This window comes from Amphiura filiformis, chromosome 3, assembly GCF_039555335.1.
Source record: "Amphiura filiformis chromosome 3, Afil_fr2py, whole genome shotgun sequence".
Classification (NCBI taxonomy): Eukaryota; Metazoa; Echinodermata; class Ophiuroidea; order Amphilepidida; family Amphiuridae; genus Amphiura; species Amphiura filiformis.
In genome coordinates, this window is record NC_092630.1 from 7,802,761 (window position 1) to 7,874,849 (window position 72,089).

At 37.5% G+C, this 72,089-nt stretch overlaps 4 protein-coding genes across 4 annotated transcripts; 2 read left to right on the forward strand and 2 right to left on the reverse strand.

Annotated features, from left to right (window-relative positions):
* The first annotated feature begins 5,131 nt into the window (after positions 1-5,131).
* On the forward strand, positions 5,132-5,482 carry LOC140147045 (uncharacterized). Its single transcript, XM_072168818.1, has one exon. The coding sequence runs from the start codon at positions 5,132-5,134 to the stop codon at positions 5,480-5,482; it is 351 nt and encodes a 116-aa protein (XP_072024919.1).
* A 2,371-nt stretch (positions 5,483-7,853) lies between these two features.
* Positions 7,854-13,355, reverse strand: LOC140147952 (uncharacterized). Its single transcript, XM_072169745.1, has 6 exons — positions 13,106-13,355; positions 12,059-12,291; positions 11,043-11,334; positions 9,962-9,996; positions 9,205-9,294; positions 7,854-8,896 (listed from the first exon to the last, which is right to left on the reverse strand). Exons 2-6 carry the CDS (start codon positions 12,289-12,291, stop codon positions 8,671-8,673), a joined length of 876 nt encoding a protein of 291 aa, XP_072025846.1. The 5' UTR covers positions 13,106-13,355; the 3' UTR covers positions 7,854-8,670.
* A 15,829-nt stretch (positions 13,356-29,184) lies between these two features.
* LOC140147953 (oxaloacetate tautomerase FAHD1, mitochondrial-like) lies at positions 29,185-34,224 on the forward strand. The gene is made up of 4 exons (XM_072169746.1): positions 29,185-29,333; positions 30,071-30,167; positions 30,412-30,514; positions 33,743-34,224. The coding sequence occupies exons 1-4, from the start codon at positions 29,257-29,259 to the stop codon at positions 34,120-34,122; spliced, it is 657 nt and encodes a 218-aa protein (XP_072025847.1). The 5' UTR covers positions 29,185-29,256; the 3' UTR covers positions 34,123-34,224.
* A 5,671-nt stretch (positions 34,225-39,895) lies between these two features.
* On the reverse strand, positions 39,896-59,878 carry LOC140147954 (eukaryotic peptide chain release factor subunit 1-like). Its single transcript, XM_072169747.1, is given in 11 exon segments — positions 39,896-42,081; positions 44,038-44,110; positions 44,823-44,887; positions 45,399-45,554; positions 46,072-46,201; positions 47,393-47,445; positions 47,448-47,582; positions 48,951-49,089; positions 50,059-50,257; positions 50,887-51,003; positions 59,414-59,878. Coding segments are annotated over 11 exon segments (1,305 nt in total). The 5' UTR covers positions 59,500-59,878; the 3' UTR covers positions 39,896-41,929.
* Positions 59,879-72,089: the final 12,211 nt, after the last annotated feature.

The following is a 72,089-nucleotide window of genomic DNA, read 5'->3' on the forward strand; positions in this document are numbered from 1 at the left end:
ATTAATAACATTTTCAAGGCTTGAAATAATTTGTTGCAAAATACATGATTAAGTCATTGTCAATTTGAATGCCTTTCATCATTGTAACATATACAGGGTATCCCAAAAGTCCTTTTACCATTTTAAATGCTCATTACTCTAGTATTCAGCAACTGACTACTGCAAACATGAAGGTATATCTTCTTGTAACTGCAAACCCAAGCCCATCATTCAGTTGTTTTCCATTAAAAGTGTTTCTAAGTCCAGACATTCTAAATATTGGGTGTCAAATTTGATCTTCAGTTGGTGCCAGGCCCGTACACACCCCCAAATTGGGAAAAGTATACAAAAAGTCCCAAAATATCAGTTTTTTTACGTGTTTTTGACACCACCCCGGAAAAAAGTCCACTTTACCATAATCAGCACCCCCATATGAAATCCTGCATATGGGCCGGTCTGGTTGGTGCTTCACCATCGGACTGGAGCCAGGGGTGAAAGTCCTATTTGAATTAATTATACTACAGCAAACATGAAGGTGTATCTTCTTGTAACTGCAAATCCAAGCCCATCATTCAGTTGTTTTCCACTAAAAGTGTTCCAAAGGTTATGCGCCTACATCTAGCGACACCTGTAAAGAAAGTAAACATACTTATGAGACCATTTTTGGACCATAATGTACATAAGGACTAGTAATTACACTGACAAAAATAGTCTCATAAGTATGTTTACTTTCTTTACAGGTATGCGCTATAAATAGGCGACATAACCTTCATGATAAGATCCTCCACTTTCTTGAATTTCTTCACTGTGGCGCATCATCCGAAAGTGATGGGCGTCCACTTCTTGGCTCATCTGTGAGGGACATGTGGCCAGTTTGGAAATTCCTTTTACAAAAAGCAACAGTGCCATATGATGAGCAATCATCACCGTAGATAGCTTTCATTTCATCATAGATTTTCTGAGCATTGTAGGCCTAGCCCTTCAAATGCAGGAACTTAATCACGCTGCGTGCCTCAATTTTCACCATTTTACAGGTTATGCGCCTACTGCCCATCTAGCGCCACCTGTAAAAAAAAAAGTAAACATACTTATGAGACCATTTTGGACCACAATGTAGAGAAGGACCAGTAATTACACTGACAAAATTTCATTGATATAGCTCCTTCGCTTCTGGGTGATGTCAAAAACTTTTGGATACCCCCTCGTATATATTAAAATTTTACATATATAATTTTACAAGTTCCATAAACTTTCTTTCTATTTACACATAAAACAAATCAATATTTTTAAAATAATAGTTAGTTTTCAATTCAAATTGAAAGTTTTAAGCACACATGACTAGAGAATACAATTTGTGAATATAATAGAGATATAACAGACTTTGATCAACTGACCTAGTATGCATACATACAAATTATTTGAAACTTAAAATTCTTTAAGCCACATTGCATTGACAACAATTTCAACAAAGCTACCATATAATACTACTGAACAGTGTTCATCCGAGGTTGAATTTCACAAATTTGGCACATTGAAGCTTTGGCGCAAGAGAAAGAAATGACATTCTCAGGAAGTGGGCCTTTTTGAGGAAAAAAAATTGGTGCACCAGAATTCTACAAGGCATGTCATACAATGCCCAAGGCATGATCCTACCTTTAGGCAGCCCTCAATGAACAATATTCACAGCAGTGCCTCAAAAGGAGGTAAAGCATCTTGTCCAAGTGCACAACATGATGTCACCGCCAGGCTTGAACTCGCAGAGCCCGTACCACTGTGCCACAATAATAATTCTGTATTATACAATGTATAATAATCAAGTCTGGATATTAGGTTTTTTGTGATCTGTCCACAAAATTAAAACCAGAAAACCAGGACTCCCTATACCGCCATGTGCAATAAAGTGGTCAGTTATGGGCAAAACATTGGGGATATTTGGATCCTTGCTGATGGTACATGGAAACAAACGAAAACAATTGTGTGTGATTATCGCACTATAATTATATTGCAACGTTTCTTAGACAGTCATTATGCCACGCCGTTAGGCATGTCTAGGATTGCCTGCATGCACCGGTTAGTTTTGGATGCATTTCGAGCAAGACACAAATACCCCCAATTTTTGCCCCATACGAGTATCAAGATGTTTTTTATCTTTCAAGATGTTGGTCGAGTCCTGGAGGTCTAGATCTGGTTTTAATTATGTGGTTCTGTCACATGAAAGATAAACCAAGATTGATAAAATATATGAGCATATTCATTCATACAATGTCTCAGCTTGATGACTGTATAGGATGTAATACCGTAAAAACTCAATAGTTAGCATATGTGTTTACTATCGAGTGCTGTTGAAAACATGAAATTATACCAAAGTCTGGCTCTTTACCAAGTGAGCTAATGGGGTTGAGACACAAATTTGCAGGTTTACTTGTTTGTATATAACTATGTATATCGATGATTTGCTCAAAACCCTTTACACTTTTGTGGATGGGGCACTTCATGTTTGCATGTTTTAAAAACGCTCGACAATAAGCACATATGCTACATTTTTGTTGCAAATATCAAGTTTTAACGGTACATGAAAAAACAGTATAAACAGTGTGGCTCTGCAAAATCATCCACTGATCGATTATTAGCACCGTCAAATCACAGCAACTCTATACATGTAAAATTAACAGTGAAATGTGAACAAGTTTACCATTTAAAGAACTTTTCCCCTTTTACTTTTTGTTTTAAATTCACAAGAATACACTAGTACTTATCATTACCAATTTGAGACCGCTTTTATGCATGTAACTTAAAATATTTATATATACAAATTGTTACAAACATAAAATGTGTTTTTGACATAAATAAGATTATCAATTTGAACTTAACAAATTGTTAATCCAAGCAAATTGCATAATTCCCCATCAACAACTTTTCTTCAACTTCGGAGAAAGTTCCATGTTTTGACTCGGAATGACTCCTATCACTATCTTACTATAAATAGGGGAATGTTGTATGTATCTATCTATCTATGTATGTATCTATCTATCTATGTATGCTTATAAAGGCTCCGTCAGTTTCGATCCAAATGTCGCCAAATTCATACGGAGATCGATGAATATACGGAACGTGTTTAAACTTTATTTGGTTGAAAACGGTCAAGAATTGGCTGCAAAAACAGTGAAAATATGGGTAAAAACGGGTTTTTGTTATGAAAATCGGTTACCAGCCTACGCGTCACTGCAGCTGGCGGCAGCGCGCCGGTGTCGCGTGCGTAATCGCGATACGCCAATGCGCTGCGTAAACGGCGCCGAGCCACACGATTTGCGAGCCAGAGACCAGTGGACATGAGAATAGGGAAAGAAGGAAAAATAATAATGGACAAAAAGGTACATGGACGGGTCACGGGATGAAGCGGTACTATAAAGAAAAATTAAATTAAAAAGAGGACAAAAAGGTACGAGTAATTAGACCAACGGGTTAAAGTAACTAAATATAACATGGAAACGGAAAATCACAAGCTAAGCAAAAGAAACTAAAAAGAAAATGTAAGAGACAGGTTTCAAAAATAAAATGTACCTTTTCAATGATTCTACCTGTTCAGTAATTATTCCTGTTATGGTGAACGCTCCCATCTAGCGGGGACCCGCGTGAAGCGCGGGTATCCCGCTAGTCTACATAATTTGCAATACAAGCTATATATGCATATTTAAAAAAATACAATACTTTTTGGTTTTATGAACAAGTTCTTTTGGAATGTTAGTTACAACTCAGAAACTTTGTGCTTCATGAACAATTTCAAGTAAAACACAATTTGTAAAGCTCACATTTTTAGTGACATTTCATCCAAGCACATGTGACTGCTTCCTTTTACAGGCAACAGACACAAGGATGAAGGGCCTATTCACTCAATAACATCTTTGACCAACTCATCACACCCTTTACGACAGTTCCTGTTACCTATAAAAGGAAGCAGTCAGATGTGATGGGTTGCCAGTCTGATGAAACCAATAGAGTAGTGGTGAAATGTCACCAAAATGAGAGTTGAATACCTTCATTTTACTTGGAATTGTTCACAAAAAAAGAACTAAATTGCTCAGTTGGACCATCCTTGGGTCTCATAATGGCGATATATCAGACAACATAAAAAAAAAAAAAAAAAAAAAAAAAAAAAGAGTCACAACATCATATTTGTGTGTCTGATTAACTACATTATATTGGCGACGAGTGAACGGATTCCAGATAACAAATATCAACAATGGCAACCTTCAATATTCCAGCACCTGCACAGCTGGATATGACAGCAACTAACCTTGCCGTAAGTTGGTTAAAATTCAAACAACGCTATGAAAACTTTGCACTTGCCACTGGTTGTATCAGCCAGCCAGATGAAACACAAGTAGCTACACTTCTTTCAGTAATTGGACAGGAAGCAGTAGACACTTATAATACATTTGCATGGGCCAACGTCGGTGATGACAAGAAAATTGCCCCAGTATTAGCTAAATTTGAAGCGTTCTGCTCACCGAAGAAGAACGTAGTGTCTGGCGTTACATATTCAACTCAGCGAATGCGCAAGGAAGGTGAGTCCATTGACTCATTTGCCACAAATCTCAAACTGTTATCTGACACTTGTGAGTTTGGTGCACTGAAGGAATCCCTGATCATGGATAGAATCATCCTTGTTGGGTTACGCGATACGCGTATGAAGCAACGTCTAATGAACATTGACAAATTAACACTTGAAAAAGCCGTCAATCAGATTAGATCAGCAGAAACCGCTGCTGCACAGGTCAAACAGATAGATACGCCCAAACTGGAGCACGTCAAAGCAGTGCGACACAAAATCAAGCCCAAGCACAAGCCACAGTCAAACCCACAAACGCGCAACGCGACCCAAGTCAAAGCCACCCGCCAGTTGTTACTTGTGTGGAGGTCAGTACCCACACACTGGTGATTGCCCGCTAAAGGAAAAAATGCAACTTTTGCGGTAAGATGAATCATTACGCTAAAGTATGTAAACAAGCAAAGAAACAGCCAAACAATCGCGCTGCAGCAATTAGCACTAACAAGTCAGACTCTGAAGAAGACTACGGCGTTTAGAATTACGTCTAATGAAGATAAACAACCTAGAGTAAACATACAAACGCAAGGATCAACACTGAATGTAATGATAGACACTGGTACAGGTAAAAACATCATGAGCACAGAAACATTCAAGAACTTGAAAATCAGACCACAGCTAGAAAAAAGTCATGATGACAGACCACTTTATGGTTATGGTGGCAAGGCACCACTAGATGTTGTTGGCAGTTTTACATCACAGACAGCATACAATGATGTGGAGATTGCGACAACTTGGTATGTCGTAAAAGGTGACAGAGGAACAGACTCTCTGTTAAGCTTCAGCAGTTCAAAGGAACTTGGTCTTGTTGCAATAACCTACAGTATCGCTAGTAATCTTAGTGAAGATGTGTTGCATAAATATGATGTTGTGACTCAGACATGTTCTTATTCTTGAGTGCCGTTTCACACAGGGTTGACATACTATCTTAGATTAAGTTAGATACATAAGGTTGACATCCTGATACATGAATATCAGAGGGTGTAAGACACTACAGTATACTTTTGAACAACCCTGTCAAATCATTAAGGAGGAACAATCCATCTTTAAATACCAGATGGTATATGCTACATCACACTCATCAACAACAACAAACAGTTCAAAACAATGTTTAATAGTTTAGTACTGTTGTTTGATGTTCACAGTCATACAGTGTACATATTATACCTTTTACAATATATGAATATGAACTTCCCAATCACTTGAGAAATAATTTCAAACTCATGAACTCACAACCAAGTTCTGGCAGGTATCTAAAATCTATGGCACAATCTTTAATTTTATAAATACTTATTTTTGGTAATAAAACACAAAATACACAACAAGTATTTCATGCAACTTGTTTTGTCGTAAGAGAAATAAAACATTTGATGAATACTCCTTAAGTTTAAAAAACATTCTTAAAAAGTCAGAAAAATAGAGAAATTTTTGAAAGATCATCCATTACCTACGTATATACTCACAATACTTATGTGATTTGTGTGGCATTGACATCATTTTGGCTATATTCTTAATTGCACTATTTTAAGTATGGTAATTGAGCATAATTATACTGAATTCATTTTGAATATGGCCAAAAAGTCTTATTGACACAGAGTATATTTCCGAAGAAATCATCAAAAAACTGTCCAAGTAGTTTCAACTGTGGTATACCACATTTTCGACTAATTCAGCAGTTTTTTGATGATATCTTCTGAATTACACCAATTTGGAACTCCTAATTTCAGTTTTTAGGATCTTTCATTTGATATCAATTACATGATCATGATGATTATCATTAATAAAAACACTGTAGACTACCAGTTTTATGCTGTATTAAATGTCAGTAATCCTATAAAGATCAATTACATGATCATGATGATTATCATTAATAAAAACACTGCTATTAAATGTCAGTAATCCTATTAGTCGCATTTACAAGGAACATTTACATGATCTGTTTGCATGAATGCTTGAAAAGTACAACATTTTATGTTATACATAAGTTTTAAAGAATTTGATTTTCCAAATATATCAGGTCATCTTCCATAAAGCGCACTCATCTGGTAAAAGATGTTTTAATCAAATATTGCACTCTTTGCCCCACACAATGACAAGTTTGACCAATTTAAGGGGGTACTACACCCCTGGCCAATTTTGAGCCCATTTTTGCATTTTTTTCAAAAATTATAGCACATTGGTGACAAGTAAGATATGTATATTATAGGGGCAAGGACTACAACTACTGTACTGAAAATTCAGCAACTCAAAGCAAGTAGTTATTGATTTATTGATCAAATATTGGTTTTCCCTCATTTTTGAGTGTAACTCCACAACTGCTGTCTGTGCTGAAATAAAATTTCCAGTGCAGTAGTTGTAGTCCTTGCCCCTATAATATACATATCTTAATTGTCCCCAATGCGCTATAATTTTTGAGAAAAATGCAAAAATAGGCACAAAATTGGGCAGGGGTGTAGTACCCCCTTAAAGCAGGAATATACAGTGGCATAGCTAGCAGGGCCTCCAAGCAGTTAATGTCAAAATTTCTGCCCGCTTTTCAATATAAATAGTCATTTGAAAAACCGTTTTAAGACCAAAAATCAACTTCATTATAATCAAATTAGTGGTATTTGTGCAAATTTAATTGTGCAGATTGTTTCAGGAATTAAGTACCATACTGTATCCTTGCCACAATCATTAGCTATATGCCACCAGGGTTATATACCCGATGACGCCAGATATAGTCCCACCCGCTTTTGGGTGAACATTTTTCAAAATTGGGGGTGGGACTATACTCGAATTAAAAAAAATTTAAAAAATTAAAAAAATTTTAAGTTTTTTATTTTTTCGGTTTTGTAGTGTCCCTAGACCTAGACCTAAATGCTAGGATCATTCATGGTTGACCTAAAAAAAAAAAAAATTTCAAGATATTTTGTATTTTTTAATATGAAAATTGATGATTTGTATTCATGTCATAGTCTATTAATGATTTCAAAATGCATTGAATTTGAATGCATTTTGAAATCATTAATAGATTATGACATGAATACCAAGTATCAATTTTCATATTAAAAATACAAAATATCTTGAAATTTTTTTATTTTTAGGTCAACCATGAATGATCCTAGCATTTAGGTCTAGGTCCTGGGACACTCCAAAGCCGAAAAAATAAATAACTTACAAATTTTTTTTAATATGTAAATTGATACTTGGTATTCATGTCATAGTCAAAACAATTTTTTTTTTTTTTTTTTAAATTTCTGAAATTTTTCGAAAATTTGGGGTGGGACTTTACTCGAAGGTGGGACTATACTCGCGTCAGTACGGAAAATACATAAGATAAGCTTATGTAACTCTGAGAGTTAAAATTGCCACTGTCATAGGTATTAACCTCATGTAATTATACTCATGCAGTCCAGCCGCTGTTCTTAAGACACATATCATGGGAGCGGAAAACACCAAATTTGTGTTTAATGACCTTTGACGTGAGCGACAAGTCTTTCACTTCACGCGAGTGTCCTTGACAATGCAGTGGTCATGAAAAGTTTAAAAAGATAACCTCTGCCCCAATAATCCCAAGATTGTGTGAAACTTCTCCCCGGAGGATGCATGTATCATAAGAACTCAAATGATAGTCATGTAACAAACAATTGATAAATGACTAACTAACATTGAAGACTTGAGTTCTACAGTCTATTGTGGGAATTCCAATTGAATGGACACAGCTTTCAATAGCGTGACGATTTTTTGCGTACACTTAATGATGCAAGCTAGCGTGTGCGACTGTGCTTGAGTAACGTGGAAGTGACTCCAAACATGCCAACATACTCGTACTTGGTGAGCACTGTTTTTAAGGTTGTGCGTTCTCGTTGTAGTTTGAAATACACAACATACGATCTCGGTTGGATCGAGTACAGCTGTTGAAAGCTGCGTTCATTCAATTGGAATTCCTACTATACATGCAGTCACAGTTTGTCTTTTCTCAAGACGGGATAATACAAATTATGGAACAATAACCCCTCAATGACATCTTGACAATAGGCTAATTTCCTGCATGCTTACATGAAGAATGGACCCTGAAATGTACCCATAAACAATATAATAAATCACTTGGCCTCTGAAGGCTTTACACAAAACCTGTACGGTTCAGCATCTAGTCCTTTTTCACTGAACACATCAAGATAGAATGAAGCACCGTTCCATATCAGAACCAGTCCAATAATGCTGAGAAAGACACAATGAGCATAGAAATACTTGAACCACAGCACACCAATTAGCATTGTCATCAGTGTGTACAGCCAACTTAGGGTGACGAAAACTACTGGTTTATACCTGAAATAGATATAATCATAGAAAACATTAAAATACTGATGATAATTATGCTAATCCTGTGCACCTTGGCAGTGACAGCAGCACCAGGGGGGCATGGTCAGTGCCCCATCCAGTAAAAAACCCCAAATAAGTCAGGCAAAAATTGTGTCACTTGTGAGAAAGTTTGGGAACCGCTGCTTTATATAAAAATCTTTTTTATGAATATAACCCAGGTCTAGAGCCTTTGGATAGATATTTATGGGTACATACATAATTTGTACACAATCAAAAAAACTTTAAAAATATCTTTCCTGCATTTTTAAACTTACTTTGGTCCAAACACATTAAGAACTTTGGAAATGATTCCACCTGAACTGCCTGTCATGTACCGATATGTATCCCAGTACTGCTCGTCTGGTCTGTAGAATAGAAATAGATGATGTTACATCATTATATATATATATATGATTTCTTCATCCAATTTTCAGAATTCCTCCCAAAAGAACCAAATACCGGATATTTGAGCACTTTAACTCAAATTTAAAATGCAAATCACCCAGTTGGGCGGAAACGCACTTGACTAAAAACTTTTGGCACTTAATGGGAAGTTACTGACCAATCAATATAAAATGGTTATTTCAATTTGGAGCCTCAAACACTCAAAACCTTTATACATTTGGCTAAGTTGAAAGCAAAATATGTTAAATTACTACAGCGACCTGACACTAGCAAAAGTAGCCCAATTTTAGGCAGATAGCCGCATGGTTTTTTGAGTAGCAGCAAGTGATTACCAAGTAGCCCAATTGTGTGCCTAAAGTAGTGTGACATTGGCATCACTGAATAGAGTTTATAGAACAGTTTGTACTTATTGGTCAATAATCTTAAATTGACCTATCCCATAAGCCTTTGCGAGTACACCTGAGATGTCGTCATTTGACGTCAGTACACACACCAGGCCAACATCGTTACTGCGCATTGCAAGTCAGTGTGACGTCAAATGACAACATCTCAGGTGTACTCATAAAGACTCATGGGATTTACCGAAAAGGTCAATTGAAATTAAGAGACAAAATGAGCAGTACTCACTTAACACAGATGTACACAACTGTAAAATACATTATCTGAAAAGAAAGAAAACAAAATGAAACTCATATCAATGGAATAGTGCATTAGGCTTGAGCCTCAAACTTTTAAAAATGTTCTCAAGCTTCCATCAAGCTTGGCCACCAAAATCTTAAGCCAATAGATCAAAGTGTCATGTCAAGGCATAAAAGATTATTATATTCAGAGACCTTAAAAACCTACATCTAATCATTGCCAATTTTTATAATTAAATAAAGTCTAAACCCTTCTTTTTTCTTTTCAATTTTGCAAACTGAACTTATTTTGGAGCAATCTTTTGACAGAATTTATTTTCGAACATAGTGGCATCAATTTCTGATGAAGTCAGAGCCATACCTGACACAACTTTTTCAATCCCATGGCAGACATGTTGAAAACTTGTTGCTTGCTATATGGATTCCAGTTTAAGACATGAGCGCAAGAAGACCATAAGTCCACTTGGCCCCTCAACATGTATACAAGTTGCGTATGGTTTCGTATAGTTTGGTAACGTTTTATACATGTTCAGGGGCCAAAACAAATCTTTCACAACCGTTCATGATGTTTTCACCCTGGAACATGTATTAAACATTATAAAGCACTAAGAAACTAAACGTAACTTTAGTGTATACATGTTGAGGGGCCACATGGACTTACGGTCTTTTTGCACTCAGGTCTCTGTTGTGAAGCCTCTCTACTCATGACCAATTTTAGAGGTTATTGATTGATCAAGTTCTCAAAATGTCCAGAACAAAATTGCGCTTCTTGCTGCCATTTCATTTTTTTCCTATTGTGGTGAAGTCTCACAGAATTACCCAACTTGGTATTTTACTTGCCCTGCTTCAAATTCAACAGATCAACCACAAATGTTCAGAATAGGGTGATTTCACAAAAAGTAATTAGTTCAAATCTGCCTCCAGAAGACATGACGCATGGAACAAGTACAATGCAAATGAGTCAATCAAGATCACTTCAACTGGGGATTTCTTTCTTGCTTTTAATATGCACACATCATGTCTTCTGGAGGCAGATTTGAACTAATGACCTTTCATGAAATATCACTTACTGTGTGCAATACGTAGAATCCAAACGGCACAGCAACAATCCATTCCCACGGCAACCTGTCGTCCGCACCCAGATCAATACTAGCAAAACTTGTATACCATGGCATAGATGTGCTCGGATACCAGCGTATTGCAAATGTTGTCAATGCAGGTAGTATATGGATAAATACGGATGTCATTCGGTCCAGACTGTGGAATGCTAGGGTGTTACGATATGTAATGATAGCGAATAAGAGAGGGCCGTTAGCCACTGCAAAGACTACGCAAAATACTTCTTCGGTACCGGGACATGCCCTGCAAACAATGTAGGAATAAAAAATATGTTAACAATAAAAATTGTCTAACTTGTATGTTTATTAGTTTTCATTTAATTTATATGCATGGCCCAGCAGGCAGCTTACGCTTAGGAGTAACACAGCCATGTGCTGTGTACATGAAAAATATTATGTGCTGAAAAAAACACACTTTTAGATGTATGGAAGTAAAAACAGCTGATCCTTTTGGCTGAAGTTGATTGATTTTGACTGAAATGTTTTGAAAAAGTACAGAAAATGTTCAAAATAAGTTTGCTAAACTATTTCATGCTGTTTTAGGACCCCCCAAACAGTTTTTTTCCTCACCATTGATAAATTGTTTGTCACAAAATCTCAGCATCTGTAGAACAATATTATTATTACACACACACCCAAATTATATCTGACGTTGACCGAAGATAAACTGGCTGCATTTTTAATGTCCTGGTATAGAGTTTTGATTGTGATACCCAACTTGTTGTTTTTTCGCCTGTCCTACAAGTGCGCAGGAAACCAACTAAACGCTATTGGTCTATTCCATTTGAAATCCATACAGCCCCTGTAGAAGACATGACCTTAATCTCCCACACAGGGGGTGTAGATTCAAATGGATTTATCCATTCACTCAAGTAACCCCATTTGAAGTTCACACACCCTGTGTGGAAGATAAAGGTCATGTCTTCCACAGGGGGTGTATGGATTTCGAATAGCCTATTGGTACTCACCATAAATAAATATATAAGAGTAAATTAGCAAAGTAGCAGAAATCTACCAGGAACAACTGCCACTTCACGCCCCAGTACAACCAAATACGCAGACCGACGAGGAAGGGGGCGGCTCCTGTGTAGAAATAGGGTAGTATGCATGGAAAGCCAACAATGCCATAACCGACAACCATGAGACATGTGAGGGATGTAACAAACACTAGCTTCTCCATGCAATTCTGCTGCTCTCGCATCTGTACATGCAAATATAATGATCACAAAAAGAATAGTTAGTTACATTTGGGTGCATCAATTTGCCTCTTAGAGGTGTACATATTTATATCTAGATCATTCTAGTTTTTCTTTTAAAAAGTAATACAATAGTAGTATAGATAATAATGGTACATTGCAAACTGCATGCATGTACTTGCGTTTGTACGGAGAACCTCATTTTGATAGCAATTTAGGTGGCTGATCCATGAAGAGGGGTGAATCAGGGTGATCAACTGTTATATGGATCCTCAATGATTGAGGGGCTCAAATACCGTACTTCCAAAATAAAGCTTAAATACAATTATAACATTAGTAAAAATCCTGTGTTTTCTATTGTTTTTGGAAGGTTCAATGGACCATATTAATGTTTCAATCATAACATGTATCTCAAAACTAATCTCTGCCAACATCAGAGCCCATTTGTGATGGATTGGATGGTCATAAATGCAGTTCACATCTATATGTGACCATCCTCCACAACTGAGCCCGGATGTTGCCAGTGCCACTATTGAGATAATGCTCCATTGAACTTAACAATAAACAATAGGAAACAAAGGATTTATTGACTGTTTTATTGATTTTTCACTACTTAAATGTCAAGTACTATAGACATGATATACATCATTTTAAAGCTAATTTCAAGCAGAATATTTTGGTTGAATATCTCAAAAATGATGATTGACGACTTCAGGGCTCAGTTGTGCTGGATGGTCACATATTTGCCTGAGAAGTTCCCAAGAGGAAAATGATAATTACTTGAAACAAATTAGACATAAAATTAAAATATACCATTACCTTTTCTAGAATTTTTACAGTATAGTTCTTCAATTCTTCTATGCCATTATGAAAGTCCTTTGGTGGCAGTAACTCAGCACCAGTCTTGTTGCCATTGTCGCTGTCCTTATCAGCAGTTTTTTTTCACCATGTGTAGTGGTAGTGGTGTTTTTCGATGCAACTTTATTTGCCCACATGAGGTTAGAAACCCCAGAGGATGCTGGTGCTACCTCCAACTCGTTGGGGTTTGGTTCTTCAACTGGAATTCTAAAATCTGCAGGTAGAAAAAGTAAAAAGTAAGTTGACATTATTCAATGATAAAAATTTTAGGCTAATGAAATGAAATGATAAGATTCTTGTCACATTTTTTTCAGTGAAATACACAATGTACAATGTATGAGGTCATGATTTCATTATTCATTATTTTGGAAAAATTCATTATTGTCAAAACTTTCATTTACATGGCTATTATCTATATTGTTGATGAAAGACCATCTCAACACAGGTATTAATGCTTAGATCATCATTACAGACATTTTGCAACAGATTGAAAAAAGATTTGAATTTGTTTTGATTAAAATGAAAAGAAATTTGCAATTTTTGTAATCACTAGAAACATGATGAGGTAATTATTTTATTTTTGATAGACAAATCCAGAAAATAAAACTCATGTTTCTTAGCTTTCGATAGCAGGGTATGCCATCTTGATCACAGGTGCTTTCCAGGCTCACTGCATCTCCAGCGGGAACTGGTAGTCTCGTTCCTCACGATGTGATGTATGCTTAATCAGTGAGTCATATCGTGGTCAAGAGAATACATTCCAATGTCTCTGTTCATGGTTTTGTCGCCCCTCTGCGAATCCATATTGCTTCGCGGATCTTTCTGGTGTGTTGATTTGAGTCCTTGTCTATGATTTTCGCCCCCTCCCAGTTGATAACATGGTTTTCTTGAGAAATGTGGTCAGTAATGGCGGACTTGTTTTATTCTGTCAATGATTCTTTTCTTTTTGCTCTAGTGTAATTTCTGTTGCTTGTTATCTTCTCGGGGTCCTTTTGATGTTCTTTATATTTTAAGTCTTGTTGCAAACGCTCTACCTGTTTCGCCCACATACATTTTGTCACATCCTTTGCAATCAACTATATATGCAAACCAAAATTATGGCGGTGTTATGTTGACGATGTCCTCGAAATCATCCAAAAGGGCACAACCGAACAGCTAACCGAACACCTCAATTCCATAGACCCCACCAGAAACATAAAATTCACCCACGAAGAGGAGGACGATGGAAAGATACCATTTCTTGACACCCTAATCGTACGAAAACAAGATGGAACAGTCAAGTTATTGGTCTACCGTAAAAAGACCCACACAGACCAATACTTGAACTTTACCTCACAACATCCTCGTACACCAAAAACTCGGCGTAATAAGAACACTCTTAGACAGAATGCACAACATAGTGACTGAAGACGAAGACAAAAAGGAAGAGGAGGAAAGAATAAGAAGAGCCCTTGCAAACTGTGGCTACCCAAAATGGACAATTGAAAAGGTCAAACAACAAATGAAAAACAAAGCTAAGAAAGACACAAAAAACAAAAAATCAGACAACGATCCATCTAAAGGAATGGTCGTCATTCCATACATTGAAGGACTTTCAGAAAAGCTTCAACGCATTTTCTGGAAACACCGGATCGCTACTGCCATGAAACCCCAAAACACGTCAAAGAGCCTTCTAGTACATCCAAAAGATAAGCGGGATCCCAACGAGACTTGTGAAGTAGTTTACAGAGTTGATTGCAAAGGATGTGACAAAATGTATGTGGGCGAAACAGGTAGAGCGTTTGCAACAAAAAAGAACATCAAAAGGACGCCGAGAAGATAACAAGCAACAGAAATTACACTAGAGCAAAAAGAAAAGAATCATTGACAGAACAAAACAAGTCCGCCATTACTGACCACATCTCTCAAGAAAACATGTTATCAACTGGGAGGGGGCAAAAATCATAGACAAGGACTCAAATCAACACACCAGAAAGATCCGCGAAGCAATATGGATTCGCAGAGGGGGCGACACAACCATGAACAGAGACATTGGAATGTATTATCTTGACCACGTATATGACTCACTGATTAAGCATACATCACATCGTAGGGCACGAGACTACCAGTTCCTCAAGGAGATGCAGTGAGCCTGGAAAGCACCTGTGATCAAGATGGCATACCCTGCTACCGAAAGCTAAGAAACGTGAGTTTTATTCTCTGGATTCGTCTATCAAAAATAAAATAATTATTACGAACAATCCTACAGATGAAACTTTTCAATGATGAGGTAATCCTTAAATTTTCATTATTTACCACATCCTCTAGGCCTACTCCTAGAACTAAAAAAACTGCTGATTATGATCAGCAGGGGATGTCAGACATTTTGAGAGTTTCAATTTTGATTATGTCCATCTCAAGTTTCAGATAATTTAAAAAAAAAAAAAAATAATGAAAGTTTTGGTCAAATTGCAAAGTTGATGTGAGCGGGTGACTGGAAACTAATAATTTCATAATACATAGGCCTTATACGGGAAAAACATCTATATCCAAGATCAGTCAGGGGTAGTATTATACATTGGTGATACTGCATGGGCTCTTTGCTGACGAGAGAATTTAGATATAATTAATCTTATTTACCATCCCTGAAAGTTTGGTAACCATAGCACCTTTCCCTGTTAGCTAAAAAAATCCTAGAATTTAGGTAATTTAGTGTTTCTAGAAAAAAATCATAAAAAAATACCAACATTCCTTTTAAATACTTAATTAAGGTTGGTCTGAACCCTGGAATTATGAAAACTTTCGGGCCTCATAACTGCTAAATTATTAGTCTAAACAATATAAAAGTATACATTTTTAGAATGGAAATGACTTGCTGAATTCATCTGTGAGGTCAATTTGGGCCAAAATGCTCATTTTGGAGAAAATCCCAAAAAAGCGGGTTTTTAGCCCAAATTTTTAGTTACAGCGTAACAAAAAAAATTGTTTGGCCAAAAAAATTTTTTTATTAATTTTTAAAAACTAGATAAAAATATCTAGGGACCGTTTTTTCATTTTTTTGAATTTTGACCAACTTCACCAAAAATATTTGAAATTTGGGCGAAAATCAGGCTTTTTATGATTCTTTTGAAAATTTTGCATTTTTGACCATTTTTGGTGCAAATTTCTCAAAGTTGGTCAAAATTCAAAAAATAAAAAAACGGTCCTAGATATTTTTATCTAGTTTTTAAAAATTAATAAAAATTTTTTTGGCTAAACAATTTTTTGTTATGTTGCACTTAAAAATTTGGGCCAAAAACCCGCTTTTGGGGATTTTCTCCAAAATGAGCATTTTGGCCCAAATTGGACCTCACAGATGAATTCAGCAAGTCATTTCCAGTCTAAAATGTATACTTTTATATTCTTTAGACTAATAATTTAGCAGTTATGAAGCCCAAAGTTTCCATAATTCCAGGGTTAAGACTCACTTTTAAGTACTACACCCTGCCCAATTTTGTGCCTATTTTTGCATTTTTCTCAAAATTATAGTGCATTGGGGACAAGTAAGATATGTATATTATAGGGGCAAGGACTACAACTACTGCACTGGAAATTTTTATTTCAGCACAGACAACAGTTGTGGACTTACAGTAAAAAATGAGGGAAAACCAATATTTGATCAATAAATCAACTTACTTTGAGTTGCTGAATTTTCAGAACAGTAGTTATAGTCCTTGCCCCTATAATATACATATCTTACTTGTCACCAATGTGCTATAATTTTAAGAAAAGTGCAAAAATAGGCACAAAATTGGCCAGGGGTGTAGTACCCCCTTTTTAGAAAATAAACTTGGTTTGTATTATTCTGTGATATGGCTCTGTTCACAATCAATGGTAGAAATATGGTAACTGAGGGTCAAAATTTAAAACCTATTTTTTTGCAATATTTTTACTTATTACCTGTAGAAATATGACTAAATTTTAATATTTCAAACATTTCAGAGCTTAATCTTTGGATTAAATGAGTTAAATTTGGGCAAACTTGTGAGATATTCCATAATTTTGTAAAAAAACATTAATTTTGTCAAGAAATCTAAATTTAGAAAAAAAAATTGGATATTTTTAAAGAGGTAATCATTATTCAGTGGAGAAATATATAAAATCAAATTAAAATGAGTTTTTGTTTTATCATTTGGTTTATTCTACACAATTTTTGGCCATAAGTATAAAATTAAGAGACAAAATGCCAATTTGCTTAGGAAAGTTTTATTTTCTAAATATATTCTACAAGGACAATCTACATCAAATACCCTGCACAAATCCCTTCAGTAGGGGCTACTTTTCAATCCAACTCCCGGAAAAATACAACTTTTTAGCGAAGTTAAAATTTTCACATACTTGTGTTTCGGAGGTGACAGTTAACAAAGTTGAGTGTTTGGAGGTGACACAAATGTTAACATCATTTTTAATGACCCTGGATGTTCATACAGTCATTAGCTCACCTTTATAATATAATTCACATCTTTTTCAATCATTCTAAATTACAAAATGATGAACAAACTTGTTCTGCTACCACATTTTTGTATCAATGCAATCATACGGTAAAGAACAATTAAAACAAGTCTGTACCAAACAGATCGCAAGTTATAAAGTGTTCAGGTCTTCACCAAAGTTCAAGAATAAAAATTTATGACTTTTTTTGTAATGTATAAATTATTTTTCAGTTACAATTATTTACAAAATGATTACAATGCTTTCATACTTAGTAAATTGAGTGTTTCGGAGGTGACATTATAGATGTTAACACAATATAAATTACAGAAATCAGTGCTGATTTGGTATGAAATAGGATCATAATTCCCATTAACTGACTTTTTTGTAAATGTATTTAAGTAAATTAAGTGTTTCGGAGGTGACATAGATGTTAACACAATATATATATGCAGAAATGATATTTCCCATTAAAAGAGTTACATTACACATTAATTTTTGATCTAAATTAGTTAAATTGTGTAGTTAATTTGTAATGAATTGTGCAATGTGACATGTCTTCAGAATTAAACCAATTTCCAATTCCCCTTCCAGGCAGTAGAATAGGTTTTGACAACTGACTGATGAAATACAAATTGCAAAGTCTTCTGAGCAACATCGAAGTTGTGAAAATTACTGGTCCCGAGATGTTGTGAGTTGTACCTATTACAATGTATATGAAGTGCAATAAATAATATATCTTTTTAATTGTTTGTATATTTAGAGCTACATGTATTACCAAAGGAGTAAGCTTAGTTGGTTAAAAAACAATCTCTTGCGAATACTAAGCAGCTTTGATGCATTAGTATTTTATTGGACGTGATGGGGAGTCGTAAGTGCCAAACGCCTCATTTAGTTTGTAGGTTTTGAGGTTTTTGGGTTTTTGAAGGTCAAATGGTCTACTTTGTGACTAAAAGTTGACCAAAATAGGGTTATTTTTAGGGAATAAGGTCCAAAAAGATCCACTTTGTAGATAAAAAGATCCACTTTTTTGTTTCAGCAGTCAGCACCCCCCCCCCTAATTCAATCCTGGCTACGGACCTGGTTATTTGAGTTTTCATCATAAAACAACCTTATTTATAGATCAATGATACGATACAACTAACATTTAGGCCTATAAATTAAGCCAGCCATTTTAAAGTTTGTACCGTATAAACTGTGGGCTGTGACGCCCGGCCGGCACTTGGGGTCTGTGGTGGTGCCGTCGGCCATGTCGCGGACTTCGAGTGTTTGGGTTCCGGGGTGGGCTCTGGTGTTGGAGACCTGGGGGGAAGGGGGGCACTGGCCTGGGCGGCTTTCTGGAGGCTGGGGCGCCTTTGGGGGGGCCGTCCTTGCCGGTCGAGGCAGGAGTCAGGCTGTTTCGGACGACGTGTGTTGCTGTCTTTCTGTGCGGGTGCGAGTCGTGGGTGATTGCCGGGGACGTGGAGGGCGGGGTCGATGCATTTGCGGCATCTTGCTGCGGGATCGTGTTGAACATCGGGCGTGTGGATCGGGTTCCGGATGGGGCCATCTGCAGCCTGGCCGGCACCGCTCCGCTGGTTGCCGGAGTCAGGGTTCATCGGCTCAAATTTCTCGGTCATGTACTGCGTCTTGATGATGGCGAGCCTGTGAAAGAATATGCGCTTTATATTCCACCATATGGGAAGAGGAAACCGGGACGGCCGCGCACACTGTACTTACAGTACATGTATGTCCAGCACCTCAAAATTGTTTCGCTTGCCCAAGATCGCATTAGTTGGAGAAAGCTTGCCGACTGATGATGATGATGATACTTAGTATGCATTGTTGTATGCCAACGCAAGGTTCTAATGTATACAATTCTATTAAATTATGCAAAAAGACAATGAAAATTGATTTCTTGGAGCTAAACGACCATAGGTGTTAAATGTAACCTTAATTTTATATTGTGTTATTTTTTTTAATTAATTTACGTTCTCTGTGGATGTGTGGGTGTGTGGTTTCATGTACATTGAAAAAGAATATCTTGTTTTATAAATTATAATGTTTTCTCTCAGGTTTTTTCACTTTTCAGATTTCACATTTTCTTGGGCAGTTGCGTAACCTTAGGCCTTATAAGAATTGTTGATTTTTTTCAACTTTGTTTTCTTTCCAACCACTAGCACCCTAGAAACCAACCAAACTAGTTCAGCACAATGCTTAAGAGTTGCCCATTTCAATTATGCAATTAAAAAAAACCAAATGCATTAAAATGAAACAAAAATGTAAAAGGTAAAATCTTGAATAAATTAAAATGTAGAAATTTGGAAGTAAATCGAGTACTTTCACATGATAAAATCCAAATCAGGTATTTGACCTACATTTACCCAGGCTTGGGCATTCTAAGTGCTTGAAAATTATAAAGAACTTCGAAATAGGATGTAAGAAAATGACCAATTAACCAAAACAGCTTTAATTTGTTCATAATTTTTACAAATAATAAAAGATTTAAATTACAATTTCTATAAAAGCGATTAAAAGTGATTTAAATCACAATTTAAATCAGTGATTTAAATCAAACAGCCCTGGGCCTTTCAGTTAAGTTATAGCCTTTCTTTAATGTTTCTTTAAGGGGGTACTACACCACTGGCCAATTTTGTGCCTACTTTTGCATTTTTCTCAAAAATTATAGCGCATTGGTGACAAGTAAGATCCATATTATAGGGGCAAGGACTACAACTACTGCACTGAAAATTCAGCAACTCAAGGCAAGTAGTTATTGATTTATTGATAAAATATTGGTTTTCCCTCATTTTTGATTGTAACTCCACAACTGTTGTCTATGCTCAAATAAAATTTCCAGTGCAGTAGTTGTAGTCCTTGCCCTATAATATACATATCTTACTTGTCACCAATGCGCTATAATTTTTGAGAAAAATGCAAAAATAGGCACAAAACTGGGCAGGTGTGTAGTACCCCCTTAAAATAAAAATTGCTACAATTATCACTTTCTGTAATGAATTTGCAGTTGCAGTTGTAAAATGTATTAAAAAAGTAAATTATGTAAACACACATTTGAAACAAAATAACAGCGGAAGTGTCTCGGGCTTTTTGATCTCATTGTGAAGCTAATGTTAACATAGTATGTCACCTCCGAAACATAGGAAAGTTAACTCAGAAACATGTGTATTTTAAAATTTATTCCAAAGTTCATTTGCCCAGAGTTGTTCTGAGAGTATTAACTTTTTGCAAGCTCTTGTCTGGAGGAAATTAATGTATAAAGCCACAACAAATATGGTGTAAATGTATGTTAAAATTAAATGTTAAATCAGATCTGGTAACGGAGGTAGAAAACTGGTATATGTATCCAATATTTTAATTTATTAACATCAAACATGTACCAGTTTACATTCAAAGTGCAATATTCAGGTTACACTATTCATTTAATGATAAAACTACCATTAAACCTACAAATCCAGGGTTATTTACTCTGGAATTGCACAAAAAGTGTTGTAAACATCGGGATGTCACCTCCGAAACACTATTTTCTAGTTCCATGTAACTTTTATAGATATTATGTTTACAATGAAAACAGGTTTGGTTCCACTAGAATGTACAAAGGGTGAGTAAGTAGGCTACTACATTCACATTCAGTTGAAATGGGCTTCTCTAAAGCAAGGATAACCTGGATAATGTAACTGGGCCGTTTCGGACGTGACAACTTGTTTCGGAAGTGACAGGTGCTAACGGAAACTTTAGAATATGCCTCGGAAATTTAAGCGATATGGTATTTTTTCATACCTGTCATTTATATGTGATATAAGTACAAAAGTAAAATTTTAGTGTGTTAAAAATTACACACAGTGGCCTATGGAGCAGTGTAATACACATCATGCATAACTCGCAAACGCAAAATCGGAATCAACTGAAATTTTGGGAATAAGCTTTTTTCGTGAATATCTACTGAAAAATGTCATAAAAGAGGATGCTAGGATCACGAAATCCTCCTTTAATAACAGAATTAGAATGAGAATAAATATAACCTCCGGCAGGGTCTTAGCTAGAAATTGAGGGTTGCCCGTCATTTGAATGAAATTGCCTGTCTATTTGACCTCTAAAACATTTACCAGATAGCCCATTGGGGGTTCAAAGAGTTCAAATATGTGCTGATATGGCCAATTGTTCTACAAATTGGGTCTACTAAAAAGCTCAATTAGCTTCTCAAAACATACAATTTATAATATGGTCATTTTCACGGTAAAGGGTGTAACTTTTGGTTTTTTGGGTCAAAATTTCAAACCACTTAAATATGTTTCTGTTTACTGTAATCATGCATAGAAGCAACTTAAATTCCAGTAAAATAATGTTTCAAGGCTTATACCTTTTGATTTCTAATAAAAAATTTGACATTTCCATAAGATATTGGTTAAAATCTTAGAAAAAATGTATTTTACATAACCTCAGAAAATTATGACATGAAAGCTGGAATACATGTGAAATCCCATTCCAAAGTAAGTCAACAGATATAAGTTAAATTTTATACCATGTTTTGCTATGTTTGTAATTGCAGTTTTGAAAATTTTTAACATCAAGTGTCATTTACAATGGAAATTTCCAAACCTTAAACATATTTTTTAAGTTTTAATTGGGTTCCTAAAATAATTTGAATGCCTAACTTCATGTACAAATACTACTTGATGAAAGGAACCTCCCAGCTAAGTTTCACAGAAATTGGAGTTATTTTTTAGAATTGGCAATTCAAGCGATTTGTGTTTCGGAGGCTTCAGTTAACAACACAGGTGATCATAAAAGTAAAATATTTGGCTAACCACTACAAGTTGACATAAAAAATAGGTAAAAAATATCACAATTACCAATTTTCATGCTTTGCTTCTAAGTATTGAATTTCAGTTGTGACAAAAATTAAATTATCACAGCAAGTCATTTTTTTTTGTTTCGGAGGCTTCATGTTAACAATTGTTAAACATTGCAGTTGTAGTTTTTTTTTAACAACAGTGTTGGGATCATCTAAGCTGTTATTTTCTTGTGTATATTGAATCAATGATTCTATGCGGCAGATATTGTAGATTTATCACATGTTAATTTTTTCACCCATTTGTTAAGTATGGTGTTTTTTGCATGTGAAGCCTCCGAAACAGGCTTTTTTTGGTATCAGTATATTTTTCAAACATTAACCATAATGTCTAAATTTTTTTAAATTTATGACATTCTGCACATATCAAGTACTAATTACAATGCAGATATCAGTATGAAACACACCAATTTAGATATGCATAGATGATGATTAATCTTATTGTTGTTTCGGAGGCTTCATTTGTTTCGGAGGCTTCAATTGTTAACGGAAAGTTTGTATTGGGTCCCATTTTCAAACGGTGATAAATATCTCCACGATTTAAAAACATGTGACTTGAGGATCTACTTTGCTACATTTTGATAAATAGATTGGATGAGCTCTTTTATTCATATTTGCACAAGCTTGCTGAACAGTTTGTTTCGGAGGCTTCAAAAAAGTTAACGGAAAAACGGCTCTTTGAAGTCAAGATTTTATAAAAATTTTAAAAGCTTGCAAATCTACTAATTTTTGTTACCCATTTCAAGTTAAGATAACAACTGTTATGAATCAAGAAGAAGTGAAGAAATAACCAAGAATTATGAACCAAAGCTACACTCACAAAGTTTGTTAACAATTGTTAACGGAAAATGAAGCCTCCAAACGACAAATATCGAAGTCCGGTTCTCAAAAATACAGGGCTGTTCACAATTAAATCTAATGTGGCAGTGTTTACTGAACATATGACTGTACTTTCAGGATAAGAAAAATTATCCATGAACTAACTGAAGAAAACACAGGGTTTTACAAAAATGTTACTGTTTTTATAGTTTTTCAAAATGGCAATATTAAGTACATTTCAGCCTGCTAAAACTGAACGCAGTAACTCCCAAAGCTGATTATGCTACCCAAGGTAGCTGCTAACTAGATGACTTATGTGGCCAAAAATCATGGAATTCTGTGGCTTTATTAGAACACTACGGATTAAAATGTTAAAAATCCAAAGTTACACCCTTTACCGTGAAAATGACCATATAGCATCTGTAAAAGGCATTAATTTTGCCCGTCCCAGGAGCAAACTGGCCGTCTGAAATGACGGCCAGACGGGTGGCTAGCTAAGACCCTGACCTCCGCACCGAGCTGTCCGACCGAAAAACGATAGCAAAGCACCCTAGCATCGAACGCGAACCTATCATGTGCAAAAGCTAGAGTTCTCGAGTAAACTGGCAGTGGCAGATGCTATAAATTGATAACATTAATTAACATGTTAACAATAATAAGTAGGTATCCCAGGCAAACCTTAGTTAACACATTTGCTAGTCAGCGAAATTCGCCGAGACCGGGGCCCAAACACAATGCATAGAAATTTGAATTTTTTTCGAGAATAGGCTGGTGAAGGAAACCTACATAAATATGTTTTCTATACTTCACTTGACCCAAATATATGATTTTTATGGGGATAATCAAGTCGCACATGGAATTTTAGAGGATTTTGATAGCAGTTCCATTAAAAAAGCTGCTATCGCCATGAGACTAAGATCTAGAAACACCCCTAAATGCCGTTTCGGGGAATTTTGCTAGCAGAATCTTTTTGATGAAAGTCAATCTTTGAGGGTACATGCCACAAAATAGCTTTCCATAGACTTTACGTGCAAAATAGGGGTCACGTTTTAGGCTATAAGTCGAGTTACGTCTTACATGTACTTTGAAATATATATTTCATATCATCTTAAGGGGGTACTACACCCATTGATTTTTTTTTTGCATTTTTTGCATTTTGTGAAGAAATTACAAAAAAATTGGACGAAAATGGTATGCAAAATGAAGGGCAAATCTTCTCGTTTTATTGGTGGCATCGGTATCAACGTAGCTTACATGCTTTTAAAAGTAGAAGCCAAAAGGTGGTACATCACTGATGATTTAAATTCACTTCATTTTGGAAAGCTTAATATCAACGGATTTCGTTAAAATTTTGGATATGTGTTGCTAACACGTTAGGGAAATAAAGTTGATATGTAAAATGGGAATAAGTGGTTCCTGATTTCTTTTATGACTTCATGAACTTGGTGCTCCACAACTATCAAAAAAGGAACTGGTTAAAATGCTTCTATTTTCAATGTTGAGCTATATTTTGTATTTTTAACTTGCGACATTATTTCACTGAAACTTAATTAAGCCATAGGTAACAGGTTACCACAACCATACTACAGCAATGTTGAAAAAAATTGTATTTCTTGTCACCTATACCACCATATTGGGTAGTTTTCCGTAAGCTTAGCTTTTGTGATTTTGGTAACTATTTTATATTTATTTGTGAAATCCAGGCCGCGACAAATCGCCTGTCCGATAGCCCGGGGCAATCAATTTTTTGTCGGGCAACTAAAACTCTGACGAGCTGTGCCCGATCGGGCAAGACTAAATTAAAACCAATTAAAGTTTGAAGATGCAAAACGGAGTATTTCTGTCAAACCTGGCATGTTCACAGAAGTAAAAAACAGTCAAAACCAAGTAGAAAACTTCTTGAAACGACCCTCAAATTTTTCTGATGCTAAATGTAGCACTCATAATCCATACCAGACATATATGCTAATGAAATGACGTTAGTGACGTATTGGTAGTAAACTATAGTTTAGCCAATTATAGAAACTGTTTCGTGCATATATAATGAGTTTTTATGACGTCAATGACATCAGCTGGCCATGTATTTGCATGTACATCGAGATTGAGACATGTTAGTGGTTGGCAAAATACGTAAATCACCGTGACTTTACTGACAAAATTTAGCATAAAATGCACATTTTTCCACAGGAAACAAACAGTATTGAATGCATATGAAATGTTTATTTTTATAGTGGTTTCATGAATACTCATTTATGTATCAACTTAACCGAGAAGGTATCGGCTTTCCGCAAGAATGAAACTGCCGAATTCGACGTGCTTACAATTCTCTGAGTTACATGCACTGCATGATGCGACTTTGCTGACAATTGTTGCCAGGGAATATGGGTAATTTTCGGGCAATTTCGGGCAACCAATTTTTGACTATTGCCTGCCCGATCGGGCAAGCTAAAAAATAAAATTTGTCGCGGCCTGGTGAAATCCATCTCAACTAAGCATTCTAAATTGTACTCACCATTTACATCCCAAGGTATATTAGTATATCCACCTTGCACTTCTCGATATATATCCAGTTAAAGACAGAATATCAAAATTATTCCTCATTATGATACATTTTGTATCACAGACTCTCACATGTGTATTCAAAATTGATGCTTAAATTTGACCTGAACCAATTGACCTATAACCTGACATACTGTGACCTAATAGCCTTTTCTTCTCCTAACAACACATCAATAACAACATCAATATCAAATTGACTAATGACTATGCATCTATTGTGTAAGTGTTTATTTAATTTATTCAGTGTTATATATTTTGCAAGCACCACTAGATTTTCTATGGAGAGTATAACAAAGGATTTAATGTATTCTATTCATGTACCCTACTTGAACATGTTGAAAAGAATAAATTATGGTTTGTTATGAAACACGCATCTGAGTTACCAGGATACGGTAAACAAAAAATATATAGGGCTAAAATGACTTACTATACAATGGTTTAAAAACACCTTTTTATTTATTTTTTAAATTTTTTTATTTCACATGATCCGTGCATATATCGCCTCGCTATAAATGAAAAAATATGTTTTTAGACCAATCAAACCAATATATGGGTGTAGTACGCCTTAATCAGAACAAAATTCTGCATAACATATCTGAAAATGACACCATATTTTAGGTCTACTTTTTGAGAAAAATAGCGCTATATAAAAGACCCGATTTTCCCTTGTTTACGTCCGACTGCTAACCGCGTTTTGACCTTGTGTGTTCATGCGCTCATCATCGTAAACATCACTCAAATTTCGCGTTTTCTGTTCAAATTAGTAGAGATCACATTCACAAGTTCTAGCAAAACACGATTTGCAACACTAAAATTGTCAATATTGTACCGATTTTGCACATTTTTTATGCAAAGTTGGGACTATAGTCGTGATAAACTTTTACCGGAAACCGCTTCACACGCGGTTTTAGTGGTATGCACCCTTGAAGAGGCTAAAACATCGTGTTTAGGTCTTGAAAATGATTTTGTTATCTTTTTCACTACATTTTGAATTACCGTAATTGTAAGAAATTTTGGGTTATTTTCTTTCATACTTTAGACAGGATGTCGATTTCAAGCACAAGCATGATAGCCGACAATTGCCATTTTTCGTCATTTTGATGCACATGAATGCACAATGGTTGCTGATTTGCTATTTTCATGAAGATATTAATTGATGTTAAGAGTAAACGTTCTTTAAACATCTTTTACAAGTGCATAACTTCAAAATTAAAACATTCTCAGTACCTGCAGAATATTTAAAAAGACAAGAAATGTCAATCAAGTAGGCCTACCCCCCCCCCCCTTCAGCGTCCCTTTTAACCCGTTTTGTGCAAAAACCAAATGTAATGATTGGCTATTTGAAATTAAATATTAATATAAATTAAACTTTGAATGTTATAACAATTTAAAATACTGGACAGTGGTATAAATAAAGCAAACTAGAAACTTAAATAACTTAAATCTAATATTTTATGTAATTTTATTAAAATTGAAGGCCAAAACTTGAGTTTAAATGACAAAAAAATTGGTTAAAAATAACAATGAAATTGAAAAACTTCTTTGTAATTTAAACACCAATAAAAATGTTTTCAATATTTTGAAACTCTTCTTTATTCATATCAAAAGGTTTCAAACTTCTACCAAAATCGAACTTTTATTAAATTGGAAATAAAAGCAGGCCTATTCGCTGCAAACGCACATACAGCGAAAAACCTGGCGGCGTCCATGAACGCAGCTTGTTGATGTCCCTCCTCTTTTCTTCGCGTGCATTTTAAATAGATAAAGACACGCTTGAAAAACGCATGGAATTGCTCCTTAAAGGGTACATGCCACAAAATAGCTTTCCATAGACTTTACGTGCAAAATAGGGGTCACGCTTTTAGGCTATAAGTCGAATTACGTCTTACTTTGAAATATATATTTGATATCATCTTAATCAGAACAAAATTCTGCATAACATATCTGAAAATGACACCATATTTTAGGTCTACTTTTTGAGAAAAATAGCGCTATATAAAAGACCCGATTTTCCCTTGTTTACGTCCGACTGCTAACCGCGTTTTGACCTCGTGTGTTCATGCGCTCATCATCGTAAACATCACTCAAATTTTCGCGTTTTCTGTTCAAATTAGTAGAGATCACATTCACAAGTTCTAGCAAAACACGATTTGCAACACTAAAATTGTTAATATTGTACCGATTTTGCACATTTTTTATGCAAAGTTGGGACTATAGTTGTGATAAACTTTTACCGGAAACCGCTTCACACGCGGATTTAGTGGCATGCACCCTTGACAAGATGCAGGGTTGCCAAACCCGCGATTTGGTAGCCCAATTGGGCGACTTTTGAAGATTTTTCCCGCGACTTTTGACAATTTCCTGACCCATAGAAACCAATGCTTAAGAAAAAAATTGGGCGACTTTTCAACTTTGGCTCCCGCAACTTTCGATAGTTTCCTGCCCCATAGAAACCAATGGTAAAGAGAAAAATTGGGCGACTTTTCGATTATTTGACCCGCGATTCGGGCTGAAATCTTTTGGCAACCCTGACAAGATGTAACTTTCAGACTTTGTTACGGAAAGTGCAGTGCTATGACAAAAATGTTTTCAGTTTTGGCTTTCTTTACTCAAGGGCTAGTTTAATTTGATATGTAAAATGATGCAGTTTGATGGCAAATTTGAATTAACCTACATGTAGCATACCTATAATAAGCAAGCTTACCTGTTGTGTTTTGAAAAACAACATCATGAACATCATCAACGTGTACTTTGGTGTACGGATGCATTTTCAGGGCATACAAACCAATAAACCAGCAATCTCTATCTAGGCACGCACAGAGAGTGTCCCTGATAATGGTCAATGCATCATTTTAAAGGCTACATATATGGTTGTATCAAATGTGCATGTATGATGTAAGCTTACCTTATTTTCATCATGTGCATCATATGCATGTCTCATGTCATGACACGACCTGTAAAGTGTTGGAGGTTAAAATCGTGTCATTTCTGAATGAGTCAAATTACCCTATGAGGCAACAGCGGAATCTGAGTAAACTACTTTCTTTATTTGACTAATTATTTACGCTACTGGCTCTGATAAACCTGATATTTCAAAAAACTGCTTTCTCCTTCAAAATCTATCGGCCATTTTTTCAATCAATTATTGTTTTCATCACGTGACAAGGACTAAAGTACATCTCCAAGCTCTAAACTCATACTAAATCGCTGAGCGACGAGCGATTTGTGTTTGACCAATGACAAAGCGCGCTTTTCCCAACACAACAAAAATTGCGCTACCTCATTGGATTAAAACCAATCGCATGTCGATCAGCTAAAGTAAAAATTTAGCTTCAGACATTGTCTGTCACATGGCATGGCACCAAGGTCAGGTTGCTTCCGATCAGCTGTTTCAGTGAAGGTCACAACATCATTGCATGCACATGTGAACACCATCATGTCTTCAGTGGCAAAGTCTGTAGCCCGGTTTGTAGAGTATGGAAAGAAGATTGTATGTGTAGGAAGAAACTATGCGTGAGTCTGTTTTACAATCAATTTTGGCACAACTCTATTCATGTAAATCATTAAATAGCTTTAAATGATCAGTGAAAAACTTAAGTAAGCTTAAAAAAAAACTCACCTGTCCTTGATTTTGAATTATAGCTTGACCTGAATCCAGTGCAGTGGTGGTGGTGCCAGGAATATTTTTCGGGGTGGGCCGTTGGGGATTGATTTTCTTTTGAGGGTGGGGGCCAGGGGCGGATCCAGGAATTTTCAACTGTCTGGGGGACACTGAGCCACATCCACCACGTCCGCTTGGCACCCATACAAAATCAGGGGCTGCTCTGCAAAAATTAGGGGGTGCCCCCCCTAAATCCGCCTCTGTAGGCAGAATCATCCAATTTTGTGCAAAATTGCCGCAAAAATGGAAATTTGTGTAATGTTGAGTTTTTACTGGGGTGGGCAAACTGGGGGGCAAGACTCAGTCAGAGTTCTGATTTGTGGGCATTCCCCCTCCCCCAGCCCAGCACCGCCACTGTCTGAACCCTTGACAGGCTCCTGGACTTTGTCGGCCTGACCACCCACTTGCTACATGTACACCCCCGTTGTCTAGGTGTGGGCATATAGGCCTATAGCAAAGCAAGTTGTATTTAGCCCTCAATTGCACAGATCTTTGAAATGATCTGGCCCGAAACCCGCAAATATAATAACTGAGAACTCCTGTTTTAAACCTAAATATCCTATTACTTTGTTGCTTTTCTATTTTACAGTGAGCATGCAGCAGAACTTGGCAATGTAGTACCAAGTGAACCCATGCTATTCCTCAAACCTACATCATCCTATCTACTACAGGGAAACCCTATCAAGGTAAGGAGGAGATGTGCAATAATTATGAGCCCACGGAGGGGGGTGGAGGGGCGGGGGGAGGTAAAATTTTCCAATGGTGTGCCAAAAATTGCTTGCCCTCCCCTCTTGGCCTGCCAAAAATCTCCCCCACCTTTGCACATGTCAATTTTTTGGAATCAACTTACATTAGCCTAATAATTGCTACTATTCATACATTCTGTGACTTGCATTAGTCTTCAGTTATTCATTTTTTTTTACCTTGCAGTTTCCTCCTGGTTGTAAAGAACTCCATTATGAGGTTGAACTTGGTGTAGTCATAGGCAAAGGTGGATCCGATATCCCAGAGTCAGCTGTCATGGAACATATAGGTATGTCCATTGTCCCCGGTCCCCGCACTCCGTGCATCCGCGGGTATTCATGCTCGTCGAAAATTTCGCGAAATAAGGGGTGTTTTCAGATGAAGAAACGCGATTCGCGAAACACCCAAAAAAGGGGTGTTTTTTCAAACCACGTGTTCGCGAAATTGAAAAAAAAGGGTATTTTCACCGAGCAGACTACGCGTTTTTGCCATAAAAGGGCATATTAGAAATATCGTTCGTGTTTTAGCGAAAATAGGGGTATTTTCGAAGGGCAAATAATTCGTGAAATCGCTAAAAAAGGGGTGATTTTCCCCTAAAAACTTCGCGAAATGAGATGCAAAAGGGGGTGTTTTTAAAGTTCACCGACAAGCATGAATACCCGCGGATGCACGGAGTGCGGGGACCGGGCCATTGTCACCTGACTTCAAATTATAAACTTGCAGCACATGAAACTTCTTTTATTATGATGGTGGCACATTTAAGCCTCCAGCATACTTTCCTGCCGCTTGCCGCTGCGGCAAGCGGCAGGGCGTTTCAACCAATGACAAGCCTTGATTGTGTCCGTTTGTCTGCAATACGCGTGCGCCACGCCGCTCAGCGGCAAGCGGCAGGGTAGTATGAAACCAGCATTAGGGTATTATGACTGGTGGGGTTACACCCCGGCCCCCGCACTCCGTGCATCCGCGGGTATCTATGCTCGTCGAACATTTCGCGAAATAAGGGGTGTTTTTAGATGAAGAAACGCGATTCGCGAAACACACAAAAAAGAGGTGTTTTTTTTTTCAAACCACATGTTCGCGAAAGTGGAAAAAAGGGTATTTTCATCGAGCAGCCTACGCATTTCTGCTGCGTTTTAGCGAAAATAGGGGTATTGTCGAAGGGCAAATAATTCGCGAAATCGCTAAAAAAGGGTGTTTTCCCCTTAAAACTTCGCGAAATGAGATGCAAAAGGGGTGTTTTAAAGTTCACCGACGAGCATGAATACCCGCGGATGCACGGAATGCGGGGGCCGGGGGTTACACTCAACTTCAGACTTGCAGCCACGGGAGTGCAAAAAAAAAAAAAAAAAAAGTCCACTTTTCAGGGACATAATGTAACAACTAGGGTGGGGGTACTCAGTACAAATGAACATGCACATACAGGGATGCAGGCCCGTACGCAGGATTTCATTTGGGGGTGCTGATTTTGAAAAAGGGGGGGGGGGGAATTTGGTGTAAAGTGGACTTTCTTCCCAAAATTTGGACCTTTTTTGTCCAAAAAGCATAAAAAACCTGATTTTTTTCATCGCTACGCTCGCAAAATTCTGAAATTTTGGGACTTTTTGTATACTTTCCAAATTTGGGGCCTGTACACCATCCGCGATAATAAAAACGCGTAAAAAGGGTGGTTTTTCATGGATTGGCACGATACACACGTATCGTGTTTAAGGTGTGAAAAACATGAAAAATTGGAAAAAAGGTAGCAAAATTGCAATTGCTAATACGTGGAAATGAAATTTAGGGTATGAAATTTGATGCAAGGAATAAAATCCCTGTTTAGGGTGTACTTTACAGGCGCGTTTTAGCCCAGGGTTAAATCCTTGTTCAGGGTGCTTTTCAAAAGTTGATTATCGCGGATGGTGTACAGGCCACAATGGGAGTGACCCCCCGGTTGCACCCGTGCGTGACGGGCCTGCAGGGATGTGCTACAAACATGGGTAGCATTTTTGGCCTTTTGGTATATCAATGACCCCCCTTTTCTAGGACAATTTCGGTATATGGATGGGGCCTTTTTTCAAAAATTTCTCAATATTTTCAGAATATGGCCCAATTTTGTCCCACTGGAGCCAAATTTTTTGAAAAGTTGTAAAAATTAAGACAATTTGTGTTCAATATCAATGGGTCCAAATTTCTTGAAATTTGGTATATTGATGGGTGCACTGTTAAATTCTCCGTGGCACACCCCTACCAAAACCAAACTTGAGTACCCCCCTTGGATGTAACAAGAGCACCAAATGACCTTTTTTTTTAATTTCCGAAATCAAGTACACAATGATCCACCTTTTTCCTATGTGTTCTTCTCAAGAAATAATGGGATTTCTCAAATCCCTGCTGAAATCAATCATCCAGTTTCTTCCAATTGCTTGGTTAAAATTCCCAAGGTGGCCAAATTCATTGTCTTTTTGCAGTTTGATATTTATTTATGTATTTTCACATGACATGGCCCCCTTTGGGCAATCTTGTACCCAATGACCCCCATTTTACAGTTTTACCCCAATGGCCCAAGTTTCAGACCAAATGACCCCATATTTTTATGCCTCCACCGCGAGGCATACTGTTTTTGCAATGTCCGTCCTTCCGTGCTTCCGTCCGGATGCTATATCTCGGGCATGGATGGGCGGATTGACTTCAGATTTTCAGGATAGGTGGGTCATGGTCAAAAACTCTGGCTACTTTTTTTTGGGTGAGATTCGAGGTACAAGGTCATTTGAGGTCGGGGGCCCATTTTCCTTATTTACCTCTTTTCTCGGAGACTAGGGTTCGCACGTTCCTCAAACTTGGTGGATGGGTGCATCTTGACCCCAGGCAGAACAAGTTTGTATTGGTTAGTGGGTCAACGTCACCTGAGGTCATGCAGGGGTCATTTGAGGTCAAATTAGCAAAATCATATAGCTATGAAACTTGGTAGGTACAGTCAACATTTAGAGCCAAATTTTTGGAAGGTCATTTTGGGGTCATCTGGGGTCACCCAGGGGTCATCTGAGGTCAAATTAGTAAAACTGTCATATGGGCATGAAACTTGGTGGGTACAGTCAACATTTAGAGCCAAATTTTTTGAAGGTCATTTTGGGGTCATCCAGGGGTCATCTGAGGTCAAATTAGTAAAAACTGTTGGATAGGCATGAAACTTGGTGGGTACAGTCACTTGTGAGTGCCACATCGCTTCCTTTGGTGGAGGCATCACGGTCGACGCTGTGCGTCGAAAACCGCGACATCCGAGAACCGCGGTCCATCTAGTTTAATATTGTACATTATATTTTACCTGAAAGGCCCCTACTTTTTATAAAGTGGCCAAGGCACATCCGTGCCACTTCAGATAGGAAGTGCCCCCAGCATAAGGCTTCTTTGATATTGGGCAAAGTTTACTCTGATAACAACTGTTGTATCTTTAGGCAGCAAGTATCTTGATTCATTTTAGAAATGCAGAAAACATTGTTTTTCATAATCAAGTTTGCTTCGATTTCTTTTATCAATCCAGGAGGATATGCATTAGCCTTAGATATGACCGCTAGAGACCTTCAGGATGCAGCAAAAAAGAAAGGCCATCCGTGGAGCAAAGCCAAAGGATTCAACACAGCTTGTCCGATCAGCACTTTCGTCTCAAAAGACTCGGTTTCAGATCCCCAAAATATATCTCTGTGGTGTAAAGTTAACGGCGAAACCAAACAAGATGGGAACACAAAAGATATGATATTTAAAATCCCAACATTGATTAGTTATATCAGCAAGTATTTTACACTGGAAGAGGGTGACTTGGTTCTGACGGGCACGCCTAGTGGTGTTGGACCTGTAGTTTCTGGGGACGTTCTGACTGCAGGGTTAGGAGATCTTGTAGAGATGAGTTTTACTGTGAAATGATTTTTCCATGGATATAACAATTTACCTCATTGATTTAAAAAAAGATGGATTTGAATTGTCCATTTTTTAATCTGAAAATATATCAATGATTGATTACATTGTACAATTCGTCGGCTGTATTCCATAGTGGCGTATAGTGATTTTTGGTCATTTTTTTGAAAATTGGCACATATGTTTTTAATGATGTTCTCTTTCATTTTTTCTAAGTCTCATCAGTCATAATTAGCTAATTAATTAGTAATTAATTAATTAAATGTGGCGTATAGTTACAAAGTGACATTTTTTGTATTCCATAGTGGCGTATCGACCATACGCCACTTTTTATACACATTGTATAATTATGAAATATCGGCAAAAATGAAATACATCGTATGTCATAGTGGCGTACGCGATCGGACCTATACGCCACTATGGAATACTGAACGACGAAAAAGTAACGCCATAGGGATTATCTGGCGACGAGGTGGCGTCACGGTTAATGTTAGGTTAGGGTATTGCGTTTTGTTTGTTTTCCATAGTGACGCGTAGTTTTATTTTCAGTTTGCCAGCAATAGTATGTATTTATTTCTTTTGAAAAATATATAACAATAAAATCTATTTAGTTTACTACAGAAATTTCACATCATTTACAAAATATAATGAATGTCTGATTTACACAACTCGATTTTAAATTGGCATTTCTTCAAACCCGATTTTCTCGAAAAGTTGTTTATTCAGCGGCGCCCACTATACGCCACTATGGAATACGGACTGACTTAATTGTAATTATTTGAAATTCATACGGACAACTCAGACTCGGAGATTTATGTAATCATGTGTAAGCAAAACTTATAGTTGGATTTTGCTATGAAAAAGGATATAAAACAAAGCACAATTTTACTGGTAATTATCCCCTTGGCCAATTGCACTCCCAGCTTGCCAGACCGCTGTTATGTTATACCACAGTGGATAAACCTAACTGATTGAAAACGTTATGAATGTTATTATAGAACCTGTTCGCACACTTTTCACACCTCTATCAATATGGGATCAGCTGGAGATAATTGGAGGTATTAGGAATTTTGGTTTTCTTCCTTTTTCGTAGGGAAACTGGACTATACATTTATAGAATGTAAAGGAGCTGTTTTTGTTTTAAAATAGTTCCAACATAGTGCCTAACAGCCCCAAGGGACCTTTTAAAACTTGACTGATTTTTTAATGTTTTTATGACTATGTATATCACTTCAGATATTTTAAACATTTGCTAACACAAAACTGTCAATGCCTTGGATTGTCATCGGGGATTTATGTTCTCATGTCATTATAATGTACAAAGGTTCATGTCATATATATTCTTGGGACATTTTGCATTATAAAGATTTTGTGTTACATGTAGAAAAGTAAACAACAAGTACATTTTTAAACAAATTCACAAACAATAAGACTCCAAAATTAATGTTTCTGTTTTTGTACTTTATCATGACTGTGTCCTTTATTCTTATGGATCTTTACACATATAAATCCATACAGATGGTTTTCTTACAAAGCAAATAAATCAATTTAGTCTTATATCATGTATATCTGATAACATGTAGAAGGTCAAACTGGTTAAAAGTTGGCGATAAATGATAGAATGTTTGAACAAAAAATGAAATTATTAATAATAATAAATCATTTTGAGACTTTCCATTTCTGCATCAATTACAGAATATAAAATAAATACAGTTCAAGGTCAACTTCCTAAAGAAGAAATCAAGTTTCTTCACCCTGGGTTCATAATCATATTCAAAAGTGAAAAAAAAATGTCTGCAAGAATTCTCTCAGAATTATGCTGCAAGTTCAAAAGCTATTCCAGTTTAAATCCATACACCCCTTTTAGAAGATATGACCTTATATTTCACACAGGAAGAGTGAATTTCAAATGGGGTTTCCTGAATGAGTGACTCCATCTGAAATCTACACCACCTGTGTGGGAGATTAAGGTCATGTCTTTCATAGTGGATGTTTGGATTTCAACGGAATAACTAAATTTAACCATTTCTCCACAGATTTCTTGTATGTCCTTTTCCTACTGAACTGATTTGTTTCTTCTTCAACAAATGAGAAAAGTATGATTTTAAAATTGGTCATGAGCCATCATAATTGAAAGGTTGGCAAAAACCTGCCTAGAATATTCATGAACATTTTCCAAATTTGAGCACATTTTTGGTGTCTTGTGCCCAAATCATTGGATCCCAATTAATATGGCTACTTTGTGAAAAGTTACATGTACATTACTAATCTTAAAAATACAGACTTAATGAAGACACTTGTCGTATACATGTAGTATAGTGCAGACTATCACCGGTGTTACCGAATCTCTTCAATACATTTGACCTTTTTTTTTTTTTATTTACACAATAGAAGGGCGCTGTCCAGCTACCCAAACTGTTCATGCCCTCATATTGGGTCCACTATTCTTCAAATAGAGCTAATGACATGAATGGCCTGCCAAGCCACAGCAGAAGGTCCTCAATTGGCTTATCATGGCATAAGCTGTAAAACAACTTTGAATTATTCAAGAAAATTTTTGACTGTCTTGACTTTCAGAAGTAACCAATGAAATGCCTTAATTCGCTGAATTCAATACATTTCTGCAAGAATGTTGCACTTCAGCAATTCACACAAAAATGGGTCCCTCAAAAAGATGTTTATGGGTATGGTACATAGTTTGAGATGTCTTTCAGACAGCTCTTCTACAAAGCCACTAGGATCCACAACACAGTTCCTTAACCCCAAAACATTTGCACATTCATTGAATGACCTTTGAAAATTTGGGTACAAAAACTCATACTCTGTAACTTGAGGTCATATTTTGCACTATGATTGTTTAATTGAGGTTGTTGAACAATGCCATTGGGATGAGACCATAGTGAGACTTGCTGCTGTAAGTACCATTATAATACATGCACGCTACTCATCGTTACACCACTTTTGATGGGGTCACATGTACTTTCATACACCTTTGGTTGGGATCGTACAGAAGGGACATCATTTCTTATAAAAGTATCAAATAGTTCTCACTCAGGGAATGACCAGGTTTGAAAGATTGTTAGTTAAAGGTGTGTGACCCGATTCAGTCTCATCAACAGACCACTCACCTTTAAATAATAAAACGGCATCTATATACTCCACTATACTTTGTCATGTCCATATAATTATTACACAAGATAAAAGGCCTGCACCCAAATCTCTACCAACCGAGATCAAGGCCATGTACTTGACAAACAGCACCCTCATCAGACCAGAATTCAAAAGGTCAGAGGAACCAAAACATCTGGCAATCTTCAGTGAGCCAAAACATCAAGGTATTTACACAATTTTTGTGCAGAAAACTTGTTCAACCTGTTACCAATTTTAAAATACACAAAAGTAGTGAGTACCAACTTGTACTAAGAAATTACATACATAAGAGCCTAAATGACATTTACTTCTCTATTACTGAAGTTCCTGTGCAGAATTTGTTCCCAACATTACACAGTAATTGAAGTGGCATGTACCACGCCCAATTTCAGCTTACATCGTTTCCAGCAAGCAAATTCGCATGAATCAAAGTGGACTCCCAACACGTTCAGAAAGCACAGATTGGGTGAGAACTGATTATCAAAGATTCTCACAAACCACCCCTGCATACAGGTGCAATAGGATTATATATCTCCCATATCAAATACCACCGGCAACATCTTGCTTGGCAGGAATGATAGCAAAGTATTCATCAAAAGTGCTCATTTTTGCACTATTTAATTTCATCGCACCTTTAAAATCGCTCGTTTTTAAATTCCCCATTTCCAAATTTAGTTTCCTACATAGAACCTCTATGCTAAATATACATTTGTCCACAAGCTTAGACGAGTGCCAAATTTGGCTATTCCAGTTGAAATCCATACATCCCCTGTGGAAGACATGACTTTAATCAAGAAAGTGTGAATTTCAAATTGGGTTGCCAGAATGGGCAATTCCATTTGGAATGTCCACCCCGTGTGGGAGATTAAGGCCATGTATTCCATAGAGGGTGTATGGATTTCAACAAAGAGTAGCCCACTGAGTGAAGCACAAATATAATGCACTTCTACAGTATTTGTCATGCCAGCATCACGAGAAGTTGGCACAGCAAATTTGAGCAATATCATTGATATGTTCACTAGCATTTTGGTCTCAAATTCTTTAATCTGCCTGTTTGTCCAAATGTAGCATAGACATGAAACAGGGGGGGGGGGGGTCCATAACCACCACCCACAATCTTTCAAAAAGGGATGGGGGAAGTGTCTTGAAAAGACTGTTGAAAGTTAATGGGAATTGGAAGTTTGTGCCTTGCATTATACAAAGCAGCAAATTAATTAAAAAGAGAGAAAGAGTACCATATTCCCAGGCTTCTATATTTGAATGAACACAGCAGAACACGTTTGTATATATGGGCAGAGCATATTAGAAATACCGGCCAATCGGAGCGAGTTGGTTACACTTCCGCGGGAGTATATACGTTTGCCCTGATAATGCAGGCTTTCATCTCGCTATGTTCTTTCAAATAAATGTTTTGATACAGAGGGATTAAGGATAGATTTTACAGATGGTCACCAGAATTAAGGTTAGAATTACAATATTTTGGTGTGGAGATTAGTATAAGGTAGCAGTTCAAATTAAGATAGCCCCCTCCCATCTGACAATTGCTCCTTTATTTCATACATTTCACAAACAGGCAATACCATTTTTCAATTCACAGTTACCCCGGGCTAGTGTGACTGTATAAATAATCATGTATTGTAGACTGGCCATAATTTCAAAATAAATTAACAGTACCGTCAAAAAGTGTCTGAACCTTTTGACACATTTGAGCAGGTTGTGAAATCAGCCTTTGATTTCACATTTTCATTTGGACTCAATTGAGTTGACATAAAAAGTACTAATCTGTCATGTCCATCAAAAGTGTTGCCACAACTTGGCTATTCCTTGCTATTTCACAACCTCCCTCTGAACACTGGATTGAAAGATTGCTATTGTAGGGGATGGGAAAGTTAACAGAATTTGAAAACAGTAGCCCAGCTAATCCGTTCATGAAAAAAATTCCAACCTGTTAAAAATAAAAATACTGCTACCCCCCCCCCCCACCCTGTAATTTCCCTATACACTCAAATACAAAGTTTCACTCCAGGACTGGGGAGTAAGCTTGACAGATGGATTAAAAGTCTGGATGCAGAGATGCCACTTGGTGTTGTCAAAATGTCCTGAAAATGCACCTTCCTCTATTTGCACAGAAAGGGTAGAGGATTTCTCGAAATCGGTTCATTTTCTTAATTTTTTTCCCTAAAATCAGGAAATTTCCTGAAAAGTGGCATCTCCGATGTCCGTCGGAGTGACCGATGATTTAAACATTATTCAACCTGTCATTGTTAACCCACTGAGCACTAGCTGCCGATCAAACATTGTCTCTGATTGGTCAATTACATGATATCTTCATTTTAATCCCCAATCAGAATAGAGCTTTGCAAATAATTCACCTCAATTTTTTTGTGTGGTGAAATTATTGTAACAATGTTGCTGATTGGTCAAATGTATAATGAAAACTTCTTTGTGACCAATAGGCAGGTAGTTCTCATGGGGTTAACATCTCACAGCACTTCCGATTTTGAAGCGCAGACACAGCACAAGAAGTCAAACCCAGTTATTTATTTCCATCACAATACTCGTATTTGACCTCTTGAATATACAACACTTGTAAAATGGACTTTTGTGTTCATAAATGCTTCTTGGACAGATGTACCTTTGAAGTGTGTTTAATTCGCTTTGGCTACCATTATCATGAACAATAACAATACCAATATTATCACTAAAACATGATAAATGGTATCTATATTTTTTTCAATTGCAAAAACTGAAGGCAATCTGCAACAGGTTTAAAAATAGTTACACTTACGACCAATTGCCATCAAGCTTTACCTGCATTACATTCTGTACTTATGTGACCCAACACAAATCAATGAGGCAAAATGCTTCAAAAGCCTTTTGTATGAGCACACATTAATGAGGAACAAGGTCAATCACTTGGGTCAATCATATTCTAATATGTCAAAGACCTATAAGGCCAGGGATTAGTTTGCAGAATATAATAGTCTTCTCACCCCCATACACTGCTTAGCTTGTGCAGATATAGGTAGTGTGCGTGCAATGTCCCGTACTTCGGAAGTCGCATAAAGCCGTTGGCCCTGTGTACGTAACGTAAAGCTTGTGCAATAATACTCGAAAATCAAGGTACAGCATGTATACATACAGCAAGAAGAAAAAGGCATTTTTTTTCATGAAAATGTAAGGGGAAACCATGTTTAGAGGTGTCTATGTTTTTAAACACTATGTACTAATAACTTCAGAACAAATTAAATGGTGCCAACTTGCTATTAATTTGGTGTGAGAGAACACAGTGTTCAATTACAACTCTAAAAAGGAATATTGCATTTATAACATTGTGCAGTCCCTCAATGTGCGCACATCAATCATCGACTTGTGTTGGGCCACATATACTCTTATATTTATCCCCTTTTAACCTGTCACTTGAAGTAGAAAAAACAAAAATTCAAATTAAGCTGATAAAATGAGTATTCTGTCTTGAGAATGTAATCTTCGTATCAGTTTAACATCTAATCTTCTTTCGTTAGGCTGTGGAAAATTGTTTGGTTAGGGTCCCTGACCAACTAGCTTGGACCCGCCAGCCAAGCAAGGCTTATATTAAGCAGGCACCCAGGCTTTTTTTACCCCATGGTTGCCCAATTTTGGCTCCTGGTGTGTCCAATATTTTACAGTGTAAACTATAAGACCAGGAGCCGTCTTTGGGAACAGGAGCTAACTCCTGGTCCAGGCATACTTAATATAAGGCCTGCAGCCAAAAATATTTTAAGGCCTCTGGGAAAAAAAGTTGGTACATATTTTATTCATTAGAGTAGAAATCCCAAAAATCTACACATTTTCAAGTCCACATGCATGTAAAACTGCAATTTCTTGGCGAAAAATTGACCTCTGCATCGATCATGTAATGATTACTGGTTGCGGCCTCTTTTCAGAAGTAACTTTGAGCATTCAAGTACGCTATTTCGTCAATAGATGGTGCACTAACAGTACCCCAGACAGTGATGGATGGCAAAATAAATAAAATATATTCGAGCGACAGGGAACCTCAATCAAACAAGCAATTTTCCACAGCCTTAGGGGATGTTACTGAAATGCCCGACACCGCTTTTTATGCAGGACAGAGCCACAGGGAAGCATGTGCGTAAAAAATACATGATGTGGTGTTGATGTTGATAGCCAATAATCCACTTTTAGACCATAATGATAACCTATAACCGACACTCTCATTTGCATATATATAGTGGTCTTTACTGGCTCTACGTCATCACACAATGGGCTATTTCATTTAAAATCCACACTACCCCTGTAGAAGAGAGGGAGTATGAGTTTCAAATAGAATAGGCAGTTGGATAACTTCCATTTAAAAAACGCACTCCAATTGTGGAAGATATAGGTAAAGACATTATACAGGGGGAGTATGGGTTTCAAAATGATCAACCCTGACTAATTAGATTTGAAAAACATACTCCCCCTGTGGCAGATATTTCCAAATTCTTCCACAGGGGTAGTGTGGATTTTAGATGGAATAGCCCAATCCAAGCAAGCATGTTTCTCCAAACGCGTGTCCAGTGTTTATAACAAGCCGAACAAAAATTCTCGACAGTTAAGATTCCATGAAGCTTCCCGAGAATTGGCATTTCAGTAAGCCCCCAGTACTCTGTAGTTTTGCTTCTTAGTAGTCATCCAAGTCCACAAGGTCATCTTCGTCAAATTCTAATTGCTGGAAGTCAACACGGTAACGGAGGATGCCGCCGATGCCACCAAAACCTTTGCAGAATTGTGACCCTTCTTGAGACCTGTCTGTGATAATTTCCAATGTGGCCCCTGTAATTCACACACACAAAAAAAGCATCAAAGCCATGTTACAGATTGCGAGAAATTTTCTTGTGGTTTATTTTCGCCATGAATTTCAGAACCCCGCAAATTATAAGCCTGCGGAAATACTTAACACCAGTAGGCGTTAAAATGTAACTGTTTGCAATCGCGAATGCACGAAACCACTCACTCTGAACAGTTAAAATCACAAGACCTTGATACTGCTAAAAATACCTCACTGTACAGGATCGTAATATAGACATTTACTCTCATTTACTTGTATGAACTCTTTGTGGCAATATGTGACACACTCTAACAAAATCGGGAACAAGCAGCATTTTTGACGTTTCATGATTTTAATATATAAATGTAACCACTAGACAAAAGTAAAGCTTTAAAATGATACCAAAGTTAAACAGCATAAATACTTTTAAGATATGGATAGTTTTGTAAACGATACCCTTATAATTTGCCTAATTGGTATTCTCAGAAATGGGCCAATTATTAGCTTTCTGTTTTACACAAGATTGAATAGGGATTATGCTAGTTCAACTGTTTAATTAATAATTAAATAAATCTCTTTTTAATAAGCACTTCCAATGATTTGAAAGTCCACTTAATCCCACAGTCAAATACCATAAATTAATCATTTCAAAATTTGATATTTTTTATAAGAATGTCATCTTTAGACCCTACTCAAATACACGTCTGATGACTTGTTCAGATTTTTGTTGGAGTGGGTCACATGTGTTCACCTATGATCTTCTACTAATCGCCAGTTATTAGTTACAAAAGGAAGTCCATCCAACTGTCTTCCACAAACAGTGCGAGGACAAGTAAACAATTTTTGGTGGCCTTTATAGCTCAAGCCAAGGGAATAAAAAATAGGTGGTTCTCAAACCACGCGATCCCCCTGGCTGGGCGATCAGTAAACTTGTACCTCAGATGACTCCTGGTGACCCCGAAATGACCTTCCAAAAATTTGGCTTTAAATGTTGACTGTACCCACCAAGTTCCATGCCCATATGTCAGTTTTACTAATTTGACCTCAGATGACCCCTGGTGACCCCAAAATGACCTTCCAAAAATTTGGCTTTAAAAGTTGACTGTATCCACCAAGTTTCATGCCTATCCAACAGGTTTTACTAATTTGACCTCAGATGACCCCTGATGACCTCAAAATGAGCTTCAAAAATTTTGGCTTTAAATGTCGACTGTACATACCAAGTTTCATGCCCATCCGACAGTTTTTACTGATTTTTTTGGACCTCAGATGACCCCCAGTGACCTCGAAATGACCTGAATATTCCCACCAAGTTTCATGTCCATACGACAGTTTTTCCTAATTTGACCTCAGATGACCCCTGGTGACCTCGAAATGACCTTCCAAAAATTTGGCTTTAAATGTCGACTGTACATACCAAGTTTCATGCCCATCCGACAGTTTTTACTGATTTTTTTGGACCTCAGATGACCCCCGGTGACATCGAAATGACCTGAATATTCCCACCAAGTTTCATGTCCATACGACAGTTTTTCCTAATTTGACCTCAGATGACCCCTGGTGACCTCGAAATGACCCTTCAAAAAATTTGGCTTTAAATATTGACTGTACCAACGAAGTTTCATGCCCATACGACAGTTTTTAGTAATTTGACCTCAGATGACCCCTGGATGACCTGAGTGACCTTGACCCACTAACCAATACAAACCGGTTCTGTCTCGGGTCAAGATGCACCCACCTAGTTCGAAAAACGTGCGACCCCTAGTCTCCGAGAAAATAGGCGGAAGGCAAAACCTAACCAAAATGGAACACACATACATACACACACCCCCACATACAAAAGGAATACACTATCGCAATATCCCCCTCATGGCTAAAGCCAGGGGGATAAAAAATGGTCCATTGAATCCATGGTATCACATTCCAACTGCAATTTTTGGTGGCCTTTTGTTTTGACTTACCAAATGTTTTATAGTTGTTTGCCAGCCATTCAAGTAATGGTTGTGATTCCACTAGTTCCAATTCAACACCAGTCTGTAGGACAAACAAGAAAAGAATGCAAATGGTTTTCTCCTAATTGGTAATTTCTGGAAAAAAATGCACTGGCCAAACAAAACATCTTTTCTCCTTATTGGATGCTGGCCACAATGATTTTTAGGCATTTTTTGCCCATTTTCGCCAACTCTTAACCTTGTCGCCTTGCCCCCCCTCGAATTAACCCATGGCATTTTGCTGTGGGTGCCCATCCCCACTGCCATAATGCCCTCAAAATATGTCCTTTACCCAAGGCAGTCACTTGCCGTGCCCTCTAATGAAGTTGCCGTCGGTGCCCCAGCCCTGTCCCTTCATTATAAAATCATCTATGTTTGTGTGTTTTCTTCACTTTTGAGAAATTGCCTTGGTGCCCTTCTCAAATTTTCAACAGTTGCCATGATGCCCTCTTGAAATATTACAAACAGCTGTGCTGTGCCTTGCTTTTTCAGTGAAAATCCATGCCAATTATTAACTTGCCCTAAAAAGGTTGCCCTGCCCCTTCAGATCCTTAATTCGAGGGCTGCCCCCTCCCTGGAAAACCTGGCTATGCTACTGCTCCTTTTAGGCCCTCTCCCTTCTTGCCTGAGCTCATTAGCCCACCTAGTCCAACCCCTTCAGGTCAGCATTGAAACAAGTCTAGACCATGTGCTAGTACAGCCTTTAGGCCTAAATAATAATATATATATCATATTCTGTATCAAATGATACTTACATCTTTTTCAATGAAATGAGTCTTGTCTTTCTCCTGTTCTGGGTTGAGATGCAGTACTTTATCCTCTGCAAAAACAATGAGATATTAGTGAAGAAACAAGTATGAAACTTCCATTTTATACTACCAAAGAGCAAAAATTCAAGGATGAGAAACATATTTATTTTACTTGGCCTTATACAAGTTGAAAGAAATCTGAAATTTCAGAGCCCATGCAATAACCTTTTACATTATGCAAAATGTTTATAAAAAATAGCATATTTCATCATTTTGGACCCCTGTCAATGTCATTCAACCACAGTGAAAACAGCATGTGGTGAAATCAGACCATACCATATTAGACTTTGTATTTATTAACCCCATGAGAACTACCTGCCGATTGCCCAAAAAGAAGTTTTCATCATCAATTGGACCAATCAGCAACATTGTTAGAATAATTTCACCATAAAAAAATTGGGGTGAATTACTTGCAAAGCTCTATTCTGATTGGTGATTAAAATGAAGATATCATGTAATTGACCAATCAGAGGCAATGTAAGATCGGCAGGTAGTACTCAGGGGGATAAAATATTCTCTTACCATCTGTGGAGTGGTTCTTCAGACAATATCGCATAATTTCTAAGTTTTCCCAAACTATTAGAATTTCTACAGCTCCCATCTCTAAGGCCTTTAGTGTGTCATCTACGCCAAAGCAATATTTGCCGGTGTCTTGTGAAATCTCATCGAAATATTTACCTGCAAAAGGAAGCAACAGAATCAACATTAATATTTCACCTGTACATGGGCTATTATGCCAACTTACTAAGGGGTGTACACCATACCTCATGGATTTTTTCTCTGTTTGCTTATTGATTGACATCAATGAGAAATGAAAAAACCTGAAAATTTAAGCCTCTAACTCTGTTTCGTTTTCACACCGCAGCAATTTGAAATGGGGGGTCTGAATGGAAATGTGTCGTTAAGCAAAAGTCAGATTTTAGGCGATCATATCTCCCAAACTGCACCCCTAGAACATTAATATTTACTACTCGGTGTGTTTTTTTGGGTGTATATTTCAAATTTGCACATATCAAAGCCATATCTTCCTTCTGAACAAAGTAATAGGACCCAAAATATGGGGAAAATCTCATTTGAACCATACTTCAGGGCTCTTCTCTGAAACTAACAATACTTTTAATGTCTAACTTTTTGGAGTTTGGAGATAATATCAAGTACCAACTTGTGTGTATAAAATAAATGAAAGAAAACTTACCAATGAGCTTCTTTTCTTGGATGAATTTAACGTTAGATAGGACTTCTGTAGACAACTCAATAGCTTGATTGAAACCATTCTCACCTCCATAGGAGACATCAACTAGTTTAAGCACTTTATTTTGCAGCCTCTGTGCAGGTAAAATGATGAAAATAAGATGAAATTTATTGCAAATTTCTCATTTACAGGTGGACCAAAGTCAATATGGTCCACCTTCTAAATTTACAAAACATCACTTTTAAAACACTACTAGCCTTATATTACAACATTGCTAAATCCCTGTAATTTTATAGGTTGCCTTCGTATAAATCGACGAGCCCAAAGTTGACCATTTATTGTGTAATTGTGTTATTTGCAAAGGTGCCAAATTCGGAAGGCTTGAATTATACAAGGTTTCAGACCTCTCTCTCTCTCTCTTTATAAGGAAGGTATAGACTCCCAAAGATTTATATATAAAAGGGCAGCTTTTGGTCCAAATTAAGACCTCCCTCCAACTTTAAATGGCTACAGACCTCAATCTTTCTGGTTTTGAATATTTCTACAGGTAGAACATTTGAGTAAAAATATAAAGCAAATTTTGAGGGAGTCAGGTGGGAGCCCTCCTTGATTTGGTATGGATTGACCCACAGCAGCTCAAGGGAGTATCCCATCATGCATTGTAGTGTATATGCATGCTCCATAGCAAATGTATACAAAATATAAACAAGAGCCGCTTAGATATTGAGAGCTATTGATAGATTTACAATACTCTATGGGTGATATTTTTTCAAACAAAAGTCTAAGCTTCCCTGATTTAAGCGAGTAATTGAAAGTTGAAGTGTGGGATTTTGTGTACATTTTCTATGGCACAATCAGTTCTATTATGGTACCGCAAAGCATAATGGGATACTCCCTTCAGCTGCTGTGGGATTGACCCAACAGCCATTTTTTGGCTCACGTGGATTGGTTTTGACTGAAATTAGTTCTGACATTTTTGTTTCAGATTTGTCAAGCTTTTGGTGATTGTGTAGGGTCCTAAGACTGTTGCCCAACTTGGCAAGTATGTCTGCCCGTAGAACAGGGTGGTTTTTTTCCATCGCTTGAGAGAATCTTTGCTAAAATAGAAAATATAACTCTTACTGAAAAGCATAATAGGACGCATTTTGTTTGGGCCAGGGCTGGAAAAACTAATGCAGAGTTTCCCGGCAAGGGAATTCCGATGAAGTTTGATTCCTGGCATATCGCCACATCAGCAGCGTGGGGAAATATCTAGCGAGAGGTCAACATTTCCTGGCAATGAGCTCCCCGATTTCCCATCTTTCCCCCGTCGTGACCTACTTACCGGATCAAACATATCTGATTGACTAAGTTCTGTCTTGAAATCAGCTGACCCGCTAAGATGAGACCAGCTATGTTAGGTTTGTCATTTGTGATGAATAATTGTACCGCTGTCTCAGCGACTTTCCTTACGTAGTTATGTCTCTTCTCCATCCTGAGACGGGCAAAACGTAAAGCAGACTGACCACCACGTCCTGTGCAATGATAAGAATAACAACAACGATTATAATAAGGATGACAATGATTATTATGGTGATTATAATGATACCATATCTTCACTTGCTGAAATAATGACATTTTTATCTGCTGCTAATTGCACTCTTTTCCACCTAGATTTTACCTGGATAGATCAACCAGTGCTACATGTAAGACACTCTTTTCCCATGAGTCCCTGGGCAGGGTGTACAAACAACCATGCGTTACCATGATGGGAACTGGCTGTGAGCTCTTTGTCATCCCTACATCTGCCCTCAAACCAAGGGTCGCGCTAGGCTGCGTTTTTGCGTCCCGGACCCACCAAAACCCGAATCTCACGCATGAATATTGCAAAAGCAGCGAGTTATTGCGGCCCGTCGTACGCAACAAAAATTCCCACATGCACTGACATGTTGTTTTCAGCCGGAAAAGTAGGCTCAAAAGTTTCCTCAACTTGCATTATGCACATTATTTTTGAAGCAACTGAACCCCTGAAACACCAAAATATGGCCTAATTTACTTCAATAATTAATATTATGCACAGTAATACTGCTTTTTGAGTGAAAATTTTGACAGCAAAACAGCCGTGATATCGAGAAAATACGGCGAGATCAATGTTGTTTACATGGTTGAATCTACCTGACAAAAGAGGGCAGTATTAAACAATGTTAAAATTATTATTGGCCAGGCAGCGGCGGCCGGGAAAATTAAGTAATTATACTAATTTGATTGAAAGAAAAAAAAAGAAAAAAAAAAAAAAAAAAAAAAAAAAAAAAAAAAAAAAAAAAAAAAAAAAAAAAAAAGAAAAAAAAAAAAAAAAAAAAAAAAGAAAAAAAGAAAGAAAAAAAAAAAAAAAAAGAAAAGAAAAAAAAAAGAAAAAAAGAATGAAAGAAAAAACAAAAATACAATAATATTTAATAAACCCCTGCCCCCCAAAAAAAAAATAGTATGGTATCACACAAATAGATTGAATTTGCTCAGCAATTATGAATAGTTGGGACCCCGATATTTCTTTAGGGACCCCCATTTTTGCATTTTCTGTTAGCTCGGGGGTCCCAAGGGACCCCCAAGCTTTTGGACCTAGCGCTACCCTTGCCTCAAACTACAGTTTGTCCACTCTGAAGCACAAAGTGACAACGCGCGCGTATACAGCGTAGTGCTGCGTCTCCGCTGCAGGTGTGCGTGCCTTCAAAGTCAGCACAATGTTTGCGTCCGCGTCGGTACTTTGTACTTCAGAGTAGACTGACTGTATGTAAAATACTTAAAATGCCTCCAATCAGGCCTTCATTTTTTAAAATTGAAGGAGCTCAATTTATGGTTGAATATGCCTGTTTATACCATGTAAAATAATTATTGTGCTTTCTTACCATGCTTCTTTGGCAAATCCACTGTGAATTTGTGCATGACTTCCCTTGTGTTCCCTGACAGAGTTCCAAATAGTGCACCATTACCGTCCATTACAATGAAACCAAATTTGTTGTCATCTGCTAGCAGTGCTGTTAGTGCCTACAAGTACGGAAAGAAAGTATGTCAATGAGGGCGTGTGACGATTGACTGCGACAGGTGGATTTTATAAAGCTGTCAACAATCCAATGATAATGATATTTTTATTTGTTGCTACTTTACACCCCATTTGAGTAATGACTCAAATTTACAAATTACATTGTAAATCCCGAGTGGCTTAAGGGGGTACCTCACCCCTTGATAAATTTGTGACTATTTTTGCATTATTCTCAAAAAATCATAACACACTGGTAACAAAAGTTATGTATATATTATAGTGGCAAGGAATCCAGTTACTTCACTGGAATTTCAGTGACTCAAGATAAGCGGTACGTTATTTATGATTTATAAAACAAGAGGCACCGCTAGAATGTACCTCATTTCTGTATAATGAACCACTTTGTCTTGAATCACTAAAATTTCAGTGAAGTAATTGGATTCCTTGCCCTATACATAACTTTTGTTACCAGTGTGTAGTTAATTTTTGAGAAAAATGCATACAATTTATGAGGGGGTGTAGTACCACCTTAAATGTGTACCCAAAATGAAACCCTTGAGCACTGGCTCAATGCTGTCTTATACCAGTTCGCATCATACACTCCTTATTCAAGATATTCAAGCTTTTGTGACAATTTTTTTGTGTCAAACCTAATTAGTGTCCTTGAAAAGTAATTTCCAGGGGAAACTACATTATTAGTGACCATGCTTTGATGCTTTACAAAATTGTAATACTGTACAAGGCAAGCCTACTACAATGCATAATGTATCACAAAACAACACCTGTTTTGAAAACATTTTAATTTTGGAATACATGTTATTGTATTTGAAGCTTTCAAATTGCAATATTAAATTCCCTGATATCAATTCGCTTCGGGGAAAAAAGTACAGTTTTGAGATCACTCAGAGCAATAGTTTCGACCATTCGCCTCTTGGGCATTCAATATAATTTGTACAATATTCTACTTGTCCTACCTCTGTGTGGAATTTGTTATCGCATAAATATAGCGAGGTATTGATTGGTCGGAAGGGCTCAAAGTCAATGTTCACTTTCTTCTCTTTGCCGTCATCTGTGACGATAGTACCACAGTATATCACTAGCCCGTTGGGTGGCACTTTGGAGTAGAGCTTCAGTCTCTGTTGTACTGATGTGATGGCTGACAAGACAGAAAGTCTGAAACAAACAAACAAACAAAATTGGCAATAATTACATTCATGCGTAGCATGTACGCCACTCCATAACAGCTATTGCAAAAATAACACCACATTAACAATTCAGGGCTTGAAAAAATGTAATTCCCTGGGAAGTAAGCTTAATTTCCCACAATAGCATGTTTTTATATATACAAAAACAAAAGACACAATTTCCATCCATGATCCATATATACGGTACCAGAATTTCCCCCCAAACACCAATATTTCCTGGGAAGGAGCTTCCCAAATTTGTTGATACGGTACCATGATACATATTCCTTGTGTATTTTATGTCTACATTATGTAGGCCTACATGTACATTGCTTAGGGTGCGCCAAAGCAATCAAAAATAACTGAAGCACAAACATGAACCACAAAATGTTTGTACTCTGTGCCAACCTTAATCCCCCAAGCATGCAATTGTGTACATTGCAGTACAGATAAACACCGGTTGAAAGTTGCAGCCAAATAAACAATGTGTGACCAGACACTAGGCAGTCTGTCCCACTTCATTTTTTTCTTTTTGAGCTATGCCTGATTGCTTGTTGATTGTTAGTTATTGAACTCTGCCCATAGAGATGAGATTATTTCAGCTCATATTATACTTACCTGTTTACTCTGCTTTTAATGTTGGATGCTGTGCCAAATTCATCTGCCAACATCTTGGCCACCCTAGAAATCTGATCTTTTGGAGGTATGATCAATGAAATCATGCTTGTGCCATTTCTGTAAAGAAAATATTTGAGCAAGTTCCAAGAAATCTGATGAAAAAGTAGAGCAATCAGCATTCATGTAGGGGGCAGGCTTCCCGTTAGTGTGCGTCATTGCGTCCAGACGCGTATTTTACAAATTTGGACGCAAGTTCACATGGCTAATCAAGTATTTAGCGTCAATATCACATGCATGTGGACGCAGACAAAACTTCGAAATTTAATCATTAATTGATGATAAAAATAAGACATTTTTATTCTTTTATATTTTTAAGATAATAAAAGCCCCAAAATTTTGACCCACCTGCTTAAGAATTGTAGTAAATTCTGCAATATTTGTAAATGCAACGTCAGGAAATCATGCACTTTTTCAAAGCTTTCCGTACGATCGCTGTTTGATGGGAAAGTCCCCATTGATGCTTTGTTTACAAAGCTTGCTGGATAATGGATTGATTTATCACAAGCTGACAATATTCAGTTTTTAATGTTTTAAGTTTATTTTCTCATAAATAATCTACGTTTCCTTTATTAGTATTATTGTTCCAAATGATAACCTTTTTTTATATTATTTGTGGCAGCGCGTGTTTTAGCTTTTATAGCATCAACAACCCGCTTTAAAATTAAAGAAACCCGAAGTAAAAGTACGAAAATTTATGATGTTTTTGCAGCTGTTTCTGACCATGTTTCCGACCAAAACTGACACAGAAATTAGAAAAATTATCATAGCGACTGGAGATGGAATATCATGGCGAAAATGCACTTTTATTTTATTTTAACAATCAACATTTGATGAAGTGTAGACCCGGGGTACGGGTACGTGTGTTAGCAACAAGGGGCTGCCGTTCTGATCATGAAATTCCGCGGCGTTTCCCGGTATATGATTGATTGTGAATTTCAGATGGACGCACAAAAATATGTCTGGACGCAAGTTTTTTCAACCTTGTCAGCAAACTTGCGTCACACATGACGCACATTTTTAAATCCTTAACGGGAACCCTGGTAGGGGGTGCTAGAAATAAGCAATTTTGGAAGACAAATAAGGTCGCATGACTAAGTCACCAATAGGTGACCCCGGCCATCCGGGTACTTATTTTACATGACGCTACAGTGCCTACACTTACGCTTTTCAACCCACGATAGACCGTTGAGCAGTGCGACTAGTTGAAGACTTGTAACAGAAGCTGATTCTGTCTGTTTACATTTTGTTTTGACCTCGAATCGAGCAAATTTGGGGCAGATTTCGGTCAAATAAAGGTTAAATACTTGGCGAAAATTGCATTTTATGTGAAGCTGAACACATGAACATATAGAGGAGAGTCTTTATTTTTGTTGTTGGCTTGAGGCCCCATGTCGAGAAGAAATAGAAATGGTAGTATTTTGGCCGATTTGAAAAGGGACAAACCACAGAAAACTACAAATTTGACTTCTGAATCGGATTTGTTGTCAACGGAGGTCAACGGCTTATGACGTCACTCTGGGGTCACCTATAGTCGTCATGACATTATTGACCAAGACATTTGACTTGGTGGTGGTCGAGTAATGACGATTATCTATTACGTTTCAGTCAAGATACATTAAATAAGACCAAATAAAAAGATACATCATCCAGGTTTTTGAACAAAAAGGGAGGAGGAGCTTTTTTTTATTTAAATGATCGGAAAACCCCTTTTTGGTCCGCTTTTGCATACATGTACACATTGTTTTTCTGGACCCCTGGCCTACTGATCACAAAACTTTCCTGAAGTGCTTCTATACATTTGTAAGGTAGGAAGGCTATAGAACTTCTTAAACATGTTCATGAATTAAAAAGTTATAAATTCTGAAATTTTAGAAAATAACTAGAATAACGTTGGCCGCAATGCCTCCACCTTGACGCCCATCATTTTAACTGTTGCAATTTCACTTGACCCCAAAATGACCTTCACATTATTTGCCTCACTAAGGTGGCCTTTTCCACCAAATTTCATGAACCTGCAGCAGTCTAGGGTGACCCCAGATGACCTTGACATTTTTTGCCTGTAAGTTTCAGTGATCGTCCCCACAAAATTTCATGAACCTGTGACAATCTATGGCGATTTGACATTGGATGACCTTGGATGACCCTAAAATGACCTTGACATTTTGTTCTTCCTACAGTAGGTGTTCCCACCAAATTTCATAAACCTGCAACAATATATGGAGATTTGACCCCGGATGACCCCAAATGACCTCACAATGACCTTGCGATTATGCAAATTTTGCGCTGAAAAGCAAATCAGGTCAAGAACCTCTGGCTGTGCTACTCTCCTTCAAGTTTCATCACTGTAACTCGTACAGATCTCCAGATAATCTGTGCACAATGTTATTTTGCTTGATATGCATAAATTATGCAAATTAGGTACTTAAAATTTACCATATTTTGCGACGAAAACTTGCTCAAATTTGGAGATCGCCAATTGCCACCCCTCTACCAAATTGCATTACTATACGCCTTACCAGTTCCGAGAAATTGCACTAGCAAGCTCGGACGGACGGGCAACCAGGAAACATAATACTTCCGGTGGAGGCATAAAAGGAAATTTAAGAATCTTCAAAAAAGGAAGCGGGAGGGGACGCTAAAGTCATGAAAGTAAACATTACATTTTTACTCGGCCTAAAAAAAAATGGCAAACTGATTGTTTGAAATATATATACTACATTTTCTCTGGTAGGCCTATGTTGCTGAAATTGTTTTATGCGCAAGGACAGGCAAGGTACTAGTAATTAGTATTGTAGACCCTGTTGTAATTTGCCCTGTCTTGTGATCGTCGGTTACACTGTGTTGACGACTGAAGAATTGATCATAGTAGATATTCGGAGCTCTAGTCGGTCATGTAGGTTCGAGCTTGAGCATGTACACTAATTTAGGATGTTCGAGTTGCTAATGTTAATTTTGTACAGTGTATGTTAATTACAAATAAAAACAACAGGTTGATTTTCAGTTTTGATTTAAAATGGTACGGTACTTATTATTTTGTTTATTTTCAATCGAGTACAAGTGGTCAACTGGTCATATTTAATAGCTCAATATCAATATGACATGCAAGGGTGATTTTAAGCGGGCGACGGGCGCCGTTTGGCCCCCAGAAACCAGGCAAGTGCGCTCGTGACAAGGCAAAATAATATAGACGGGCGACACCCATTTTCTCCCGAGTGGCGCCAGACGTCTCAACACTACCTGACTCTAAAATTTAAGTAGAAATTACCTGTAAGCTTAACAAGTTTTGTTGACGAAAACATCGTTTTAAAATCATGAACTGCGTACGCACGTAGAATTCAGTGCCCAGGTCAGTCTGCATAAATTATTGTAATTTAGTTATCGGCAGCTTTCCGATCATGCACGATTTGGACTCGGGGAAAAGATTTCATTCAGGGGGCGCAGCACTAATTCAGCGTCCCATAGGATAACGTGTGAATTCGGCCTACTTCAAGCGCCATTTCTAGCGTCCCTGCAATACTTGGCAAAATAAAGTTGGTATCAAATTAAAGCTCTGTTTCTCTAGATTCCAAAACTTTTGTCGGCATATATCGATGACCATTGACTTTTTTCGCTAATTTGCGGTGCAAAAAAAAAGGGCTAAAATATATACTAAACTCACCACTCACATTTCAAAATCGGGTTTTATCTTAATCCGCCACAGAGAATTGCTTTTGAGATCAATTGTCCAGTTTTTTTCTGCATGTTATCGTTAAAGACACTTGTCAAATTCAAATAAGCCGATATTGAGTGATTTTAAGTGAACTTGTCGGTAGATATGGTCGCTACAATCTCATATTCACTATGGACTATATTAGCCGAATTTCTTTGTTACATAAAATGCCTAGTGATTTAGTGTTGCGCCCTCTTATAAGGTGTTAAACGTTTTCAAAATCCACATTTATTACTAATTAAGTAAACTAGAGAAAGTTTGAAGCTCAACACCGAAAATTTCATGTCTCTGCGACATTCCGTTCAAGAGAAATTATGTTTTAAAGACCAAGTGCCGAAACGCCGAAAATCGAATATTTTGACTTTTCCTCCAATATGCGAAAGTTTGTACAGAACTCACAAAATTAGTAACAGACGACAATTTGAGCACGTCTTTGAACCGAGTTTAATTTCTTTTCGAGATTATCAGTCATACTTGGCAGTGGGGTTTGACCCCCACCCTTTTTATTTTACCCCACCCTTTTTATTGAGGCACCCTTTATATTAAAAATTCCTGACCCCCACACTTTATACTGAGGCACCCTTTACACTGAAAATTCCTGACCCCCACCATTTTTTGCTTTTCCCCTATTTGTATACATTGATGAAGTCACAGGCAATTTGGTTCGAAGTAAATCAAGTACGCTGAATTCTGCACCTATCATCACACGATAGCCTAGTGGATGTAAACATGCATCAAATGGAATTTTTTCTTGCGATATGTTTTGCTGGCAGTGGTTTGGCACTTATTCTTGTGGTTTGGCACTTATTCTTGGAAACTAGGATAATTTTATCATTCAATGAAAATATATTGTAAGCTGGCACTCCCACCCTTTTTTATTTTACTCCCACCCTTGATATCAAACCACCCTTTTTACCAACAAAGTTTAAACCCCCACCCTTTAAAAGATTTTCCAAATTTCCAAGTGGCACCCTTTAAAAAGGGTGCCCTGCCAACAGTGCAGTGTTGCCATTTTGTTTTGGAAATCATTTATTACTGAGTCTGAAGTATAAATACCCCCCCCCCCGTTCCAGTGGTAACAATTACGATCTTTTTGGGTAGGCCTACTGAATATTCAGCAAAACGGCTTCATGCAGATTAACAATGTCTATTAACCTTAAAATCCATTTTTGAGGATTTTTGGACACATTTCTAGACTTTGCAGGCGCCTACTCGGCCAATAAAGTGTTTTTTCCAATAATATTTTATGGGGATGACTTTTTGTAATCTTTGTTTATCATCATGATTGAAATAGAACACATTTTGTGAAGCGCTTCTCTTATTTTGCGCGAAGAATGTAAACGGAACTCGTTCCTAACGACGGCCCTTACAAGGGGCGCAGCACTAATTCAGCGTCCCATAGGATAACGTGTGAATTCGGCCTACTTCAAGCGCCATTTCTAGCGTCCCTGCAATACTTGGCAAAATAAATTTGGTATCAAATTAAAGCTCTGTTTCTCTAGATTCCAAAACCTTTGTCGGCATATATCGATGACCATTGACTTTTTTCGCTATTTTGCGGTGCAAAAAAAAGAGAGCTAAAAATATACTAAACTCACCACTCACATTTCAAAATCGGGTTTTCTCTTAAGGGGGTACTACACCCCTGGTCAATTTTGTGCGTATTTTTGCATTTTTCTCAGAAATTATAGCGCATTGGTGACAAGTAAGATATGTATATTATAGGGCAAGGACTACAACTACTGCACTGGAAATTTTATTTCAGCACAGACAACAGTTGTGGAGTTACACTAAAAATGAGGGAAAACCTATATTTGATCAATAAGTCAATAACTACTTGCCTTGAGTTGCTGAATTTTCAGTGCAGTAGCTGTAGTCCTTGCCCCTATACTATACATATCTTACTTGTCACCAATGCGCTATAATTTTTGAAAAATGCAAAAATAGGCACAAAATTGGCCAGGGTGTAGTACCCCTTAAAATCACCACAGAGAATTGCTTTTGAGATCAATTGTCCAGTTTTTTTCTGCATTTTATCATTAAAGACACTTGTCAATTCAAATAAGCCGATATTGAGTGATTTTAAGTGAACTTGTCGGTAGATATGGTCGCTACAATCTCATATTCACTATGGACTATATTAGCCGAATTTCGTTGTTACATAAAATGCGTAGTGATTTAGTGTTGCGCCTTCTTCATGGAATTACCCCCGAAGATTGTCGGTAAACTATCGACTATTTCCGGTGGGGATGACGTCATGAACATGAACCATGACCCCATTAAATATTAAAATGGCCGTCACATACAGAAAAAACTATGGAAATTGATTGAGTTTTCGCCAAGTTTTTGCACCTTTTTTCTGACCACGTTTGAACAAAACTGACATGGAAATGAGAAAATTTATCATAGCGACTAGTGATGGAATATCACGGCGGAAATGCACTTTATAACGTTTTATTTGAGCAATAAAGTTTGTACAACACCGCACAGTCTGTGCACTGTGTAGTGGGGGAGGTGCACTGCAGAGAGCACGTGTTTATATGTGAGCGTACTGCACGGTGTAATTTTTTAATTAATTTATTTTTTATTTTTTAATAACATTATACTGCAGTGCTTTTATTTTAGATCCCCAAACTTGAAATAATAATTTTAAAAAAAAAGTGGCCCCTGGTTCATCCAAAGTGGCCCTCAGCCTGGTTCACTCCAAATCTTGGTGAAGGGCCACTTTTTTTGCCAAAGTGAAAGTGGCCCCTGGTTCACGCGCTCTTATTTTCACCCTTGATGACATGGCATTTCAGAATGGTATGCTCTCTCCAACTATTCCAATAAGATTCTAGGTGAATTCTAATTTTATGATTCTGTCCCTATGCTATGACGTCCTATGCCTGCCACTTCCACATACTTGTGCACAGTGTCCGAAATAAGGAAAATATGGAGGTTGTCCCGAGGACAACTAAAGCATGAATTCTGCTTGTCCTCAAAACATTTTGGTTGTCCCCAAAACATATAAGTTATGTTTTTGAGTGCAAAGAATCCGAATAGTGGTTGTCCAGGGGATAAGTACATAGCTCAATATGGTTGTCCCCAGTGATTTTTGGACAAGAGGACAAGAGGATAAGTGCTTATTTCGAACACTGCTTGTGCATAATACGGAAGGTCGATTTGTGCCCATAAATGTTTAGGCCTATGTTAAACTGTATGTTATACAAATTGTACAGCTATCATTTCTACCCTATGACGAACCGACATACCTGTAAATCAAATAGCCCACAAAAAACTGGTCATCGCTGGTATTTTTCATGAAGAAACACAACACTTTTTTACGCCGGAACATGTCCAAAACACGTCAGCTGACGTACAAGCCTCCCCACGCATGTACATAAACAAGCCGTGTTCATTGTTTAATTGTCACCTGCAGCTGTTCGCAAGAAAACTTTCTGCATAAAATTACCTGGGCTGGGGTCGTTATCAGGCCTGAGACACACTGGCGCTAGTTTGAGGACAGTCACTATGAGTTACTAATGTCGGCACATGCAGAAAATGCGTGATGGGTCGCCATTTTGTGACTCGTGCAAGCTAACACAAACAAATTATTGGACTTAATAATCTTTTCAAGTTTTAATAAAACGTGCATCTATCATGATAATATTACATTTTATTATTTTATTATTTGAATTACATAAGCTATGTCAATTTTGTGTCCATGTTAATTTTTATATGGATTTACCTGAGTTGATTTTAAACCGTTGTGAACGTGGAGCTACGCAAACTGGCAGGCGATTACCCACCATGCAATGCTAATACACGGAAACGATCCAGTTTAGGATGCATCGCAGTTCCTATTGTGTAAACCAGGCGTAAACCGCCCATCCAACCTGATCGTGTGCACAGGATTTGTGCTGGAGGCTAGTTAATGCGCACAACCAATGCACACAGAGAAGACCTTGATACTAGGCGGAGCTTCGTTTCACAAGAATGATTGACAGCTGTGAGTAAGTGAAATTCTGTTCTGTGATTGGTACAAAAATATGGTTCTCGTGATAAATGAATATATTATCCATGGCTTCAAAATTAGGAACCGTTTCTTCCACAGAGCCCTATATAGGGCTCTATGGTCTCTACTCATCATACACGACCGTAGAAGATCTGGCCAGCGACGACGCTTGCCAATCAGGCTAGCTATTTGTACGGCGTGGCCTCTCATCCTTTTTATTATCTCTGGTCTTGTCACGCTGGTAGAATCGCCCACCTGTGATTACTGACCTGGATCTGACAGAAGATTGTGGAATTTACGATTTTCAGCAGCAGGATTTTATGAAACTGCCAATATTTGCAAGTATTCTGAAGGATCGGTAATAATTAAAATATTTTTCATGGTGTCGGTAGTGCAAGTTGAAGTTAGTGAATTTGTGGTTTTCTATGTTATGTGCAAGAGTGTTTTCAGGAAGCGTAAATAGGCAGGCCGTTATGCTAAGCTCTCCATCTTATATGTAAGTTCGGCGACGAACTGGACACATCACACGGTAGTGTGATGTGTCCAGCCTGGATATAATGACATCCCAGACCTAATTCATGTATTGCGCAATCATTTCATTTGCAAAAACAGTGTGTGGTGTCAAATCAGATCGCATGGGTTTAGTTTAGACTATTACATCATTACTCTTATATTTTATTACATGATATTTTATAATAAATAAGTAAGCTTTAATGTGCAACATTTAACCCCGGGCATTTAACTTAATAAGGTGGCTCACTCACCCTCTTGCTGCTTGCAAACTCTTGATCAATTTCTTGATCTTCCACATTTCTACATTCCTGTCGGCTGCGGTCTCTTCCCCCGACATATTGATAGATTTTCAGGGCTTTCACCAGCAAACACTTGTCAAACTAAAAATCAGACTTATCGACTTAAGTGTGTCGATGCTTTTTCGAACAGTTTAAGTTTGTATGATGTACAGTAAAATGAAGTATAAGCGGATGAAACAAAAACAGACGGAAAGAAATTTTTGTCTGGAATTGACGTCGCTCGTTCCGTATGGCCGTATTCAGATGGCGCGAAATATATTCACTGTTTACACAACTTCAGTGATTTGTTTACCGCAATGACTTATACACAATGATACTTGTGTCTTTCATGCTGCTAAAAAAGAAGATTTTGTGACGGTCAGGTTCCAAAATAACAGTAAATATTGAACTTGAAATTGCCAAAAACAAGGAAATCTACTGTGTATATTATATGTACCAAACTGGTTCTATGACCCTGGTCGTAAGGGTTTGCTTGACCAAAAATGAAAAGGTTAGGTGGTTTTGTTTTGACGTCATCTGTTGCCTACATGCTGTAAATAACTTTCAATGCAGATTTGCTCGTTGTTTGTTTTTAAAAGGTCGCTCTCCGTGCGGAGACACACTTTGGGACCTGATGGGACCAGGATCTACAGTGAGTAGCTTCAAATATGCCCCGGCAAATATGCATGGGGTGCAAAGCTGTGCAATAATTATGAGCCGGGGGGTAAAAATTTTTTCAAACGGCTCGTCAAAAATGATCGCTTGCCCCCCTGCGGCCCGCCAAAACTTCTTTGCCACCCCCCCCTTGCACATCCCAAATTTTTGGGATCCCAAATTACAAATAAAATGGTCCTGGTACATGTTGCGAGCGCAGCGAGCAGGAAATTTTTTTGCACATTTAAAGCGTTTCCGTACCGTTTTAATTTTATTTTTAAAAGGCGCCCCCTCTCAGCTTGCCAAAAATTACTTGCCCCCCCCCCCAATTTTACCCTCCTTCCAGGGCTCATAATTATTGCACAGCCCCTACACCGATATTTTTACACCTAAATTAGAGGGGTCATATCATAACATGCATACATGTGTCTGCCACTCCTGGGGGAGGGACACATCATGATGGCGTACCGTAAAAGGGGGTCTTTTGGAGCTGCGAAAAAGTGAAATGGGGGCTTTTGGAGCTGCGAACAATCTTTCTTGGCTTTTGGGTTGTAAATCGCCTGAAAAAACCCCAGAAAATTATATGAGGAATGAGCAATTTTGGGGTCTTTTAGAGCTGAAATTATCAAAATCAAGGGTCTTTCGGAGCTCTATTTTGGTCAAATTTAGGGGGTCTTTCAAAGCTGCGAACTTCCAAAAAGGAGGTGTCTTTCCGGGGAATATACCCGTATGGTCATTTGTGTTATTAAAGTGCCCCCCCCCCCGCGGCTGCCACTGATGATGTGGTAACAGGTTCTGTGGGTGAGTGGCGGAAGAAGCATTCGGGGGGGGGGGGGGCGGGGGATAAGCATATTGCTCTGGTTTTACTTGGACTTCTTGCTCAAAGGTTTGTTATGCTATTTTATGGGCCCCCACCATACAAGCGGCTAGGGGACGCAGGGGTAACCTTGTCAATCAAATACTTCATCTATTGTGTCCAATACTTGATCCGATAAGTGATCGATGTATAGGCCTATCGATAAAAATAAGATCAAGATCATGGAATTAAGCTATGGCGGCGCGCTTTAATACTTTACGAGGTGATTCAGCCAGGTACCTGGATTCAGCACTCAATAACAAGATGTCATGACTTAATTTATTCTTTATGATTAATAAAACAATAATAAAAAAAGATTTTTTTTTTTTTTTTTTATCATAATAGGCCTAAATATGAATTCGTAACGTTATACCAGAGAAATGTTATATGTTATATTAAAATGCACTTTGCGATTTTTTATTTGGTTAAAACTAAGCAATTTAATAATTCTCATATATAATACAATATAAAGAATGCGTCTTTTGATTAAGCCTAATACGTATTTATTAGTATTATAGTTTTGCAATATTATTTTTGTTATTATTTATTATATTGTGTTATTCAATTTTGAATTATGTTCAATTATCTCAGCAAACACAAAATGTTTTCGAGTTTTCGACATCATTCGCAAAAGGTTAGAAAAGGCTAATAGAAAATGTTTAAATGTCGGGTTATATATTAGGTTATATAAAGGGAATGAAACTTATTAATAACATTCAAAACCATTTTTTGTTAACTTACTGCAAATATTCTCAAACATAAGTGGTGACAAAATATTTGGCAAAAAATGTTGGCAGAAAATATTTTTCAATAACATTTTGAAAACATTTAAAAATATTTGTGTGTAATGTGTTTCCATACAAAACGCTTTAAAATGTTTTCATGACCTTTATTTAACCCGACATTTAATGTTATTAAAACGCTTTACCAAAACCAAAAGCCAAAAATATAGACCTAAGCCGCTTAACCTGTTTAAAAGCGTTTTAAAAACGTTTTGTGTTTGCCGGGATGGCATTACAGACCTTCACATTAAAATGTAGATTATTTGGTAGTTTATAAATGGTCAATTATTTAACATAAAAGTTATTATTATTATCATTATTTATAACATTGTGATGATTTTTCACGCGTTAAGGGCTGGGGTATGAACGTTTGGACAGTATTTATTTCGGGACATTAGAGCACATCAGACATATCGAATTGCATTCTGAATACGAAGAATGTCATTCTGATATCAAATAATTTTGAATTTTGAAATTAAATTTAATACACATTTTATGGCAAATCATTAAAATTGATATTTTTGATATTTAACAGTACTTGAAGTAAACTTTATAAATCTGATGATTTATACTTAAAGTGTATGTAGGTGGGTTGAAAAGCCGACGATCAATTGAAAATTTTGACCTTTCGTATTGAAGATATGAATTTTTTTTCCCAAAACACCAAAAAAAATTAGGTGTTTTGGGGAAAAAAATCCATATCTTCAATATGAAAGGTCAACATTTTCAATTGACCGTCGGCTTTTCCTCCTGCTACATACACTTTAAGAATATATCATTAGATTTATATAATTTACTTCGAGGACTGTTATATATCAAAATTTGAAAAATATCAAATTTTTATAATTTGTCATAAAATTTGTATTATATTGTGATTTTCAAAAATGAAAATTATTTGATATCAGAAAGACATGCTTCAGATTCAGAATACAATTCGATAGGTCTGAGGTGCTCTCATGTGCCACAAAAAAATACTATCGAAACGCAATAAACGCTCATTTAATATGTACGTTATTTAATCTATTGCCATTCCATTTCCAGTAATGTTTAAGTTCTAACGAATGTTTGATGACGAAAAATCGATAATATGTTACATGTAATATCTAGTAGAAATATATTATCGATTTTACATCATCAAACATTCGTTAGAACTTAAACATTACTGAAATAGAATGGCAATAGATTAAATAACGTACATATTGTACATACACTATTTGACGTACAATAAAAAAGTCTGTCATACTGCTTTAAACTTGGTCAATTTCGCACAGTGGTCCTAATTGCCTATCGATTGGATTGATCATGGATATAAACGTATTGGTGATGTCAAGCTTAACTTTGGTGGACAATAGAATAACCATTGATTGACAAGGTTACCCCTGCGTCCCCTAGCCGCTTGTCCCACCATGGCCTTTGGTCCATACAAGCATTGCAAGCGTGCAAAAAATAACCCTATGCCATTGCTTCTTCTGCCACTGGCAACCCACAAGCACATGTTATGACCCCCAAGGGGCTGTGCAATAATTATGAGCCCCCCCAGGGGGCAAAATTTTCAAACGGCTTGCCAAAAATCGCTTGCCCCCTCCCCCCACCTCAGCCTGCCCCTTCTCAGCCTGCTTTCCCCCCCTGCACATGCCAAATTTTTGGGATCGCAATTTACAAACCTTAAAATGGTCTAGATATGTGTTGCCAGCAGCAAAATTTGCATATTTAAGCGTTTCCTTACAGTTGTTTTACTTTAGAGCGTTTTATTTGAAAAGCGCCCCATGAGTGTGTGCCCAAAATCGCTCCCCCCCCACCCCGTCTCAGCTTGCCAGAAATTGCTCCCCCCTCTTTCGGCATGCCAAAATGTCTCCCCCTAGGGTTATCATTAAGGCCCAAAAGTCTGGGGTTGTTTTCCCGTGTATTTCACTCCCAAGCTTGCAGAAAATCCAAATACACAGGGTTCGATTTAACTTGTGTCATGGCGCAAAATGCTACCCATTTTGGACAACCTGCTATACAAATTTCAGCTTGTATAGCAATTTTTTCTGATATTATAAGTACATCACCTAAATAAGTTTTTCGCTAAGAAATTGCTACGCACATTTTTCAAAGTAAATCGAACCCTGCAAATACATGGGGTGAAAATTAAATCTCGGGGGTGAAAAATATTTTGCAGTGTAGTCAGGGGTAGGAGTAATGTCCAAAAGTAGAGGGTCAGAGTTCACCCCAGAGCTTGCACATATTCCCAATATAGAGAGTGAAAAATTAATATTTTTTTAATTTAGGGGTCATTCACCCCGATCGGGGTTAACGCCACCCCTGCCCCCCCCAATTTTACGCTCCCCAGAACTCATTTTTTTTGGGGGTCGGACCCTGTTGTAGTCCTTGCCCCTATAATATACATATCTTACTTGTCAACAACCCGGTCAACAATGCGCTATCATTTTTGAGAAAAATGCAAAAAAAGGCACAAAATCGGCCAGGAGTGTAGTACCCCCTTAAAGGGATTGGATCTAACAAAACTTACATTTTGTAGCCAATACTAGATGAGCACAACTGTTTGTAGGGCATATGATGTAGGATATAACCTGTTGAACAGGTTGAGAGGAGATTTGTGCTATGAACTCTAAATGGTGGCATAGAACCAATTTGGTCCCACATGCGACCATTACACTTTCTTCAAGCTAAAGGGATTGGGATCACTTGGTTAACAAAACTGACATTTGTAGCCAATATTAGATGTCATAATTGTGTGTATGAGGTAGGATATTGCCTGTTGAACAGGTTGAGAGGAGATTTCTGCTATCAACTCCAAATGGTCGCATAGAACCAATTTGGTCCCACATGCGACCATTACACTTTCTTCAAACTAAAGGGATTGGGATCACTTGGTTAACAAAACCGACATTTGTAGCCAATATTAGATGTCGTAATTATGTGTATGATGCAGGATATTGCCTGTTGAACAGGTTGAGAGGAGATTTCTGCTATCAACTCCAAATGGTCGCATAGAACCAATTTGGTCCCACATGCGACCATTACACTTTCTTCAAACTAAAGGGATTGGGATCACTTGGTTAACAAAACCGACATTTGTAGCCAATATTAGATGTTGTAATTATGTGTATGATGCAGGATATTGCCTGTTGAACAGGTTGAGAGGAGATTTCTGCTATCAACTCCAAATGGTCGCATAGAACCAATTTGGTCCCACATGCGACCATTACACTTTCTTCAAGCTAAAGGGATTTGGATCACTTGGTTAATAAAACTGACATTTGTAGCCAATATTAGATGTCATAATTATGTGTATTATGCAGGATATTGCCTGTTGAACAGGTTGAGATGAGATTTCTGCTATCAACTCCAAATGGTCGCATAGAACCAATTTGGTAAGCTAAAGGGATTGGGATCACTTGGTTAATAAAACCGACATTGAACTCTAAATGGTGGCATAGAACCAATTTGGTCCCACATGCGACCATTACACTTGCTTCAAGCTAAAGGGATTTGGATCACTTGGTTAATAAAACTGACATTTGTAGCCAATATTAGATGTCATAATTGTGTGTATGATGCAGGATATTGCCTGTTGAACAGGTTGGAGATTTCTGCTATCAACTGCAAATGGTCACATAGAACCAATTTGCTCCCACATGCGACCATTACAAAAGGGTCTAGATATGTGTTGCCAGCAGCAAAATTTGCATATTTAAGCGTTTCCTTACAGTTGTTTTACTTTAGAGCGTTTTATTTGAAAAGCGCCCCATGAGTGTGTGCCAAAAATCGCTCCCCCCCACCCCGTCTCAGCTTGCCAGAAATTGCTCCCCCCCCCTCTTTCGGCATGCCAAAAATGTCTCCCCCCCCCCTAGGGTTATCATTAAGGCCCAAAAGTCTGGGGTTGTTTTCCCGTATTTCACTCCCAAGCTTGCAGAAAATCCAAATACATGGGGTGAAAATTAAATCTCGGGGGTGAAAAATATTTTGCAGTGTAGTCAGGGGTAGGAGTAATGTCCAAAAGTAGAGGGTCAGAGTTCACCCCAGAGCTTGCACATATTCCCAATATAGAGAGTGAAAAATTAATATTTTTTAATTTAGGGGTCATTCACCCCGATCGGGGTTAACGCTACCCCTGCCCCCCAATTTTACGCTCCCCAGAACTCATTTTTTTTTTGGGGGTCGGACCCTGTTGTAGTCCTTGCCCTATAATATACATATCTTACTTGTCAACAACCCGGTCAACAATGCGCTATCATTTTTGAGAAAAATTCAAAAAAAGGCACAAAATCGGCCAGGAGTGTAGTACCCCTTTAAAGGGATTGGATCTAACAAAACTTACATTTTGTAGCCAATACTAGATGAGCACAACTGTTTGTAGGGCATATGATGTAGGATATTACCTGTTGAACAGGTTGAGAGGAGATTTGTGCTATAAACTCTAAATGGTGGCATAGAACCAATTTGGTCCCACATGCGACCATTACACTTTCTTCAAGCTAAAGGGATTGGGATCACTTGGTTAACAAAACTGACATTTGTAGCCAATATTAGATGTCATAATTGTGTGTATGAGGTAGGATATTGCCTGTTGAACAGGTTGAGAGGAGATTTCTGCTATCAACTCCAAATGGTCGCATAGAACCAATTTGGTCCCACATGCGACCATTACACTTTCTTCAAACTAAAGGGATTGGGATCACTTGGTTAACAAAACCGACATTTGTAGCCAATATTAGATGTTGTAATTATGTGTATGATGCAGGATATTGCCTGTTGAACAGGTTGAGAGGAGATTTCTGCTATCAACTCCAAATGGTCGATAGAACCAATTTGGTCCCACATGCGACCATTACACTTTCTTCAAGCTAAAGGGATTTGGATCACTTGGTTAATAAAACTGACATTTGTAGCCAATATTAGATGTCATAATTATGTGTATTATGCAGGATATTGCCTGTTGAACAGGTTGAGATGAGATTTCTGCTATCAACTCCAAATGGTCGCATAGAACCAATTTGGTAAGCTAAAGGGATTGGGATCACTTGGTTAATAAAACCGACATTGAACTCTAAATGGTGGCATAGAACCAATTTGGTCCCACATGCGACCATTACACTTGAATTCAAGTTATACGGAATTGGGATAATTTGGGTAATAAAACTGACATTATTTTGTAGCCAATATTAGATGTCATAATTGTGTGTATGATGCAGGATATTGCCTGTTGAACAGGTTGGAGATTTCTGCTATCAACTGCAAATGGTCACATAGAACCAATTTGCTCCCACATCTAATATTGGCTAGATATGTGTTGCCAGCAGCAAAATTTGCATATTTCAGCGTTTCCTTACAGTTGTTTTACTTTAGAGCGCTTTTATTTGAAAAGCGCCCCATGAGTGTGTGCCAAAATCGCTCCCCCACCCGTCTCAGCTTGCCAGAAATTGCTCCCCCCCCCCTCTTTCGGCATGCCAAAAATGTCTCCCCCCCCCTAGGGTTATCATTAAGGCCCAAAAGTCTGGGGTTGTTTTCCCGTGTATTTCACTCCCAAGCTTGCAGAAAATCCAAATACATGGGGTGAAAATTAAATCTCGGGGGTGAAAAATATTTTGCAGTGTAGTCAGGGGTAGGAGTAATGTCCAAAAGTAGAGGGTCAGAGTTCACCCCAGAGCTTGCACATATTCCCAATATAGAGAGTGAAAAATTAATATTTTTTTAATTTAGGGGGTCATTCACCCCCGATCGGGGGTTAACGCTACCCCTGCCCCCCAATTTTACGCTCCCCCAGAACTCATTTTTTTTTGGGGGTCGGACCCCTGTTGTAGTCCTTGCCCCTATAATATACATATCTTACTTGTCAACAACCCGGTCAACAATGCGCTATCATTTTTGAGAAAAATTCAAAAAAAGGCACAAAATCGGCCAGGAGTGTAGTAGTACCCCCTTAAAGGGATTGGATCTAACAAAACTTACATTTTGTAGCCAATACTAGATGAGCACAACTGTTTGTAGGGCATATGATGTAGGATATTACCTGTTGAACAGGTTGAGAGGAGATTTGTGCTATAAACTCTAAATGGTGGCATAGAACCAATTTGGTCCCACATGCGACCATTAAACTTTCTTCAAGCTAAAGGGATTGGGATCACTTGGTTAACAAAACTGACATTTGTAGCCAATATTAGATGTCATAATTGTGTGTATGAGGTAGGATATTGCCTGTTGAACAGGTTGAGAGGAGATTTCTGCTATCAACTCCAAATGGTCGCATAGAACCAATTTGGTCCCACATGCGACCATTACACTTTCTTCAAGCTAAAGGGATTGGGATCACTTGGTTAACAAAACCGACATTTGTAACCAATATTAGATGTCGTAATTATGTGTATGATGCAGGATATTGCCTGTTGAACAGGTTGAGAGGAGATTTCTGCTATCAACTCCAAATGGTCGCATAGAACCAATTTGGTCCCACATGCGACCATTACACTTTCTTCAAACTAAAGGGATTGGGATCACTTGGTTAACAAAACCGACATTTGTAGCCAATATTAGATGTTGTAATTATGTGTATGATGCAGGATATTGCCTGTTGAACAGGTTGAGAGGAGATTTCTGCTATCAACTCCAAATGGTCGATAGAACCAATTTGGTCCCACATGCGACCATTACACTTTCTTCAAGCTAAAGGGATTTGGATCACTTGGTTAATAAAACTGACATTTGTAGCCAATATTAGATGTCATAATTATGTGTATGATGCAGGATATTGCCTGTTGAACAGGTTGAGATGAGATTTCTGCTATCAACTCCAAATGGTCGCATAGAACCAATTTGGTAAGCTAAAGGGATTGGGATCACTTGGTTAATAAAACCGACATTTGTAGCCAATATTAGATGTCGTAATTATGTGTATGATGCAGGATATTGCCTGTTGAACAGGTTGAGATGAGATTTCTGCTATCAACTGCAAATGGTCGCATAGAACCAGTTTGGTCCCACATGCGACCATTATATTTTACTTCAAAATAAGGGATTGTGATCATGTGGTTAATAAAACTGACATTTGGAAATTGTAGCTAATATTAGATGTCACAATTGTGTGCAGCATTGGACGTAAGACATTTTTTATGCGTAGCATAATCAGCTTGCATAGCACTACTTGATTTTTTTATTAATTTGCACACTTCACTCTATAAGGGTATGGCATAAAATTGCTACACATTTCTAAAATTGTGTAGCAAAGTGATCAAAATTGAGTAGCATTTTGCTCATGATACCGCTATGACCAATGCTGATTGTGTGTAAGATGTAGAGTATTGCCTGTTTACAAGATGAGAGGAGATTTGTGCTATGAACTCTAAATGGTGGCATAGAACCAATTTGGTCCCACATGCGACCATTACACTTGAATTCAAGTTATACTGAATTGGGATAATTTGGGTAATAAAACTGACATTATTTTGTAGCCAATATTAGATGTCATAATTGTGTGTATGATGCAGGATATTGCCTGTTGAACAGGTTGGAGATTTCTGCTATCAACTGCAAATGGTCACATAGAACCAATTTGCTCCCACATGCGACCATTACAAAAGGGATTGGGATCACTTGGTTAACAAAACTGACATTTGTAGCCAATATTAGATGTCATAATTGTGTGTATGAGGTAGGATATTGCCTGTTGAACAGGTTGAGAGGAGATTTCTGCTATCAACTCTAAATGGTCACATAGAACCAGTTTGGTCCCACATGCGACCATTACACTTTCTTCAAGCTAAAGGGATTGGGATCACTTGGTTAACAAAACTGACATTTGTAGCCAATGTTAGATGTCATAATTGTGTGTATGAGGTAGGATATTGCCTGTTGAACAGGTTGTGAGGAGATTTCTGCTATCAACTCCAAATGGTCGCATAGAACCAATTTGGTCCCACATGCGACTATTACACTTTACTTCAAGCTAAAGGGATTTGGATCACTTGGTTAATAAAACTGACATTTGTAGCCAATATTAGATGTCATAATTATGTGTATGATGCAGGATATTGCCTGTTGAACAGGTTGAGATGAGATTTCTGCTATCAACTCCAAATGGTCGCATAGAACCAGTTTGGTCCCACATGCGACCATTACACTTTCTTCAAACTAAAGGGATTGGGATCACTTGGTTAACAAAACCGACATTTGTAGCCAATATTAGATGTTGTAATTATGTGTATGATGCAGGATATTGCCTGTTGAACAGGTTGAGAGGAGATTTCTGCTATCAACTCCAAATGGTCGATAGAACCAATTTGGTCCCACATGCGACCATTACACTTTCTTCAAGCTAAAGGGATTTGGATCACTTGGTTAATAAAACTGACATTTGTAGCCAATATTAGATGTCATAATTATGTGTATGATGCAGGATATTGCCTGTTGAACAGGTTGAGATGAGATTTCTGCTATCAACTCCAAATGGTCGCATAGAACCAATTTGGTAAGCTAAAGGGATTGGGATCACTTGGTTAATAAAACCGACATTTGTAGCCAATATTAGATGTCGTAATTATGTGTATGATGCAGGATATTGCCTGTTGAACAGGTTGAGATGAGATTTCTGCTATCAACTGCAAATGGTCGCATAGAACCAGTTTGGTCCCACATGCGACCATTATATTTTACTTCAAAATAAGGGATTGTGATCATGTGGTTAATAAAACTGACATTTGGAAATTGTAGCTAATATTAGATGTCACAATTGTGTGCAGCATTGGACGTAAGACATTTTTTATGCGTAGCATAATCAGCTTGCATAGCACTACTTGATTTTTTTATTAATTTGCACACTTCACTCTATAAGGGTATGGCATAAAATTGCTACACATTTCTAAAATTGTGTAGCAAAGTGATCAAAATTGAGTAGCATTTTGCTCCGCGATACCGGCTATGACCAATGCTGATTGTGTGTAAGATGTAGAGTATTGCCTGTTTACAAGATGAGAGGAGATTTGTGCTATGAACTCTAAATGGTGGCATAGAACCAATTTGGTCCCACATGCGACCATTACACTTGAATTCAAGTTATACGGAATTGGGATAATTTGGGTAATAAAACTGACATTATTTTGTAGCCAATATTAGATGTCATAATTGTGTGTATGATGCAGGATATTGCCTGTTGAACAGGTTGGAGATTTCTGCTATCAACTGCAAATGGTCACATAGAACCAATTTGCTCCCACATGCGACCATTACAAAAGGGATTGGGATCACTTGGTTAACAAAACTGACATTTGTAGCCAATATTAGATGTCATAATTGTGTGTATGAGGTAGGATATTGCCTGTTGAACAGGTTGAGAGGAGATTTCTGCTATCAACTCTAAATGGTCACATAGAACCAGTTTGGTCCCACATGCGACCATTACACTTTCTTCAAGCTAAAGGGATTGGGATCACTTGGTTAACAAAACTGACATTTGTAGCCAATGTTAGATGTCATAATTGTGTGTATGAGGTAGGATATTGCCTGTTGAACAGGTTGTGAGGAGATTTCTGCTATCAACTCCAAATGGTCGCATAGAACCAATTTGGTCCCACATGCGACTATTACACTTTACTTCAAGCTAAAGGGATTGGGATCACTTGGTTAACAAAACTGACATTTGTAGCCAATATTAGATGTCACAAATTGTGTATATGATATAGAGTATGAGATGAACATGAGTATGTTGAACAGGATGCGAAGAGATTAGTACTAAGTACTGTCAACTCTAAATGGTCGCATAGAACCAATTTGGTCCCACATGCGACCATTACACTTTCTTCAAGCTAAAGGGATTGGGATCACTTGGTTAACAAAACTGACATTTGTAGCCAATATTAGATGTCACAAATTGTGTATATGATATAGAGTATGAGATGAACATGAGTATGTTGTGGTCGCAACTCTAAATGGTCGCATAGAACCAATTTGGTCCCACATGTGTCCATTACACTTTACTTCAAAATAAAGGGATTGAATCAAAACTGACATTTGTAGCCAATATTAGATGTCATAATTGTGTGTATGATGTAGGATATTGCCAATTGAACAGGATGAGAAGAGATTAGTACTATCAACTTCAAATGGTCGCATAGAACCAGTTTGGTCCCACATGCGACCATTACACTTTACCTCAAGTTATAGGGATTGGGATCAAAAATAAAATTGAAGTTTATATAGCCAATGTTATATTCACGAACAGAATTGTGTATATCATAATCAGTGCCACTGACATCAGCAGTAGATAGCACAAGTTGCACAACACATCTAGTCAAGACTGCACAATATCTAGCTCATTGGTGAGACCCAGCAGCCCACCTCAAATGATCGGATCTTGCTTCAA

Coding starts and splice junctions, on each gene's coding strand:
- LOC140147045 (XM_072168818.1), top strand. CDS start 5,132: ATGATAGACACTGGTACAGGTAAAAACATCATGAGCACAGAAACATTC.
- LOC140147952 (XM_072169745.1), bottom strand. CDS start 12,291: ATGCGAGAGCAGCAGAATTGCATGGAGAAGCTAGTGTTTGTTACATCC. Junction 9,997..11,042: donor GATTCTACGTATTGCACACA/GTAAGTGATATT, acceptor CTTTCTTTTCAG/ATAATGTATTTTACAGTTGT. Junction 9,295..9,961: donor GTTGTGTACATCTGTGTTAA/GTGAGTACTGCT, acceptor TCTATTCTACAG/ACCAGACGAGCAGTACTGGG.
- LOC140147953 (XM_072169746.1), top strand. CDS start 29,257: ATGTCTTCAGTGGCAAAGTCTGTAGCCCGGTTTGTAGAGTATGGAAAG. Junction 29,334..30,070: donor TGTGTAGGAAGAAACTATGC/GTGAGTCTGTTT, acceptor TCTATTTTACAG/TGAGCATGCAGCAGAACTTG. Junction 30,515..33,742: donor AGCTGTCATGGAACATATAG/GTATGTCCATTG, acceptor TTATCAATCCAG/GAGGATATGCATTAGCCTTA.